The following is a 60948-nucleotide window of genomic DNA, read 5'->3' as shown; positions in this document are numbered from 1 at the left end:
TACATTAAAGCAAACACAACCACGGAGACGTATTTTACCCTACAATGTACAAACTAAGGAAAAAGATAAGAAAGAAGTCTTCTAAAACCACACTGACATTCAAGGCCTTGAATCCAAGGAGGGCTTGAAGGCTTTTGAAGGAGTTGGCCTCTGCAGTGAATGGTTAGCTTCAGGGCGCCATCTTGAGGTATTCAGGGATCGTTACCTGTATCCACTTTTTTCCCTCCAGGATAGCGAAGTCTTGATCCGCCCTACTCTGCCTACGATTGGCTAATGCTCGTTGCCTTCGTTGGTTGGATTGGTTCAATTTAAGACCGAGGAGTGAGATTGGTCAGGATTACGGTTAGAACATCACGGTAAACCAATCAGAGACACGGTAGGGCGGGTCATGGTTTGGCCATCCTAGGAAAAAAAAAACTAGCACACGGTTCAGTGACCAACAAACGTGACAGCATATATAAAATGTTATATATCACTAGTCACCGTTTTATGCGAGTGATACCTGAATAATTTAATAGAATTAACATATCTGGTAAGTAGACAGGCGAGGTGTTTTGTATGTCTTCTCTGTTGAGTTAAGTTATTGTGTCTTAGGCACAAGCTCACGGCTAATTAGTTAATTAACGCTAGCTAACTTAAAGGTCACATTAATTGTATTATCTCGGTGGCTAGTTTACGTTAAACATAAGCCAATAATGCAAATATTAACCAGCAAGGGATGCGTTGGACACAATTCCAATCTCATAAAACCTTAGTTTGAGTCCATGTAATATAACTTAATTTCGTCTCAAGTGAACACATCTTCAGCAGTTAATTGTGTGACCTTGCTGCTAAAGCCTACATTATTAGTTTATTGTTTAATTGTTACACTTGCATTAATATTTGGTAGCCTATAGTGGGCTAATCCGGTTTGAAGACATTTATCATGTCAATTTACATTGTGCTTCCATGGGCCATATTTCAAAATAGATTTGTGGTTGATCAAATTACAACACTGTGACGGCAGGTAGTAGACCAGGATATGGCTGAATATAATAAGCTGCACTATGTAGCCTGCTGAGTGTGCACTCAAGGTGACAGGGTACATACAGTATGTGCTATGATAGGTCAGTCCAGGAGTCAATAGATGAGTTAGTTGTTTATTGTATACCTAGAAACCCGAATATATGCTGACTGACTGTATTGATGTATGCCTCTATCTTCCCACTTGTACTATAACCTGCTCATGTGTGGTTCTATACTTTATCAAGGTAACAAAATATTTCTGTTGGGATCTTTGAAAAAAACATTTTCAACTGGGCTGCTTACTTTACTCCTTATTTATTTGTTGGTCCCAATACATGTATAAGTTTGAGAGTATCTGAGCCAGTCGATGGTGTGATCAAAACAGTTTTCCCACTAGAGGTCACTGCTGTTCTTCCAGTTTGAAGATAGACCATAGTGAAGTCAACAATTCAGACAGGTGCTTCCCCGTAGTCTGATATTAATCATCAATCAAGAGTGCATGTGGCATTATGGTCAACAATCTCATATTGAAACAACCAAATAAACGAACAGACTGAATTTCAGCATGTAAAGTTTGCCTACAGAGAGGCAATGGTCTGTTTCCCCCTAAAGCGATCCAGCCTCATATTTTGGTGTAATGCTGCATACTATAATGGATGCTGTGGATTTACAAGAAAATTATTTATATCCACATGTGTTGGACAGCCATTACTGCAATTGAATGTTGCAGTAATGGCTGAATAGACAGCTTTTCCATTCACTTAGTCACCAGTTGCATCTAAGTATTGACAGGGAACAATGAGCCTATGACTGCTTTCATCTCCTCTATATACAGTAGGTGCTAGTGCCATATTATAAACTGTATTAAAAAACATTCACATGTGTAATGGTATGATATATATAAAGCTATGATTAAACAATTTCAAAACATAGTTAAAACAAAGTGATGTTTGGACCTACAGTCTAATAAAAAATATTTTACTGGGTGTCCTAAACAACAAAGAAACTCATTTGAGAAGCTGGAATCAGCAAATGTTTGTTATTTTTCTTTGAAAAATGAAATAATAATTGTCAAAATAGTCAGTAATTATTTAATTTTAATCAATTAATGTATCAATCGACTAGTTGTTGCAGCAGTAGTTGTGAGGGACACACATTTTCACATAATCACATCATTGTAAATCTTGTGAAAATATTCATTATAGAACCACATGACAGAAACTAAAAGTCATTGTTCTTTACAGTATAATCTTGGCCTGGAATCACATGGTTAACATGCAATCACACCCGTTCAAAGGCCAGCAGATCACATGACTGTAGTCTGCATTTTTAGCATTGTTGTTAAACTTTGATAGCAATGGAGTACATTTCAACGATTCCCTGCTTACCTATTTTTTTTATTTATATAGCAGTTTTTAATCTTTTCAAAGTTTAACTTTGAGGAGAATAGTGAGATAAATTCCTCCTGAAGTATACAGCCCCAGGCCTGTCCTTTATACGCACATGTGCTGACTGCATTCGACAACTGCACCAAAGACCCTCTGTGTAGTAGCTTTATGAAACCACAGCAGCTGTATGCAGACCTCTTGGTAACTGATATGTGTGCAGTGGCTTATTATTTAGATCTGGGCCTAGCTCCTCTTGCTGTGAGCACTGCGTTTCAGCCTGCCTGTGCTGAACAAAAGACAAGCAGCCAGGAAATGCATCAGCCAATCGGCAGCCGCCTTACATTTTACCAGCAAAGGCGGCCAGTCTCAGTGTGCCTTATATCAGAGCAGTGAGTCGGACAGCTTGGAAAGCCGTGGCTGTGCTCTGAGCAGGGTGAGGGCTGACAGGGCTGTCCTCCATGTTTTAATAAGCATTGACATATCACACAGAGTTTTTTAGCCATGCATCCACAGAGGTAAGCCTTATTTTCATTCTTTCACATATACTACTCTGTAGGTAAGGCATCAGCCACTGTGTATGATCCATGCCTGAGTAATAATACAGGTTTGTCTGATAGACTGGGGGAGGGGGAAGAGTATTTTGTCACCCCAGAGCACAGGACTTGAGCTTGGAGGAAGAGCCTAGCATGGGTACAGTACAGCAGACAGTCTGTCCTAACACGTACGGTTGGGGGCAATAGGTCAAGTGTAAGGTCATTGTGTATTCAGAGTATACTGACTGAGAAAACCTGCTTTCTTTTTTGTCAAGACCAGAAGAGGACTGAGTTGTTGTGGCTGCTCCTGGCCTGCTGTCAAGATGGCAGGCCTGGTGAGGGAACCAGGCAGGATGGGAGAGACAGGGAGCAGTGCAAAGGGGAGTCCCCAGAGGAATTAACAGATGGTAAACTGACAGCACAGCAACTTTAATTTAGGCCTCAAACTGGCATGAGAGCAAAGGAGAAGGGCACCGTTGCTAATTGTACCACAGACAAAAAAACAAAAAAAAAATACAACCAAGTACAGACTGTAAATTATCTAGTTACCTAATTTATCTCCACTTCACCCAAAACACAGTTCACCTCACCATGATGCCCCTTTTTCATTGGTGAATAAAACATGCTTTTAGCAGGCCTAATAACTGTAATCTGCTCACCTCCTTTTCTAAAAGATCAAATATCTACGGATTGAATGTGCCATAGCAGCTTATTTATCACAGAGTTGGAGGAATTGCCTCAGCCTAATGGTGTGCACTGCCTCCCAGTGTTGTTCTCTCTGCTTCCGAGTGTCAGCCATTTTAGAGAGCTTCCCCTTTCTGTCCCTCTGCTCCAAGCACACTGGGTATTTGTATGTAAGAGAGAAGGAAAGAAGAAGGAAAGGACTTCCTCTGAAAAAGGCATTGCATAGGAAAATCTCATCTCATCCAAAGAGGCTTGAAAACCTGTTTGAAGTCGACCAGGTTTGATTTGAATTCTGTTTATATGTAATGGTGTTGGTTTTCTGTGTGCATGAGTCAGGTGAAAATGGTTCAGTTTAGTTAGTGATGGCATCTATTTCTACCAGTTTATCAATATTGTTATTGTATTCTTGAGCATCTGATATATTCCAGGTGGTATGCATGATGTATAATGTTTTATTAACCATGGCCTGGATATAATGGCACACATAGTGTTGCTTGACCAGGGTTCAGAGGCAGTCTGCATGGACTGAAACAGCAAACCACCCCCCCTCTCTCAGTGTTTTGTGAATGTTGCTTGGTAATGTGTCTAATCCCTTCATTCCACTCTGGTGTTAGGATTGCTGTAGGCACACTTTAATCTGCATTACACCATCATTGCCTATATAGTTTGGTCTCTGCCTCTAACACATCTATCAACTGACCTTGGATCTGTCTAGATGATGTCATCTGTCTCGGACATGGTTCTGTTTTGTAGGATATTTATACAACTGTACCAGTATTTATGAATCATATGTATAATTTGTATTTAGGCTATTGTGTTCTATATTAATGAAATTAAATGAAAATGTTTGGTCACACACAAAGATGGGAAAATATAAAGCTTTATTCATTTTATTGTTGCATATGACTCCAGGCAGATATTGATTATGACAGAGCCTAAGAAGCATGGGGGTGGGGGAGAAGGGGGGGTTATGCCTTCCGTGCTGTCTGGGAGGCCTGTGACATTTTCAGTCCTCTCTTTTGTGTTCACTATTAGGGCCCACGCTGAATATCAACATGCTGGGGCACATAATAAGCTGCATGTGGTCCTTTACAGCAGAATCCGACTGGTGCGGCGTGTGCTCGCTGTGTGTGCGGTACGCGCAGCGGTCAGAGACAGAGAGAGAGAGAGAGAGGGGGAGAGAGAGAGAGAGAGCTTCTTCAAAATGGATGCCATACACATACACTGGCTGAGAGCACAGCAAGGGAGGGAATCTGATCCGCTCACTGTCAAGCCTGTAGAGCCGCATCTCTCACGTCTGATAAAAGGCCCACGGCCAGTTTATGCCTGTACGGGGTTTCAGAGGAGTGAGGGACTTGGTTTTTCAGAAGGTTTTAGCAGCCAGTGAGGAGCAGTCCTCTCTGCATTGCAGCACTGTGGCTGAAGAGAGCGGGGAGAAGAGAGCCCGTGTGGCACACGGAGCTTAGCACCCAATCAGCCATCTCTGTGTGTGCTTGAGCCAATCAGCAGCTTGCAGCTGAGGTTAAAGATTGACAATTGCAGGAGAGAGCAGCAGGGAGAGAAGGCCTTCTGGGAAACCTGGACCCATCGTTTCCCTCTTCCCCCAACGCCCTCAATAATTGAAAAAAGATTAAAGAATAGGCTGAAGAATCTGTATGTAAGTAAGGAAAAAGGTATGCTGTTGATTTCCTACATTGAAGCATGGATGTTATGGCAGTGGTGGGTGTGGAAAGACTTGTATCAGTAGGTTACAATAGGCTGTATTGTGTTCTCTATGAGCTTTCATTTAGTAATGTGTTTTGGTCAGGGTAGGAGGGTTTGGTTTTCTTTCTTGTCCCTGTGACTGTCGTTGTCTTTGTCTCTTGTTGCTATATTCCTGACCTGGACAGGACAGGATGTTGCTGGGGTAGACTGTCTGAGGCTGTCCAGACAGGTTAGATGAGGAGGCCAGTAAAGCCATTTCACTGCACTCCTGTCTGCCTCTGCAGATGTGCTGTGTTCCTGCCCGTCATTTCATGTATCTTTAGTGATGATGGAGGAGGAGGAGGAGGAGGAGGAGGAGGGGTGTGAGGCTTGGTGAACAAGATCACTGAAACTGAAGCAGTATTTTTGTTTTCAGTGTATGACTGTCTGTTTTTCACATGTAAAATTCAAATAGGGCTTCCTTCAGGAATAAGTGACATAATTATTGGCCAAATTGAAGCCATCAGAATGGTGAGGCCAGTGCATCTGTTGTGCCGTCAGAGAGAATGGAAGCAATAATAGGATCGACAACAGGGCGCCTGCACACCAAGGTGAATCATGATGCTGAGAAAAAACCTGTTGGGCAGATTTTGATAATGAAGTGAATCACATCAGACTGTGGCTTGCGTTTCAAGGAAATGTTTCTTAACAGAACCGGGGGCTATTATTGTGCAATCATTATGATGTTCTGTCTGTTGATACTTCACTTGATCAGTGAATATAACTAATAGTCTGTTTACATGGTTTTTACTTGTTGGATGTCAGAAGTTGCAGATGCTGCAGATGATGCTTGTTTGTGTTTTCATGTTTTCTATTTATAGATCTGTGGTCAGTGAAGAAAGGTGACTGCTATTTATAATTGGAGAATATACATTTAGCTGCAATCGCTCCTTTAATGTTTAATATTTGCTTTAGCTGAGTTTTAGACAAAGAAAAGCTCAACATTCTTTTTTATGTGTCTTTAAGGTGTTTTGTGTGATATAATGGTTACAATGTCGTTATTTTCAGTTGTGATGTGTCTTGAAAGTTCTGAAGAAGCCCCAAGATATGTATCTTACAGTGTTCAGCTGTGCATTAGTTTGTTTCATAATAATAGTTTTTATGGGTTGATTTAAAATCAGGTAAACCTCAGCAGGGCATTATTATAAAGACATGTTTGTGTTGGTGGAAGGAGAATTCATAAACCATTTTTCAGTATTCTACCACACCAAACAAAGGGAAATCAGTCAAAACTCAATTTCCTGTCTTAAATATTCATATTATTCTAGAGTTCTGAAACATATGTTTTTAGTACAGTACATTGCTATAGAAGTTAAGGTTTGAATATTAATTTAATCATTTAATTCATTTAATCTTAAATTTAATCTGACACATGAACATGGTAAACTTTATAATACTTCTGTTCTCAAACCAGTGTCTCAAATCTAGTCAGAATTATATAAGTCTAAACAGACAGTCTTTTGGCACATTTGACCTTTCTTGTCTAGAATAAGTCCACTGCAGTAGGATGAAGGGAAACACATTAACTGGTAGGTAAGGTACTTTATAACAAACTTACAATTGTACAACTGAAAATGTGACCATTTCTACATCAACTAATGTAGCTGACAAATGGAAGTCACTAAGATTATTTTGATCTTGTTAGTGTTGGGCCTCTGAGCCGAGCAGTTGTGTTTGGTGATATAAAGCTCTGATTCAACTGGATAAAATCAAGAAACTAATCTTTCATCTTTCATTTGGTTTTCAAGGACAGTTTAGCTTGGGAGGTTACTAGACTTGAGCAGTGATGATGTTTGCACCAAGGACATAATGTTATTTACACACTATAGTGTGTCTTATATTCGCTACACACTGCAGTGTGTCTTATTTTGGGAACAGTCTGCCTTTATTAGATAGAATGCTGTAGATAGCTGACAGGAAATGATGGGTCAGTGTGTGAATTGTGTGAAATATAATTGTTGCGTAGGAGAAATCCTCAGCTGTATGCTGTGTATGACTTCCATATCTTTGACAATGTCTTTTTTCTGTATCAGTGTGGCAGAGGAAGAGGGGAAGACTGACACTTCAACAGAGGGAATGGAGATCTCAACACGATCCAAAGGTAAGAACATACTATATTATTTATACTGTTTGTATATAGGTCAGCAAAGCTATATCTCTATACCAGGGTCTATACCTATGAAATAACCTAGTGCCACACATTATTGTACACAATGTGATGTGTACAATCTATCTTTACTGGTTTCACCTAACTGTAAGTGCAGGGAAACTAAGCTGTGTCATATTTGGTATTTTCTTATGCTTGGAGGAGGCTATCAGTATGCCCTCCTTGGTTTGCGTGATCTCTGACCTTTATCTGCAGTTTCAGACACAGAGCGGATGGCTCAAAAACGAAAGATGCCAAGCCCCTCTCACTCATCCAATGGTCACTCCTCTGCTGAAACCTCCCCCTGTCCAATGAAAAAGAAGAAGAAACCGGGGGCTGTTAGCAGCTGCAAAGACCAGGTAACAACCAAGGCACAACCCGTCATCCAAATGTAAACAACCCCACCACCAAGAAATGGGATTCAAACCTGCTATCATTACCAAATTGATTGTCTTTTGATATTCAGACCTAAACTACAGTAGACAACAAATAAATTCTAGTTATTTTACACCTGAAATATTCAAAACATCACAATCTGCCACATTCAGCCCTTCACATTACATTTGAATTGTTGGTGCACTGATGCAGTCTTGCTCATATACCAAAATGCCAAAATATTCATCTATTTGAAATACTGTGACTATACTTCCAGTGACAGACATGTAATAAACATCTTTTGTGCTTAGAAAAAAATGCCTTTCGTGGTGAACAGTAATTCATATTCTGTCAATATTTATTAGCCTTAATTTATCCAGGATAGCTTCACTGAGCATGAATGCTCTTATGCAGGATGTCTTTGCTCCACACACACACACACACACACACACACACACACACACACACACACACACACACACACACACACACACACACACACACACACACACACACACACACAATCACATCTGGAAGTTGCCCAGATCAGTTGATCTGTTGGTCACTGACCGGCTCCACCTGAGCAGGTGGAGTTGAGTTTATTTCAATTAAAATAAATGTGTTTTCCATAAAAAATGAGATGTTGTGTATTTATTTCTATACATAAGTGTGAATTTTACTCTTGAATTTTCCCCTTTCCTCCACAACTTTCACCAGTACTCTTCAGTCTACTCTTTGGCTGGGACAAATAATCAATATTGCAGTATATCATGATATTATGTCCTGCATTTCCATATTGCTACACTGACAGTATCATGCCATAATATCTTGTAATACTGAGGCAGCTGTATTAGCTTTTGCTGGCATTTAACCTTTTCTGTCATGTACTAAGACTTTTGCCAGATTTTGACTGTTTGACATTTGAATGATGAATCATGTTCCAGAGACTTTTTGAATGCTGATACACATTATTTACTCTCAGCTGTCTGCAAAAGTGTAAAACTGAAAGTTCCTCATAAGTGAGCCAATGAATGAATGAATGATTCATTTAGAGGCAAAATATTCTGATAGTGTTTATAATTTATAATTATTTATCATGTGATTTCCACCATTAGTCTGGTTCATTGAGATCAAATTATTATTTAAGTTATTTTACAGTACTATGTTTAGAATGGCATGCCATATGTAATAGCATTGTAAATATAAATTTCAATCTCATTGGACACTACTAACAGCAATGAAAGTATTCAGATCCTCAGTTTGGCCTTTTGTTGTTTTATAGTCTGCTCAAGATGAGAGTATTCAGTCATGAGAAGATGGTATCTGTGTATCTTTTAAATGTTTTTCATTTTTAAATGCGTTGTATAGTATAATAAACTATTTTAGTAAAAGTGTCAGCAGGCTGAGGAAATCATGTGATTATGTGCAAGCTTTACTTGCTGTGTGTTAGCTGTGTGTTTTAAGCAGGTCACAAATGCACCATAGGTTAATGATTGTTAGTATATTAGTCATGGCGCATTAGAGTGACCTTTGTGAATGATTAGTTGCTACTGTAACCATTTAAGCTTTTGCCAGTTTTATCAAGGTTACTCATACTGTTGACTCTTCTGCCCACTGGTGATGGCGTTGTTCTAAAACACAGACTCAAATCAGAGGACTGAGAGTGTCACATGTTGACAGTTGACTTTTGGGGTGATTTCAGTCACAAAGAATTTGAAAAAATATGATGTTAATTCAAACTTAAATCTCAATGATTGTGGTATTTCAGTGCTCACAGTAGTCTGTGTTTTGGGCAGTGACTCCAGTATATCTTCATAGTGATGCTGTGCATGCCTGCGTGACTTCTTAAATCCTGATTTTGACCTTCCCCAACTTTGTGTTTCTTTTGCCTGCATTCCAGTCAGAACTAAGACATGGTCCCTTTTACTATGTGAAGCAGCCAGCACTCACCACAGACCCTGTTGATGTTGTACCGCAGGACGGCAGGAATGACTTCTACTGCTGGCTGTGCCACCGCGAGGGCCAGGTGCTCTGCTGTGAGCTCTGCCCCAGGGTGTACCACGCCAAGTGCCTCAAACTACCAGCCGAGCCCGATGGCGACTGGTTCTGTCCGGAGTGTGAGGTACTCACCCAGCAATGTATAGTGTATGGGTGTTACCATAATTCAAAGCCTGTAGTGAAAACCTCTTGTAATATTTGTTCAGTTATGGATGACCTCTCAGTAAGTTTGGACATAAGTGACAAAAACATGAGCCTTCATGAATTATGTGCAATAATGGGGTATCAACTCTTTTCTTCTTGATGTCTTTTAGAAAATAACAGTTGCCGAGTGTATAGAGACTCAGAGCAAAGCCATGATGATGCTAAATATAGAACAGCTGTCTTACCTACTAAAGTTTGCTCTTCAGAAGATGAAACAACCAGGTGTAAGTATTCTGGTCCCTCTGTCTTTTTAGGTAATTCATGCTACCAAACTGATGATGTAGTATTGGGGCAGGTAGCTTAATTATAGATGGCTACTCTGTTTATTATTTTAATTTCTGCAGTTTCTGGTTATAATGTTCTTTTCTGGACAGTCTTGATTGTTAGAGTGCCTATGCAAGCAAAATACACGCTTTTTTTCTGGTCATTTTATTCTCATCAGTCGTGACAGACCTTATCTGCACCCAGAAGTGCTAGCTATCCACAAATCAGTCCAGCATGATGTAATACTGATTTGCATGTGCAAATAATCTCTTATAACAGAACTAACAATCACAGTCATTGTGCTATAATGGGCCTATCATGGCTGGAAACCATGAAGGTAAACATGCTAGCTGGTGGTGAGGATACAGCTGCCCCTCTCACTCTCTTTCAGGATCATCCCCGCTTGTCATCTCGCTCCCCCCATGCAGCTTCCACGCAGAGAAAGACTTTTAATTGGGTAATCAATTACACCACTAACAAGACCCCGTCATGATTTCTTCCTCCACTGGTTTTCCACCTTTTGTTTGAAGCGGCTTTTAGAGTTTTTACTAGTAGCATGGTGGTAGCATGTTCATGTGCGGTAGAGGGGAAGGTTGTACAGTGAATTTGGCCAGAGTTTGGTACCTTCACTCTCTTTTCTGTCTACTTGATTTTATAGACTGAGCCCTTCCAGAAACCTGTGTCTCTTGAACAACATCCAGATTATGCAGAGTACATTTTTCATCCAATGGATCTTTGCACACTTGAGAAGGTAAAACACAAACTGCCACACATTATTATTTAGATGTTTTCAATTTAAAGATGAACAGTTGTCAGTCATTCACCATCTTTTCTTTTTGCAGAATATCAAAAAGAAAATGTATGGCTGCACAGAGGCCTTCTTGGCAGATGCGAAGTGGATTTTGCACAACTGTATTATATATAATGGAGGTATGTTGCATCATCTGGTAATCATACTGAAGTATAATCTGGATGAATACCTGCAGTGTTGTTAACTCATTTTATATTTTGTCAGTTTTTAATTAGAATTATGCATTTAATTACAATGCTCTGCATAATTATTAGATAAAATATGATGTCATCTTCCTGATAAAACTCCACTAAAAGATGATTACCAATAATATGGATCTATCACCGTGTTTACTTTGTTTTTAAATTGTTTAACATAGTTTTATGTCCTTTTTTCAGGCAATCACAAACTCACAGCTACAGCTAAAGTTATAGTAAAAATCTGTGAACATGAGGTCAGTATGTGGTTTAGGTTAGAAAGGATTTTTTATATTTGAGCTAGATTTTGATCAATTGATTGAAGAAATTTGATTTTTGAATCTCTTTTTGCAGATGAACGAGATTGAAGTTTGTCCTGAGTGTTATCTCTCTGCTTGCCAAAAGAGAGACAACTGGTTCTGTGAGCCATGTGTAAGCTGAGTAACTTGAGGTTTCTGTTGATGATTCTTTCAGATTGTGTACCCATTCAAACATACACCACTGGAATACAAGCACTTAGTTCCAGTGTTTTACTGTATGTCTGCAGAGTAACCCGCACCCTCTGGTGTGGGCCAAACTGAAAGGATTTCCCTTCTGGCCTGCTAAAGCTCTGCGGGACAAAGATGGACAGGTGGATGCTCGTTTCTTTGGTCAGCATGACAGGTATCTGCCCTTTGTGCTTCAGTTACTTGAGCTTGGAGTCACATTTCAAGCTTCATTGTAACATAGGGCACATTATGATGTGAATCTTTATCCTTCAGGGCTTGGGTCCCTTTAAACAATTGCTACCTCATGTCCAAAGAGATTCCATTCTCTGTGAAGAAGACCAAAAGCATCTTCAACAGTGCCATGCAAGAGATGGAGGTCTATGTGGAGAACATGAGGAAGAAGTTTGGGGTCTTTAACTATGCCCCCTTTAGGACACCCTACACTCCAGACAACAACTTCCAGATGCTGCAGGATCCCTCCAACCCCTTATCCACTCCCATCAAATCTGAGAAACAGGAAAAGATCAAGCTGAGCTTTGATATGACGGCATCACCCAAGATCCCCCTGTCCAGGACCATGTTGTCTGGGGCTGGGGTGGGAGGGACAACGGCAGGGCGGCGGCTCCCCCTCAGTGATATGCCTCGCTCCCCCATGAGCACCAACTCCTCGGCCCATACAGGCTCAGATGGGGAACAGGAGGCAGCAGACAAGTCCCAGACGAAAGCTTCAAACAGCCAGTACAGTATGGGAGAAGAGTCCATAGACTGTGCAGGTATTCCACCAGATCCAATTTAGCATATCAATATTTAGGAAAGACTTTTCCTCTTATTGGCTCCCATTTAACTGTAAAAATCTCTGTTCAGCATCACCTGCCCATCCTCGACCTGGTCCTGCTGGCAGTTCCTTGGACAGCCCTAAACCATTCCACTCCCAGGCTGCTGGTGTCCCCAAGCAGGAGAAGACACCTCCGACAGGAAGCATTCTGAACCTCAATCTAGGTGAATCTCTCATTCTGATTATGTAATATACGTGAAATTTGATGTAATGTCTAAATACTGTTACTGTTACAAATTCTTCCAGATCGGAGTAAAGCAGAAATGGACCTAAAGGAGCTTAGTGAAACGGTGCAGCAGAAGCAGGGAGCCACACCAGTCCTCACTTCTCCAAAGAGACAGATCAAGAGCCGTTTCCAGCTAAACTTGGATAAAACCATTGAGAGTTGCAAGGCACAGCTGGGTCAGTGCAGTTTGTGTAGAAAAACAATTAATAATTCCTGAAGTATTTCTTCTCAAAGTCGTTGATATTCAGCAATGCCAGTGCACTAATAAAACAAAGTTTGTATAATGAAACACATTTTGGAGATATGCCCTGATCTGTTTTTTTCTATTGAATCAGTTTAATCCAGTTACTTCCTTAGCGTCTTCCTGTGTCATACTGACACTGTGTGATATCCTTTGCTGATGTCTTCTTCCTTTGCTTTGCAGGTATCGACGAGATCTCTGTTGATGTGTACAAAGGTGTGGAACACAGTGACTCAGAAGACTCTGATAAATCTGACTCTAGTGACAGTGAGTATGCCAGTGATGAGGAGCAAAAGACCAAGGATGGCCATGACACAGCACCCAATGAGGAAGACCACAAGGAGCCTTCCAAAAGTCGAGTCAAAGACCAACCATCTCCAAGCCAAGACAAAGAGGGCAAACCTGATGCACCTGTGGCATCTGAGTCCACAGCAGGAGATGCCAGCACAACAGCATCAGACACTCCAGCTAAAGAGAAAGTAAGCACAGATTTGGAAAAAGAGAGTCCCGAGAAGACCAAAGCATCTCCAGCATCACCTGTCCCGCGAGAAAAGGCTCAGGTGAAAGATGAGGCAAAGCAGCCTGTGCCAGTGGAGGACTCTGACTCAGAGAGGGAGCTGGTTATTGACCTTGGAGAGGATCAGGGAGGCAAGGACAGAAAGAGAAGCAGAAAAGACAATGCCATAGTCAAAGAGTCATCTGCTGGTAAACCTGAAAGTGAGATTGATGTCCACTTTTTACATTTTAATCTTATGAACTTTTTAATATTGAAACATCAGCAACTTTGCTCAGGTGGAACAGGTTAATGACATATGTACTTTTTTCCTGCAGGTAAAGCCCTGACGCCTTCGACACTACCATCTCAAAACAGCACAGCCCCCTCCACACCCTCCAGTGTTTCGTCACAGTCCCCTATGGCCATTCCTGTCACCATGGTCTCCTTCACTACACCCTCCCCTGCAACCATCAGCCTAGCAACTGTGTCCAGCGCTACCGCAACACCACCCTCTTCCTCCTCGTCCTCAGCCTCCACCACACCAGCTTTGAAGAAACAGCGCCCTCTGCTGCCCCGAGAGACGGTACCAGTGGTGCAGAGAGCTGTGGTATGGAATCCCAGCGCCAAGTTTCAGACCTCCTCTCAGAAGTGGCACATGCAGAAAGTACAGCGTCAGCAGCAGAACCAGCAACCTGCGGCGACCACGCAAATGCAGGCTTCATCGCCCAGGCAAGGTCAGGCACAGGTGCTGACCCAGACACAGGCAACTGGAAACAGCTCAACATCTGTATCCTCGTCTTCAGCACAGCAGTCTTCACAAAGCACACGCTATCAGACCAGACAGGCTGTTAAAGGTAGATAACATGGTTTGGTCACAACTTTGTATAACTTTATATGTCAACATTTCCTCACGTAATAATAACAAGAAAATGTGGGAGGGAGAACAGATGTTTAGTAAACATGATAAATTAATCATAAACAGGGGTATCATCAATTTATAATCCACAGCGGCAAATGGGCATGCTGAATATTTCACCATATTGATGTTTCTGACTAAATGTGTTTTGTTTTTTTAAATCAAAGCTGTTCAACAAAAAGACACTCCACTCAGCACATCCACATCAGCTGTCACCCTGGTGTCCAGTAGTCCAGCTTCTGTTGCCATGGTAGCAGCATCAAGTTTAGGCACAGCTGCTGCTTCTTCTTCTTCTCCGGTGGCGACAGACCTTTATATCCCCACTGCCTCAGCAGATGTTGCTGCAGACATTGCCAAGTACACCAACAAAGTTAGTATCATTTTTAATTTACTAGTCTTTTGTAACGTTCCATTTCCACTGGTCACTTGTTGATGGATATCGTCACTGTTTGATCATTTTCTGGATAATTATATTGCTATGAAAACAAGCCCTGAGAGCAAATTTTAGATATTTGTATTATGTACATATGAAGGTGATACTGATTATGAAAATCATGGAGAATATACTAAGCTCTATTCACTTACATACAGTAAGAAAATAGATGTGTATCTCTGTTAAACTACACAGTTTTTTCCCCTGCCACATTGCATAGGACCTGCAGGACTTTAGAAAAAAATGTGTCACTAGTTTATATATTTATCTTATCCATACATTAAATATGTTTTTCTTGAATGAGACATCAGAATATTATGGTCTTCTCTCCTTTAGATAATGGATGCAATCAAAGGTACAATGACCGAAATCTACAATGACCTTTCTAAAAGTACTTCAGGCAATACAATAGCAGAGGTAGGTGTTTGCCCTCTTTCCTTCACTGACTATTGGAGTACTATTAAGATCATAACAGTTGTTTGCATTTGACCCTTCATTCAGATAAGACGACTGAGAATCGAAATAGAAAAATTACAGTGGTTGCATCAACAAGAATTGTCAGAAATGAAGCACAATCTTGGTGAGAGCTTTAAGAATCACCAAAATATTACGCATATAGACTTGAAGTGTAATGAGTTCTACTTGCGTTTGATCACTTTGTGTACTTCAATTTAGAGCTGACAATGGCAGAGATGAGGCAAAGCCTGGAGCAGGAAAGAGAGAGGTTGGTGACGGAGGTGAAGAAACAGATGGAGCTGGAGAAACAGCAAGCAGTGGATGAAACAAAGAAGAAACAGTGGTGTGCCAACTGCAGAAAAGAGGCCATCTTCTACTGCTGCTGGAACACCAGCTACTGTGATTATCCGTGTCAGCAAGCCCACTGGCCAGAACACATGAAATCCTGCACGCAGTCAGGTAACAGCGATTCCTAGCATCAACACTTTATTGATGCCATTCACACATACAAGGCAATTCTTAACCCTGTTTATAAGTCCTTAATCCTTTGCTGACCTGCATGATTACCCACCACAGTACCACTAACATTTGATTACTTTTGTTCTATTTGTAGCCACAGCCCCACAGCAAGAACCTGAGGCTGAGTCGGCAACAGATCCCCCAAACAAAACATTAGGGCAGTCTAGCAGTGGCCCAAACACACTCAGAGACACGCCAGTCTCTGCACCACTAGACAAAGACTGTGACATGGAGAAGAGCACTGATAACGTTGCTGTCACTCTGTCATAACTGTGCTTACCAGACTTGAAAATGTAAATGTATAGATTGTTTTTTCACTACATGGATAATATGTCTATATCAGTTGTTCTGTTCCAGTGGCTGTTCAGGGAGCAATCCAAATTATTTATATTTTTTTGTTTGCCTTTCAGGGCTCACTAATGCCCCCTGTGCACAGTGATATTTAAAACATTTTAAATGTGGAAGCAAGACTGACAGTGGATAGTTAGTAACCACTAGAGGGGGCAGTTTAAAATGTATAATAATATATGTGCACTCCTTTGCAGTCTATAGAGAGCTGTCAGTATAAAGTTCATAAGAGCATGCCTGACTGTCAAAAAACGTACACAGTAAAAGGACAACAGTTAAACAGTTCAAGACTGCAAAAATGTAACCTCTTTTAATGGACCACCTCACTTTTAGATTAGAGGACTGTTGACAGAAATGTCTGTAAATTACTTATTTTGTATTCTATGTTAATTTATTTGTTATTTTAATGTTGCCTGCTGTATACTGCAAAGAAAATAACAAATACAAACATTTTAAACAAGCTGTTTCTATGATTACACTGTACTCTGATTAGTTGCAGAGGAGTTTGCAATCAATTAGCCTAATTTCAGCTGTAGATTTAGTCTGTAAGTAGGTTTTAAACAGAGAACTTTTCTCAAACTCAAGTAAATTCTATTGTCTAAAGGTGTGCTCATAAACAGTGCCAATTTAGGTTTCATTCAATAGTTATGTCAGAGGAACTTGTTGATGTGTTGGATTGTTTTGGTATGTGTAAATTTAAGACTGTATTTTGTCAACACTGTTATAACTGTTACAGGGGTGCCACATTTAAGAAGAGGTATAAGAGCCTTAATACACACTTATGAGTGCAGTTTTGTCTTAACTGTCAATAGAATACAGTATAAAGAAAGTGAGCCAATTCTAATATTTAGTATATTGTTTTTAAAGGTACCTAGTTCAAAGTTTCAGTTGCCAGTTTCGTAGTGTCCATATAGATTTAGATTTGACCCAAAAACCCAACATGTGGTTTATTAACAGTGGGGTCCCATCTTCATGCTGTGAAGTTGTGTGTTGAGGTTCCTGATCTGTTTTCACAACCTATTGCTTGGTCCTCCAGCAGTAAACAAGCTTCCTTTGCACTTCATATGACAAATAAGATATTGAGGGAGACAAAATATTTATATCAATATCCTATTTTCATCACCATCCTTTAAAGTGGTTAGAGTTTAGTGTTCAGGAAAACAACTTAGGACATAGGTGATAATGTAATGTTCACATTGACACAGTCATCTTAATAGTAACTATATCAAAATATACTAACAAACCACCACACCACAAATACCCTTCCTCTTTTCAATTATTATTATTCCAAACTATAACAGATGGATAACACTATACATATTTATAGTTATGTTTCTAAAAACAGAACTTCAAAATACCTCTTGAGGTATGCCACACATCAAACTGATGTTTGAATTGTCAGTACTCCTCCCTCATCATCTTTCATATGAATGGAGTGTGGTCTGTAGTCCACCTCAAGCCCTAAATCCAGGGGCTCCTCCAGTCCATGCTAAAAGCCCTTGGGTTCCATGGTGAGAGAGCCAGAGACTTCATTGATGTATATAAGAAACCAAAAGAAAGAAAGATGTAGGTTAAAGATAAGAAATGCAATAGGAAAGTGTAGGGCAATACTTAGAGGAATACCCAGGCATGTTGACGTCAGGATAATCATTATGTTGAGAGAAACAACAATTGAAATTTGAAAACCTCAGGCTTCAATAATGAATGACCAATAGTGACAACTTACAATAAAAAGCATACCATACTGTAACATAACATAGCAATCAATATGTGGCAGGAGATACCGATCCCCAATCCCCCTAACTTTCCATACTGTATAATGTCCACTGAACCCCCAGCAAGTAATTGGGAGGTGAACAATGCTGCATGGAGGTTGCATAGATAGACAATCGTACATCCATTCATTTGTTGAGGAAGCATCAGGTAACAACAGGAACCTACTTGCAAACTACCTCTAACCATCAGCGGCAGATTTAAATGCTGATAACCACAAAGACAGTGGGTGAAGGGTTTCCAAGCTAGCTGAATATAATGTAAAAATATATATACATGTAGGCCAGTGATATTGCAGCGTTCTTGTCATATTTGGAGACATTATTTGCACTGTTCAACACCTGTTGGTAATCGCTTATTCCCTCCTAGTTTTTCTGTAGGCTATTTCTTATGAAATAGTTGTTTTGATGCAATTTAACTTTAATATTTTATTGTTATAGTGCATAGATGTGTTTTGAAATTAAAGTTTATGAGATTGTTTTATTAGAAATTACTCTGTTTCCTTTGCAATTTTAGTGGCCCATTTTTACTGATCAGACGGCCCATTTTATCTTAACTAAAAAATGTGGGGTAGCTCATCTTTCAATAGCTGTAGGGTCTAAACAATTATATTTTCTTACATAAATTCCACACAAAAATATTGAAAACAAACCTTTTTAATCATAAGAACACAAATAAATGTCATATATTGTTCTTTTGTTAGTTTCCCATGCCATTAACCAAAAAGTGGCCCAATTTAGCTGATATCACCCTAGTTGTCGCATCCAGGCAACATACAATGAGAAGGCATGTTAGTGTCAACAAAACAAAACAAATTCAATTTATGTTGTTTATTTGTTTTTTTTAATTGAAGAATATAGTATTTAAGAAGCTTTTTGTATGCGGAGCCACGTTTGAAACGCCCACCTTCATGAGCTGGGCGGGTTACTCGGTTTCGGAAGGGTTTGGGCGGGGGTTGAATGTGCAATGCATCCTGGTATATGTAGGCACTGACAGTATGACTCTGCAAGCAGGAAAACTAAGCTTTCTCGGTCAATACAGTACGTAGTGAGTAGTTTATCGCTTTGACTGGCTACTCTTACCATCAACATTAATTGTATAGCCACATAAAACCTGTCGAAATCTCCCTTTAAACTGGCCTACATGCAGTAGGCCTAAAAGTCAAACAAACATAGTTGCGTTTCTCCTCCTGGCCAGTGGCGGCGCTGCAGACACACAGAGCGCACTCTGTAAACCGTCAGCCATCTGCCGCAGTCAGTAAGCTCCAGCGGGAATGGAAAATGGAGGATTGACCGAAGAAAGAGCGAGAGCATATCATCGGTATTTCTAGCGTGTAGGTGGGTGGAATACAACCTTTTGAGCATTTACCAGTGTGTTGTTGAATCTTCGCCGAGTTGCTCTTGCAGGGTTTGAACAGTTGTGAAGGTAACCGAGGCAAGATTGGACACGACGTTAACTTAGCTAACAGCTACAGTCAAACTAATGTTAACGTTATTTAATGTCACTCGGGTGCCTCAGGCTGGTTATGTCTGAGTCTTGCTGCAGAAGGAATGTCTGACTTGGTACTTGTGTGTTTTATTGTTAAAGGGTTACTCAAATGGCTAATATCTAAGCTAAAGGTTTCTGTTAGCATACCCATGCTCGTGGTGGCTAATGGCGTGTGTGCGTTCCCGTTTCGAAACGCACAGTTGTCTGTTTATAAGGTGATGAGGTATAGTCTAAACGTGCATGGACTTACTTAACATTATACCGAGAATCACCTGACCCATTATCTTGATAACCTAGAGAGTGTGGTGCTTACCGTTATGTTAGCTTTAACACTCACGTTAGCTAGTAGTCAGACGGAGGGCTGGCTCTGCGGCCGTCATTGACTGGGTCGGGCGTGCAGGGGGTGTAGTCTCATGTCGTAGATTAGCTTGTGTTTGTACTCTCTCCAACATAGCCAAAGCAAAACTAGCAAACCTCCCACACAATTCAGGTCACATTTGACAATCGGCATGTGATAAATGTATGCATGATACTGTCTGGGAATCTAGAGTCGCTCCATCATGCGCGTCAAGGCCGTGTGCTGCTTCCCTTTCGGTGTCGAGCTGCAGCTACTACAGGATACTGCTACAGTTACAGTATCGGTATCTAACGTAGCATCGCTGTTGACATGTGCCAGAATATGCATATATCTTACAAAGTCGAGCTTTGTCCAGAAAGTGTTTAAATTGATTTTCACTCCGGGCCCCTCCCACCTTCTCTTGGCAACAGCTTCCCCTTCATTCACGTGGCATGGTGTCGTGACCACCAGCACACTATTGGAGGAATCTTGTTCAATCACAGTTAGACTTCTGGTTGGATGTTTTGAGCTGTGTTTCAAAGCAGATGTAATGATTATGGATTTATAATATAATCGTGTGCATTATATCAATCAACCTTTTAAAATCAAGGGGGGGAGGGGTGATTCTTGTGAAAAATGCAAATAATTCCCCTCATGCATAACAAGTCCTACTAGTGTGCGGGGCAGTTGCACTTTTTTTGCAGTGACGTATAATTCTGTGTAACATTTTTTAAGCCATTATGTCAACATTTACCAGTGATTGATGTTTTGTTTATTTATCATATAAAGTTGAGCCTTAGGGTAATTTCAGATTGATGGAGACTCCACTTACTAAACCACATGTTGTGTCTATTTTAGTATCTAAATTGAGTTATTGAGGCCATGCTGTTATTGTAGCTTAGCTTGTTTGGGAAATGTGGGGTGTCTTGAGCTTAACTAATTTTCTTCTCTCTGGCAGATCCTTAAACGCTGCACCAAGACTGATGGTTACTGCGTTGAAGCCTTTGTTTTGTTTGAGGAAGCACTCTGTCACCCATCTCTGCTGAACTGCAGGTACAGACATTGACAGTTTTCACAATATGTTGTTAAATTAAGTCGTATGAAGTTTTATTTGTTTATTTGGAGAATTTTAAGCTATGATCGTCTATACGATTTATGACCAACATGAACTATTTCTAAATTATAAGGCCATAATATATTCCGTTTTAGACATGTTCCCTGTAATTACTAAACAAGGCTCCCAATTTTTTCCCTGAAAATCAAATTTCAAATTATTTGAACAGCAAACGATGTCTGTGTTAAGTTTACAAATGCTGCCTTAAATTTTGTCAAGGTGGTAACTTCACCATTGCGGACAACCCTAATTTGCAGCATTGAACAATAGAGGGTATGCACATGATGTGATTCACTCAGAAGTTGCCACAGTCACTCCCCCATGAGTGGCAATCATACAACAGTCAGCATCTGTCATAATGCTTTCACATGTAAAGCAATGCTATTGTTTTTAAGAGCTGTGATGCAATCAATTATACATGAGAAAAATCTAGCATACGTTTTTACAGATGGCAGAAGGCTAAAGAGATGTGAAGTGATTCTTCACTACACTGCTTCCTGAATTAAATGTAATAAAAATCTTAATATTTTTATAAACATGTTATGGTTATGATCCAGCTTACTAATGTGAAGTAGGGCATAGTAGTTGCAGGTATTTATGTGCTTCAGGCTAACAAAATAAAATACTCTTCTGCTTCTTGATACATTTATGTAGAGGTGTCAGGAAACTCTGATTTCTGACCGATCTCTATACCCAGAGACCACTGACCATTGAAGAAATTGTGTGGGTGATTGTTGATACTGATGGCCTTCATGTTTGTCACATTTGATATTTGTTGGTTTTTCCTCATTATTGCCACACAAAGCAACCAAACAGATGCTGTCTTGCTATTCAGTGATGTGTGTTATGATGAGAAAGTGATGTCAGTGCATATCCTCTATAGAGCTGTTATTGAAAATTATAGACAATTTAAATACATAATGAGTTGAACTAACATTGTGCGTGTTTATTTTCTTTTGAGTGACAATGTAATTAGAAATAAAGCTATCGTTAAAATATCACAGTAGTCCGGTCAATGCCTAATAAATGAAAACCTGGCAGCTTTCAGTATTTGTCATCATACATTATAGACTGAAAGAGTGACTCACAGCTGCTCTTTTGTGCTCTTCTCTTAACTGTAGACATTCAGTTTGAAAGTAGTGATTGACTCCATCATCTATGGAGGAGAATGTGAGCCCTGAGCTCTCTCTAGCTCCTGAGCCAGAGCAGAGCCAGGACCGTATGGAAAGCTGCTCTGAAGGTACCTCGGATGAGCTTCTATTCCCTTATCAATGAGGGGTGGGCATGTTGTAGAGTCAGGGTCTCTAATTTTTGAATGATTTAAATTTGGGTTAATAGTCAGTGTAAGTAAGGGTCATATCCAAGTCAGCATTCCTTCTGAAATCCTCAATCAATTTAATTATATATGCATAGTAGATCATAAACCAATCAGTAGTTTCTTAGCAATGTTGCAGCGTTGAACTCTGGTTATTGTATGCCATGATGTTTTGCTCAAAGCCTCCTCTGACATTTCTGTTCTCAGGTGAAGGGGATAACGTGCAGTGTCAAACTGAAAGCGAGAATGCGGCCAAAGAGACACTAGAGGAGCCAGATAAATGTACCAAGGCCAACAGTGAAATCAAGAAAACTTGGGGTTTCCGTCAGTCCACTGTTGCAAAAAGAGAGATGCCAGTAGAGGCAGCTACAGATAGCCCTGAAAACCGCTGTCCTGTACGGCGCAGTGGCAGGCAGTCCAAACGTACTGACAAACTAGAGGAATTCCTCTCCACTGCCAAAAGAGGGTCAAGAAAAAGCGCCCCTCCCAGCCTGGAAAGTGGAGATCCTCCTTCCCAAACTCCAACGGACGCAGAAACTGCTTCAGAGGCCAGCTTCGATGGCAACGCCGACACAAAGATGGCCGAGGACAAGGTCGAGTCCCCAGAGAGGAGGACGAGAAGTGGAGCAAGGAGGCCGACCCAGAGGAGAACTCGAGGTGGCAAACAGACCCGAGGTGGCGGCAGAGCGATGGTCAGAGACGACGGGAGCTCTGAGAATGAGGACAGCAGAGACTCTTCCAAGAAACCCCAGTTACAGGACGAAGACCAGGAGAAAAAAGATGAAAAGGACGATCTAGGTCCTGAAGATGTAGCCAGCACTAACGCAGCGCAGCCTCAACCCGAGCTGGACTCTGAGAAGAAAGAGGTTGGCGATGAGAAGAAAGAGGACGGAGATATTAGTGACAAAGGGGAAGCAGAGGAGACTGAAAAAGAGAGCGACGAGGAGAGCACAGAAAAGCCTGCTGTGTTAGTAAAGCGTGGACCAATAAGAACATATATCAATAAAAAGAAGGTGGTCGATAAGAACACTACCCCTAAAGCCTCCACTGCCACCAACAAGGGCACCACTCCTGTCTTGAGGGACAATAAAAATATAGCTATACAAGGTCCCGGCAAGACATGCAAGGCTGCCGACGACGATGATGGTGATGATGATGAAGATGATGATGACGACGATGAAGAAGAAGAGGACGAGGAAGAGGAAGAGGATGATGAGAATGACTCTTCTTCCACATCGTCATCATCCATCGAGTCTGATGATGGAGGATATGACCCCAATGCACTTTACTGCATCTGTCGCCAGAAACACAACAAAAGGTATGTTTCATCTATTGTTGCTTCATTAGGTGGGTATTCAGTGTCCAACAGAGCATTTCCCCCCCCCCCCCCCATAATTTTGATTTGTTCATTGTATCAGTAACAGTGAAGTCACCTTTAGATTTGGGATTTGGTTGTTCATGTATTGATATATTACACAGATATGCAAAATATAAAATTAGCCACATTTCATTGAGTGTTGATGACGTTGATAATTAACTGTTTTGTCAAGAAGTGGAACAATGCTGTGAGATGTGAAGATATGTATCCATTAAGATAGAACAATGAGAGAAAGCACATAATAGCATTTGTTTGTGTGTGTGTTCACTCTGATTGCGCTGAACTGGAATGAATGAATGAATGAAAAGGAGTAAATCCCTATCACCTGTAAATCATCAGTTGAGTGTTTTGATGTTTATTTGTTCTTGCTACCATCGCTTGCTCTCTTTGCCACCACCACTCTCATGTGCTACGTTTTTCTTTCGTCTTCTTCACTACAATTCATGAAGCCAACAGTCTAACTTCACATCTAACGTTATCAAACAAATGAGAAATGTCTGTTTACATTTTTATGTCTATTGATGTAAATGATGTATTGCAAGCGTATCATATTAGCATTGACTCTTGATTGTACTTAAAACATGGCACATTTAAGCTTTTTGTAATCTCACTTCCTTCCTGTCAAACTAGTAGCTACACTTATGGTCCACAGTGTTGTGTCATATTGATGCATTACCTGAAAGATTGAGGATTGAGTTTTGTTGAGTATTACTTTTATGGAAAGTACCACTACAAATGTCCCTTGCTCACCTATAGGTTCATGATCTGCTGTGACCGCTGTGAGGAGTGGTTCCACGGAGACTGTGTGGGCATCACTGAGGCCCGCGGGCGCCTGATGGAGAGAAACGGGGAAGACTACATCTGCCCCAACTGCACCGCCAAGAAGAACCAGGTGGTCAGGCCTGCCACATCTGTCCTGTCTACCAGCACAGGAACTGGAGAGCCCAAAGCTGATGTTGCTCCTCAGACGTCTGCTCCCACTGTTTCTTCTTTAGCTGCTGACAAAACCAACATCAGAGGAGCAGAGTCCAGTCCCTTAGCTAGCCAAGCTGCAGCAGTACCTCTTACCTCCACGTCTGCTGGAACTGAAGAGAAGGCAACAGAAGACCTAGGCATCAAAGGCAGGATAGAGAAAGCTATTAATCCGACTGGGAAAAAGAAGATAAAGATCTTTCAGCCGGTAGGTCCCTGCAAATATATATCTTAAATGCTTTAAATAACTGTTTTTTGTGAGTACAGCCATTAAATCCATGTCTGAAGTACAATGCTACAATACTGATGCTACCTTAAACTGTTCAATTCTATATTTAATTATTTATAGGTGTTGCATTAAGCTGGTTAAATTTCATTTGACTGCAGTCACTGTCAAATGGGTTTAAATATGTGGGTGAAATGTTTGTTTTCAATTTTGAATCTCCTAATCTGATTAGTGTGCAGAGCCCCATAACTTCCATGTGCTACTGTGTTTTCAGTTTGCATGCTTAGAGACAGCAGACCCAAAAAGTAGCAACTTAGTTCAAGTTTTGATAGTAAAATAAATAATGGAGAAAAAGATGCTTGACAAAGGTGGCAATGGCATCAAGCAGCCCACCACACCATGAAATTGAATGCGTTGTTGTTTGAAAAAAACTAATTCTGTATGAGTTCACTGCTAAAACTAATTAGATAGTAATGTGACAATACAAAATGACTTTGCATACTATTAGCTGTTGATTGTCTTGTGTACTGACTTGGAGCAGTCCATACAGCAGCCAGCCCAACTGAAAGCAGACCAGAAGGCAGCACTGACCGTTGAAAAGAAGGCAGAGCAGAAAACACTACCAGACCCAGAGCAGAAGGTGGCGTCAAACATAGAGGTGAACACTACACCAACAACGGAGGACAAGACGGGGCAAAAGGCTGAGGAGGACTCTTCACTTCCCAAATGTATCGGGCCTGGCTGTGAGAAAAATGCCCAGCCGGACTCTGTGTACTGTGGAAACGACTGTATCCTGAGACACGCTGCCGCCACCATGAAATCCATCACAGACGTCAAAGAGCCCAAGCAGAAGGAGAAGCCCAAGGCTCAGAAAACCAAGTCTACACCAAAGGTAACTTTGGCCACCTGAGATGATGACCTTTGCCAGACATGATATGAGCTAATAACATGAGTAACAGCAGTGGAAAGCACCTTCTTAGTAGTTGTGTATGACTGCCATACAATCTGTTGTTATGTAGATATATGGCTTCTGTCTCCTGTCTTTACCACATTTGAGAAATTATTTCCCAAAGTGTGTTTTTCGTTTGTTTGCTGAATGTTTTGCTTTATTGTTAGCTTGGCTGGGACTGTGTCACTTGGATTCCTTGAGTGAGTTGTGACTACTGAAGAATCACTTGGTTACCTTGTCTCTAAATGAATTTAATGATAACATATACATGCTCTTATTTATACATACATACATACATAAATAGCTGCATTGGTGTGACTTTGATGAACATTTAGTTTCACGGTTGATTAGCATTAGAAAAAACTCATTCATCACCTAATATTTGCTCAACCTGGTGTTTACTACAGACATAGATTGGGATTTTAAAAAGTGTATAAACATTTAGAGATTTGTGTTAATTGTGTCAAAGTTTTCTTACTGTGGCTGAACCCTCTGCATTCTAATAATGTCAAAAGAATTTAAACTGTGGCCTTATTAAAATGGTTCAGGCAGACTTTTACTCTTAAAAGAAGTACTTGGAAGTGCAATTTACTTAAATGGTCACTGGCAGCTGCTACTGTTTAACATCTTAGAGTCTCAGTGTTTTAAGTGCCTGTCTCAAAGAGCAAATGCAGAGTGTGATCAACTGTAAGTAGTTCTTAACATAGGTTGTCCAGTATTATAAAACATTAAAGAGGGTCACATCATGATGGTATTGAGCAGGTTATGTTCCAGTTGATTAGATCAAAATGAGAGTGTCGTGACAAATCAGCTCACAGGATCAATGGAGGCATCACTACCACGGGATGACATGGACAAAAATGATTTAAATATTTAATTAAGTGTGGAGCTGTGTGTTCAGGCATCCAGAATCACTTTGCCTTGTGGTCTAATTTATATGTCACTGATTGAATATATTGTGGTGTAGAAATATTTTACAGCCTTTGTGAACATGTTGAGACTTTTATGAATATAAAGTCATTATTGTTAGGGCCTATATAATTACAAAATGTTATCACATTTACTGTCAATAATCATGAGCTATTTGCTGTGTTCTAGTTGCAATGAAAATTCTCCAACAGCAGTTAATAGTCTTATGTCAGGTTATATACTCCTCTCTTGATATGTAGCAAGCTATAAACCTTGTAGATTTATGTCCGCTTGACCCATAAATGGCTGTGGAAGGGAGACAACAATAGTGTGCAGCTGTGGATGTGGCTCATCATTTCAAACAATGTTTAGGTTTTAGAGAAACAACCTTTTTAAGGGGTTTAAACTTGAAGAGCTACTGCTTGACTATATTGAACTTGATTCATGACACATGCCATCTGAAGGCAGCATCTCAAATTAAGTTTGTGGTTCACTTACCTGACCAGACCAGTAAAATGTACCCTAAAGGAAGAAGACTGAGAGCAGGCAGACTAAAGACTGATGGTCTGTGATTTTGTAGAGTGAAGGCAGATTTTCCTGGCATTTTGTAGACCGTTATGAAGGGAGTTTGTATATTAAGGCAACATGGACAAAGTCAAACACTTGTATATCTTTATTGTTATGTTTCTCAAACAAGATGTGCTCAGTTATGTTACTGAACTGCCTGAATGTGTGCGTCTCTTCCTGTTCATCCAGAGGAGTGCCGCTGGTGGGAAGAAGACACAGAAGAAAAGCAGGGAGGATTCGGAGAGCGACGAAGACTACAGTCCTGATCCAGATGAGGATGACGAAGATGACCATGCTGAGGAGCACCCGCCCCCGCCGGCCACTGCATCCTGGTCCAGCGACCATAATTACATTGCAGTAACACCAGAAAAGACTACACCCATATCACCAACAGTGTTAAACAAAAAGTGTATGTATCTTTTAGAAGGTTTTGGGATGTTGTTGAAACCACGTTGTGGGTTTTCATTTTATTAATGTGGTTCCTGTCATGCTAGCATAATCTAGAAATGATCCATACATTTGGGGAGAAACATGAGTGCTCTGGAGATGAACTCATCTGTACACTAGACTTTTAAAATGATTTGAAGTGTTGTGATTTTGATAATGTAAAGATTTTGTTACTCAATGAAATATTGGCAGCTGTTGAAAAGGTAAGTGGTAAATGTGGCTTTCAGGTAAGTATTAAATAATAATAACAGATTTATTTTTGAAGGGGCACTCCAGAGATTTTATACATCGAGGTCAGTTAACACAGGAGTGCTATTCAGCCTGTGCTGACAGTTGTATAATAGCTCCTGCAGCTCTGAAGGTCTCAGTCTGAGAAAGTAACCCTGCTCATGTCACCAGGGTCACCTCCACATAGGACTGGAGACTAAATTCTGTTTTACAAACTAGAGGCAGGAGAATGAAAGACGTAGGCATTTACCTGCCAGGAGTAGAATAATGCTAACGGAAATGGAAATTGTAGGATCTAACAATTTTTGACTTTGGACTGAAACTCAGAAATATTTCAGCCTGTTTCATACATTTTGTCCCCAAACATTTTGATAGTGCAATACTGAATCACTGGAGTACCTTTTTTTGTATACCTCATATTTGAAATGTGGGACTGTTAATGACAACTTAAAAAAAGAATGTGGTATGGAAAGAGGGCAGTAATCTTAAACTTGGTGCTCTCAGCAGATTAGGCTGCTTTACCATGAGATATATATGTATATATAGATTTATGTGTGGAGGGTAGTTTAAACTACCTGCTTTATTTGACTGTACAAGTCTATCCACTACCTGGGTTCATCATCTCAGCTGTTGATCTCACAAAGGTCCCTCCCTCCCTTTCTCCAGCAGGTAGGTGTTTCAGAATCCCCTCATGTTTATGTGGACCAGTGAAGCTAATGTAGCTCATATTGAGCTGATAATATCAGGCATGAACCTGTTGAGCACAACCATGTGTTTTTTTTTTTACCCTCAATCTTTGGGGTAAAAGGCTGATCTTTTTTAAAGTTTTAATTCATATTGAATATAATGCATTAGTACTCCTGGGAAACTGGCTTGAAAATAAAAGGTGATGTGACAGTATTTTGGATGCCTCGATTGATTATGTGAGCAGTGTTGGCTTGCTGTAGGATATCCTGTCCAGTTCAGCTCAAACAAGCATTTACAACTGATAATCCTACACACACTATGGAGACATGAAGCTCAAGAGCCCCCAGATGACCAGTTGGAGGAGAAGAAACCTTTTGGCCCATGGTACAGTGAGAGACCAGACCAGGAGAAGATCCAGCAGTGAAGTCCAGAAAGGCCACAACGGACGATGGGACATGAAAACCAGTGCTACGCTTCACACAATTTGCACCTGATTGATATATGTTGAGTGGAACTTGTTGCAATGCAATGTGGACATTTTCAATTTTTTCTCTTTTATAGGATGTTGAAGGTACTGCAAGGCATTTATATGCTGAGTGTTGATATTGAGTACATGCAACAGGTTGGATCAGTAATGATAGTGTAATATAAAATGAGGCATCATGGCCAATATTTTGCTGATAAAACTGATTTTGGTTGCTTTGGGTATTAATCCTGTTGCTCGGCTTTAATTTCTCGTGGCTTTAACTTTGAGTGGATTTATTAAGCATCTTAAATCATTGGCATGATGGTTGAATCAGTATCTGCAGATTAGTTTCAAGACAAATGTATGAAGTGCATTGCGAAATGAATGTAGTTAGACATTGACTTGCATATTTTTTTCACACTATCAAAGGATTTTTGTACTTTTGAAGAAATGTGTTTGTGTACCTGCAGAATTCATGCAAGTGACTTAATGAGGCTTATATCCAGGTCTTGTGTGGGCGGAGTGCATGCATTTATGGGCACCAGATAGTGATTAGTGTTGGTAGCTAAGCTCATGATATGAATGAAAGAGTTAGTTTTATTGCTGATTATTTATCAGCTTTATATTTTAAAATTCAAATGTTTGCCTTTTATTCTGTGTATGCAGTGTTATGGATCATTTCTGCTTCTAGTAGGCAGTGATATAGGTGGAGTAAACACCTGAGCATGTGAATAACTGGTAGATGCTGCTTGTGTCTCATGTTCAAGTGACAGAACCTGATAGTTGTAGTCCTTTCTCTCAAGCAACTGCTGATTGCAAGTTTATAGTAAGCATTTAAACAAGATTCAAGAGGCTCAACTCCATTAAATCTACATGGATCTGTATTATTCTTTTTGAAGATCACCACCACCACCACATTGGGAAGAAAATACTTTTTTACTGCATTAACAGCGCTCTGTATCTGCTGCCACTGCCACAAATAAAGAGGGACTGTTTGTTTATCTCCCCAGTGGTCAACTTTGTGTTATTTCTTATTGTTTATTTCAGTGTGTGCTCACATAACCATGTGAATGTCATTTATTTTCAGTTGATTGAAGGTTTCAAGTTTTACTATGTTTAACATTTGAATGATTTGACTTTTATCAGCTGTGAAACAAATTACTGTAATCTCCAGCAGCTTTTATAGCCTCTGAATTATACCCAAAAATGATGGTTATCTAAAGTGTTAGTTAAATACTGTCACACACTACATATTGCATGACGGCATATTTTAAATGGTTTGATCTTGTGCTTGATTTCCAGCCCCTCCCAAAGAAGAGAAGCAGAATGAGAAAGAACACAAAGAGAGGGAACCAGCCGTGGTTTCCGAGAAGTCTTCGTCTGTGTCCACGACGCCAGTGAAAGGAAACAAGAAGTCCCCGTCCACTAAAGGGGGCAAGGGTTCCCCAAAGGGCAAGAAACCTTCTCAGTCCACCAACTCGAAAGCTTCCAAGAAACCTGTGACACCCCCAAGCAAAACTTCAGTAAAGTCCAAGAAACAAGCAAAGACCGCCCACGCCCAGTCTTCTTTCCCTCCGGGTCCCATCCATGTCACTGGAGCACTGAGGGTCACCAAGTCAAACTTCACCATTCCCAAGAAGCAGCCCCAACAAAAGGACACTCCATCCCACAGTCAGTCCTCATCATCCTCCAGAGTCCCATCATCTCCAGCTTCTTCAGCGAGCTCCAGCCACTCTTCATCCTCCAGGCCTCCACATCCAGCTTCCTCAGTCACCCCCATGCCACCCCCACCCAACAACCAGATGAGACAGAACATCCGCCGCTCGCTTACAGACATCCTCTATAAGAGGTAAGTGTCTCACAAATTTCAGGATATTTAGAGTTTACTTGGAGTGAATTATTGGTTTAAAACGTTGAAACAACAAATATCTGTATTAATATTTTCTGACCTTCAGGGTGAGCGACAGTGATGATCTGAAGATGACTGAGAGTGAGGTGGGAAGGCTGGCAGTTGCCATTGAGAAGGAGATGTTTAACCTGTGCCTTAGCACTGACAGCAAGTACAAGAATAAGTACAGGTCCCTCATGTTCAACCTCAAGGACCCTAAAAACAAAGTGAGTCCACACAAACATGAAATTATATATGTATGTATGGAAAGGTATTCATTTAATAACAAGTAATGTAGTTTTTGTGTTGAAAGCATCTTGTGTATGGCTTTATTTGATTTCCCTCAAGTTTAAAAGTTAATAAATATCTGCGCTATGTTTGTCTCAGGGCTTGTTCTACAGGGTGGTAGGTGGTGAAGTCAGTCCCTTCAGACTAGTCAGACTCAGTGCTGAAGAGTTGCTTTCCAAGGAGATATCAGAGTGGAGGAAACCTGACCCCTCTGAGGTAAAACTAACTTTCCTTCAATTACAGTGTAATGATGTGTAGATTCAATTAAGTTTCAACAGTGTATATGGTTTTCTCCCATAGGGCCATTCTCCTGGTACAAGATCCCACTCAGGACAGTCAAAACTTGGCAATAGGCATGACTCTGGCTCACATAGCTTGGATATGGAGGATGCTCCACCAACATCTGATGCAGATGTATGTATATCTGCCACCACTTCATCTGCTCGCATGACTTCTGCTGCAGTAAGTGGTGGCATGCTGTCTTTCTAAAGCTTTCAATACTTTCCTTTCACTTTTGCATGGGATGTCTTTCTTACTGCACAAACTAGAATTTAGTTGAATATAGACAGTAGCCAAGATTAGTTAACCCTCCAAACTGTGCTTTTGTTCTTGCTTTCTGATGCTTTATCTTTCAGTAGGCACTAAACCTACTTGCACCTACCTTGTGCAGCAATCATCCATAATTATGAGTGTTACGTGAGTGATTATCTGTTCTTCATTTGAGATTTGATGGCAATCTTTTCCGTGTCCACAGGACCAAGATGAATCTGGCTCCACTCCCTCTGTAACTGCCCAGCCATCTGCTGTAGAGGGGAGCAGTGGAATGCCAGATATCTTCAGTACCATGCTCAAAGACACCACTGCAGAGCACAGGACCCATCTGTTTGACCTCAACTGTAAAATATGCACAGGTAAATGAGAGGCTGACTTAGAATGCCAGGGCAATATTCATCCAGTGAATAATTTGTTCTACAACAGACAACTGATTTACTTTTTTTTTTTTTTATCCTCCAATGTAGGTCAGAAGATGGAAGATGAGCCAGCAGCAAAGAAAGCCAAACTGTCCAAGAAGCCTGAGATTAAGCCACCCAGACAAGAGCTACATTCATCCAGGTCAGGGGACGTCTCTCCTGTCGGCCAACCACAGATTACCACAGCCTACCAGCACCAAGACACTATGGGCTACCAACAGCCAACGTCCTACCAGTCCAACATGGAGGCAACTGTCCCAGAATCCCAACAGCAGCTTTACCAGGAAGACCCCAAGATTATGGTACCTCCACCCCAGGTCCCAGCACCCATCGTTCCTACTGTCTCCTCTGTCAGCATCACCCGCAGAGACCCACGCATGGCCAGGCACAGCGCCAGTGTAGCTGTCACCTACACTGCTCCAGAAAAACCCATGAACAACGCAGCAGAGACACACACAGTTCCTGTTACTGTTCCAGTGGAAGTTGGTCCCAAGGCACCTCTGCCGATGCCCCCAGCTCCACCACCTGCAGTGGCTGTGTCCAAATCAGCTAAGACAAGGTGCTCAATCTGATCATGGTTCTTTTAATTAACTCAGACCTAAAATTCTTGATGTGTTAACATTAGCGTACAGCCAATATGCTTTTTATGTTTTCTATTGCTGTTATGTCTATGTTGCTATTTTATAACCGGAATAGTGGAGAATATGATATGACAAGGCTGTTCTATACAAAAGTAGACATTAATTTTGAAATGGAAGCAACATGCTTGATATTTTTAGCAAGTAATCTTAGGAAATCCCTGGATGCGTTTTTGCAAACCTCTCTGAAAGGACAATGGTTTTGGTTTTACAGCACATCTGAGCCTCCTCCTGAAGGTGAGACGGCAATCTTCCTCCATGGTCAAGAGAAGATATGGAAAGGCTTTATCAACATGCAGTCGGTGGCTAAGTTTGTGACCAAGGCTTACCTGGTGTCAGGATCTTTTGAGCACCTCAAGGAGGTTGGTAATATTTCCTATTAAGATTCACTTTCTGGTCCTGTAGTTTGTTGCTTTTTCAGATTCATGTCATAGAAAACACTGATAGATTAATGCAAAACTCTTATCTTGGGTTTTATCTATGTTGTGTAGGATTTGCCAGACACCATTCATGTTGGAGGACGGATATCGCCAAACACAGTGTGGGACTATGTAGGGAAGCTGAAAACCTCCCTCTCCAAGGTTTGTTTGGGCATTGAAAATGTAAAACACTTTCTTCTTCTTTTCTTTTAAAGGCTTTGCATCACTTACACACTGCTTTTTCGCTCTCTCTTGACTCTGTTTGTAGGAGCTGTGTCTGATCCGTTTCCACCCAGCTACAGAGGAAGAGGAGGTGGCATATGTTTCTCTCTTCTCTTACTTCAGCAGCAGAAAACGATTCGGTGTGGTGGCTAACAACAACCGACGGATCAAAGACCTCTATCTCATCCCACTGAGCTCAAAGGACCCATTACCCTCCAAACTCTTACCGTTTGATGGGCCAGGTAAGCATTTACAAAGGGATATACAAATATACTTCTGTGGTGACTTGAATTTAATTGTATACATGGTCATGTTTCCCTGTTTAGTTGTGTTGTTTCATATTGTCTTCGTACATGCGGTGAGTATATTGAACTCAGGTTGAAATGAGAGCTTTTTTTCATTCATGGGTTTGAACTGTAGGGGGCACTCACACTCCTTGCTAAGTCTGCCCTGGAAAACACCTCTGTGCATGTAACAGCTGCTGTCTTCTCTGCTGTGTATCTGACTATGTATGACACATTTCTAATAAAAGAAGTTTGCATCGCAGGTTGGTGCCAATTGAGTCCAGTCTGTTGTTTTTTAAGACTTGACTCATACATGAACATTCAACGTTTGTGTAACCAATAAATTACTGTGAAGTTGAGTCATTTTTTACCACGCAGGTGTTCATATGGTAACATGCTGCACCACTGGAATAACCAAAAATCTTCTTAAACGCGTGTTCCTGACTGAAGAATCAGCGCTTTATTTCAGTTTTGCAATCAGTGATTATACAACACTGTTAACAGCAACCACAAAGCAGCTGTGGTAAGTAAATAGGGTGTAGGAGGCTGTCTTGTAGGGTCTCAAACAGCAATTGATCAACTCCTACATAAATACTGAGGGTGTTCCCTCATTAATTGAGTAGATTAAAAAAATCTAATTACACCTTGAATTGTTCAGATGTTTCTTTGAACGAGTTTGTAATGATTTAAAAATCTGAATTTCAATACAACTTAATTCATGCACCTGACTGGATCAATAAAAAGAAAGTTATAGTTTACCATCTGTTGCAGTCTTTCTTGCCAGTTTTACAGCTGCAGTCAGTCAAAGATTTAGAGTGGTTTTATTTTATTGTTTGGTTACATCTGGCAGAACATCTACAAATCTTTTTAATTGCCAACACAAGCCTACAGTCAACAAATGTTTCTCTGTAGCTGGCAATTATTTACTAATGATTAATTTAAATTACCAATGGGTTTAACAATAACTCATATTACTACATCATAATTAGTCATATCAAATTATGTGCTCCAGAGTTGAGAGCACTTTGGTTTTATATGTGATAAAATGTTATGTGCTACTGGTTCAAGTACTGCTTTGAGTGTGAATCATGGAAAATGTTTGGAAGCTCTCATTTCACCTGGTTGATTTGTGTCTTTATTGCAGTGTGTTGTACGCCAGTAATGCTCATACTGCAATTAGTTTTGTTTTAGCAGCTTTATAGACAGAATGGCAGACTTATTTTGTAGAATTTTATGATAATTCACATGCAAGTGTTTTACAAAGATTTTTGTTTTGTACATCGTTACAGGGCTTGAACCAGCTCGTCCCAACCTCCTCCTGGGGCTGCTGATCTGCCAGAAGGACAGGAAGCGTGCCGGTGCTCCGCTGGAAACCGAGGAGAAACGGTCCAAGACTCAAACCAAAGATGCCGATGACACTGGTGTTCCAAAGCCATCTGCCTCTGTCAAAGCCGAAAGAAGCGCGCGGCAGAGTCTGGAAATTCCCTTCAGCACAACTCCTCCGGGATCACCTCCACCCAGTTCCTCTGAGACAGCAAGCAGCACTGCCACCGCCTCCTCTGTCCTGTCCCTTTTGTCCTCTGTTAAAGCGCCTGCCACATCCACTGGCAAAGACTCACCATCTTCATCCAGCTCTGTTGCTTCCTCTGCCACTCCTCTTCAGACCATCCTCAACACTCTTTTCGGGAAGAAAAAGCACGACTCGGAAGCTTCCAACTCTCCATCTGATCAGGGTGGGGAACTCTCCGTCCCACCCGCCACAATGCTAGACCCTATTGTGCAGCAGTTTGCACAGATTTCTAAAGAGAAACTGATAGAGGAGGATGAAGATGACCGACCATATGACCCAGAAGAAGAGTATGACCCTAGTAGAGGCTACAGTGTGCCTAAAAAGCCTGTTGAGGTAATAAGCAAACCTGAGATCTCTAAGCAGCCTGAAACAAGTGAAGGTGATGATGTGGCATATGACCCAGAGGATGACTCTATTTTTGATGATGTAAAAACTGTAGCACCAAGTCAAAGTAAAGCTAGTGAATGTGTAACTAATCCTCAAAAGATCCTGGAGAGCCTTAAACAGATCGGGGATCAGACATTCCAGAAACCAGGAGAACAGCAAACATCGTCCACAGGCACATCCGGGGCTTCACTGACTATTGCAGACACGCTCTTAACTCAACCCACAAAATCTATTTTGGCCAATAGCCAGCTGCTGCAACTTGGCAAAAAGGTTGAAGAGCTGGTAAAGTCTTCATCGGTCACTCCCTTGATCAACCAGAAGAGAGACCCCCGACAGAGCAGGGATCCTCGCCAGGCTGCAGCCAGCAGGAAACCGACTGACGAACCTGAGGAGGGAGATGAGACATCTGCTCTCTTGGCAGATTCTACTCCTCCTTCACAGCCAGTGGCTCAAGAGCCAAAGTTGCCTAATGTAGTTGAACTCCCTGACTCCTCACAAGCCCCAGAGGCGTCACTGCCTGTAGAGGAACTGAAAATTGAGACACTACCCTTCATGGAGTCCGACAAAGCAGAGGTGTCAATTCCTTTATTAGGAGAGGAGGTGGAACCTGATATGGAGGTCAACTACATGGATGAGATGGAAGTGAAAACTGAGGAAGCTGAGCCAATCAAGACTGAAATAGAGACAGATAAGTACAGTATTTGGCCAAATGCTGCCAGTATTTTAAAAGCTGGTGATGATTCAGAGTATGAGGAGAATAGCCAAGATACGACAACTTCAAGCTATTATAATGAGCCTGCAGACACCTCCGCTATAACGTCCACGATCCCGGTCCTCACTCAGAGCACAACAATGGGTGACACTCAGTCCCATCACATGTCGCATCACATGTCGGCATCAGGCTTGAACAGCGAGTACAGACCCCCCGCTGACATACCCCCACCCTCCAACTTCCCCCCGTCCCATCCGATGCAGGGGCAGAACCTGATGATGAGGCCTCCACCAATGTCTATGCCTCCACCCATGCAAGGTCTTCCTCCAATGTCAGGTCCCCCCCTTCCTATGCAGGGACCCCCTCCACCCATCCATGTTGCTCCCCCTGTACGTGGTCCTCCACCCATGCAAGCTGACAGCAACCAGCAATATGCCCCACCTCCAGCAGGATACCCTCCATATCAGAACCAGTGGCCAGGCAGTAAGCCGCCGCCACAGCAGCAGTTGCCTCCTGGACCACTTCCTCAGAATATTATGCCACCCAGAGGACCACCACCACCACCTTTCGCACCAATGGGCCAGAGAGGTCCTCCTCCTCAAATTTTTGATCCCTCCATCCCCCCTCAGCACATTGGACAACAAGGCCCACCTCCAGGCCTTCCCCCACCTCCTAATTTTGAAGGACAGAACAGTTTGCCTCCTCCAAGATTTGCTGGTCTGCCACCACCATTTAACTTCCCTGGAAACAGAGGACCTCTTCCACCCTTTACAGGGCCACCTCCTGGACATTTTGATAATAGGCTCCCTCCTCCGTCCCACTTCCCAGGGCCCAGGGGTCCCCCACCATCTCAGTACGGTGACCATGGAACCCAACCTCCTTTGGGGACCCAACCCCCGATGGTGGAGCAACCTCGAGGCCCTGCAGAACAGTATAACAAAGACACAAACTCTTTCAAGCTAAATGTGGACCAACATCAGAATCCAAACCATCTCCGTATTTATAAAGACAATCAGGGCCCTCCGTCAGGTCCAGCTTACAGGGGACCTCCACCTAACCAGTATGAAGACAGAAGAGCTCCTAGTGGGGAGTTGAGCGGACAACACTTTAATCCACATAACCAGTATGGGGACTCCAGACCACACTCCTCACCACCACATCGACCTTTTGATGAGCACCGAGGTCCCCCTCAGGAGAATCGAGCTCACCCATCTCAACCTTTTGGTGGATCAGAGAGGTACCGCTTTGATAGGCACTCAGATGAGGCTAGACCTGTTCGCCACAGCGGGCCCCTGCTGCCAACTCCCACAGAGGCTCCCATAGGTCCTCCCGGTCGTATAGGAGGCCACAGTCCAGATCTGCACAGGGACGACCACTGGCGCCGCCACTCTCCTGAAATGAGGCGGAGGAGCAGCACCACTCGAGAGGACTCGGAGCCCCGCGGCGGAGATCGCTTTAGTCGTTTTGAAGGCGGGCACCGAGAACCTGCTCTCGGACCCTCACAGTCCTCTGAAGACAGACAGAGGGAGCTGTCTGAGGACCGCAGGAGGGAAAGAGAGCGGGAAGTTCCCCACCCTGGCAGGCCGTCATGGGACAGGGGCCAGGGCAAGCGATGGAGCAGAGAGCGAGAGTGGGACAGAAGTAGAGAGAGGGACCGGGATCAAGAACGCAACAGAGAAAGAGACCGCAGCAGAGGGAGGGAGGGTGAGAGGCACAGGGAGACGGAGGGAGAACAACGACACCGGGAACAAGACACAGACAGGAGGAGAGACCGGGACAGAGACAGAGACAGAGAAAGGGAAAGGGAAAGGGACAGAACCAGGGACAGAGATTCTGATAGGAGGGACCACGATCGGGACAGAGGAAGAAACCGCGAGCGAGAACGTGAGCGGGAGCGAGAGCGTGACAGGAGGCGGGAAAGGTCCCGAAGCAGAGAGCGAGAGCGCGACAAGGACCGCGGGAAAGACAGGGGCAGGGACAGAGACAAAGACAGGGAGAGAGACAGAGATAAAGACAGGGAGAGGGAGAGGGACAGAGACAGGGATAGGGACAGGGACAGGGACAGGGACAAAGACAGGGATCGTCGCGAAAGGAGCAGAAGCCGAGAAAAGCGAGAAGATAAAAAGGACAGTAAACATGACACACCCAAGGAGAGCGATAAAACTTCAGAAAAAGACAAAAACACGTCCTAGTCTCTGTCTCATGGACACTCCACACAGTTATGAGAGACACTTTAATCTTTCACCACTTAAAATCATCACTGTCAATGTAGGAGCAGTATTTCGCTAAATTTCCACAGTTGTGTTCTTTCTGGAAAAAAAAAAAGTTTGACAATGTTTGTATTCTCTTTGTCACTCAAAGGTTTCTAAATTTGTTTTATCACATTTGAAAAAAAAAACTGAACCTGAAGGCCATCTAAGTTGCTTGTGTACAAGACGTTTTAAGAAGGCTACTGAGTCCTATTACATGTACCTTTCTCTTGTCAAAGCATTTTTTTTTTTTTTTAAAGAAAACAATAATGTAACTGATTAACACACCATTTGCAATATGTAAATATGAATGTATTTGTGTATATACTGATGTTTTTAATACTTTTCTAAGTACAGAAAATTAAAGCCATATACGTATCTGAGATGGATAATGTGAAAGTTAAGGCGACACTGCTTAGAACTGTGGTCACTGCACAGTACAAGGTGTTAAAATGTTCAGCATCTTTGAACTAAAAGTCTCCATTTATCTACAGTATAGTATACCCCATCAGTGGTTGTTCATGACATGTCCTGAATCTGTTTCAGCTCAACCAATTAAACCTGTTTGATGATATTTGTGTTTGTGTCTATTATTGTAGATACACAAAGTTGTTTTGGCATGTATTTCGATTTAAGTCTTGATCTCAAATGTATCATATCTAACTATAAGCCAGGTAGATCGATGCCAGTGAAAGCTGATTTTTGTCATTATAGGATTTTTTTTTTTTAAATTGCAGTTAATTTCCACATTATGTTAGTACAGAACATGTATTTCAACCTTACAGGATGTATGTAGCTTTACATCTGTGAGATACTACAAGAAGTCCAGAGACCTGGTGAAGGAAAGGCGCAATAAGTGTCAGGGAAACCAAATCACACTTTTTTTTATTTGTAAGAAACATAAGTACAAACAGACCTTGAGATTTGTTATGAGGCAGTTGAAGTACTATCAAACATTAATCTTTCCTTCTCAAGAGTGACCAGGCCTTAGTTTCAACCATGCCACTCCAAAAATATTAGTTACTCAGACTACAGTTAGGAATTAATGGAATATTTTGAAATGCAGGCACAAAAGATGCATAGATAACCAAACAGGCTGTGAACACAAAGAATGAGATAGTCATAGGCTGTAGACAGTGGCTTTAGTGTGGCTTTTTTGGTGTTTATCAACTACAAACTGATGAGCAGTTCTTAAAATTATTTTCATGTGCTGCAAAAGCAACCATTGTGTATAACATTCCTTTAGTTCAGAAGATTGCACATTATTATATAAAAGCCTGAGTACAGGAATAAGGCAACTAGGAGAAACTGTTACTACTAAAACAACAACATAATTACTATATTCAACTTGGTGCACAGAGTACAGAAACCAACCATAGAGGCAAAGTACATTTCAAAGATGCTCCGATCACCTGCAGAATCTGGAGTGTATCTTCCTCTGTGTCACTGGATAAACTCATCATCACTGTCCCTGTCTTTGCTGCTTTGACCCTCTCTGACATCCTCTTTAGAGCTGGATATTAGAACTGCATTCACGTGGCAAAGTTGCATAAAACTATAAAGCTTTGGGGTCACCTCCTCCACCAGTGTGTAAGGCAGACATCTATGGTAACTGTTGCTCTATGGTGGCAGTCAAAGTCCAGTTAGAGAATTTCTTCATTGTGACCAGATATGAGGTTTGTCTTCAGCTTTTCTGTTCCCAATAGAGGGATTCATATCAACCTTTTTGTTGCTATGCATTTCCTTGGACCACTTCATCTGAATTTTCTTTGGGCACCACACAAAATCATCTCTATGGTCATAGTGCAAATAAGCAAACTTGATGAGTTCCCTGCGTTGTTTCTTATCCCGGACAGCAAACAGAAAGTAGCTGAGGGCACTGTCCTTGACTCTTGGGAGTTCTCCATGGAAGAGAGTCTCATTCAGGAAGAAGTGGACCAGGGGGGCTTGGTAGTGAGGGAACCCCAGGGTCCCCATGCACTTCAGGATGCGGGTGATGCGCAGGTTGTTGTGGGTGTGACTGGTTGACGACGATCAGTAAAAATGGCAAAGAAATTATGACTTGAATGGTTTTCGTTAATTTGAATGATCAATTTATGTTTTATTAATATTCTGAGATAGTTCACCTGTTCAGGTTCTGGAATCTGTCTCTCCAGTTGGCCGATCTCCTGACCTTTCCTGTATTCTCATCACACAACTCGATACCGTAAAAGTCCAACATGAGCTTGTACGACTTCAGCAGATTTTCCTTTGCAATTGGGTTTTGGCGAAACTCCTGATAAAAAAAAGGTAGAAGGTTTTATGAGAACATGTGAAGCACTTTCTTTTTAAACAGTAACTTTTAATTAGGTTTTTAGCAGTTTACCATAACTTCTGCCTTTGTCAGTGTCTTGGCATCATAGTTCAATCCTGGCTCTTCAAGTGGGAACAACCTTTGAAAGAATAAAACAATTAGAGGTTGCACAAACAGGAACTGAACATGCTACATCACACAGTAACTTACCACTGAATATAAGTGTGTACAAACTCCAGTGTGTCATAATCTTCTTTCCAGTGGTCGTGGAAATCGCTTATCAAGGCACCTGTTAACAAACAGAAATGCAGTTGAAGGGAGCAGCACAGATGGGTAAAGATTCATTCTAACCTTTCATTTAATATGTAGATTTACAATGAAAAACAAACCACAAACTATAACTAGGTGTAAGCCATGTTTAACCAGCACGCCCATGGACTTTGTACTGTGTGTTAGTACCGTCAGGTGATGAGGCCCTCTGTCCCAGATAGAATTCCAAGTTAGGCATGCCATTCCCCTTCAACAGAAAAAAGCAGGAACATAATATAACAAATGTGCAAATACATGTTATGTCATATAGATTCATCCACACAATCCATGCAAATAGTCAACATGTTTTCTTACAGGTGTGGACTTCCTCCTGCTTTGTCCTGTGTTCTGTTGGTGAGGGGGAAATATAGAAGACAACATGAGATGATTGTGTATCACTGTGTACTGTGTGTGTGTGTGTGTGTGTGTGTGTGTGTGTGTGAATAACTTACAGGGTAGTCATGCCTGTAGTTCTGCATGTCTCTTGCTGCATCTCTAAATCTGTTGAATTTGTACTGTTTCAAAGACAACAAATGGAAATTATGTTCATTTTTTATTCAAGACATTGAGAGACAATAGCAGGAAAAGCAGTAAACATGCAAAAAAAAATAAACTAGTATGTCACTTCAAACTCATGGGAGGGAGGGCACACCCTAGTGATACATGATGACAGTGCAGGCCTCAAAATGAATCACACAGCAGAGCAAAGTCCTACAGGCCCTGAGCTGTAAATGTTGCTTTATGGTGTACTGTACTCACATGTCTGGACTGTGCTGGACGGTTGATCCTCTTGGATGAACCCTCCTGACTCTCCTCAGTCTCCCAGGTTGAATCGTAGTCACAGTAAAACTCGTCTGTGGTCTTCACTCGATACTCTTCTTCCTCATCCTCATGTTCTTTACTCTCTGACTCCTGGTGGGAGACCTCGATGCTCCCTGCGGTGGCCTGAGGTAGATCCTCGCAGTAAACCTCCTGGAGCTTCTCTGGGGAACTTGTCTCCAAAGGTTTGTTTTCAGCGCTTGTCTCAGGCTCATCTTTACCTCTGCGACCACCGCTGAAGCGTAGCGCCAAGAGTGCAAATCCGAGTATTGGGGCATAATTTCCAATACTGCGAAAAATAAAAACCATTCGCGACCTCAACCAACCGAGCAAAGAGCAAGCACGATGGTAACACCAAGCCATGGTTGTTACAACGTTTCTAATGAGATAACACAGCAAGGACACAGACCTCATCTGTGCGTCATGTGTCAGAGTTTCACTTTCACTTCCTTATAAGTTCACTACACAAAACCGAAACTATGCACACAACTAACTCCCATTTTATGCATCACGTTGCTGGGGTATGATTTGAGTATTTAACTGTATGAAGTTTTATGGATTTTTGCCAAAGTTTAACACATCAACATAGCACCGACATGAGATCATCTTATTCCATCTCAAAATTAAATTTCTTAACAACTGTAGGTCAGTGGTTTTTCAAAATGGGGTCCTGGGACCCTCAGAGGTCCTTGAGAGAGTTCCAGGGGGGCCCCCAGCAAAAAGGTTCATAATTTCTTTTCACGATCATTAGCCTAGATCTGTAATTAACATAATGGCAGAATGTAGTCTTTTGCCCATTCAGACTTTAAAAGCCATCAAAGAATGGAACTGTATCCTACACTTCACTGTGTCTTTACATTGTATCTTGTAACGTAAAGTATTTAAGTCCCCTAACACAAACTGAAATCCAGACCCCTAACCTGATGATTAATGAATTTGTGAAATATTTCAAATGAATGTGCAAATTAATTACTCAATTCGTCACTTAGACAGTTATGAATGAACTTCTTAAATGTCATAAAGAAGTACTCTAGTAATTAATTTGAGGACTGAGAAGTCAGTGATTGAACAAGTCAGTGATTAAAATTGATGCAGCAGTGGCCCAGATATCCTGATTTTTAGTCCACATGGTCACACTCCAGTCAATTAAGGGTATTTTAAGGCCTTGTTTCATAGTGTGTAATGTATTGTCAAATAGTGAAATGGTGTCAGAGAAATCACAACTGAAATCTATTAATATTAGTATTATTGTTCAAATCATTTTTTGAATACATCTAAACCCACTTAAAAGTTAACTAAAGAAAATATGACCTGATGTATTTAGTGATGAGTGCTATCCTAGTCTGTGTTCTCCTTCACATATGCAACAGTTATGTGAGCTTTCTGTCCTTTTTGGTTAGTGATTATATATTTTTTTATTAAACGTGAGCACAGAACTGTGTTTCTTTTCATAAAGGGTTTTTATTTTGGCATCAGTGTTAAACTGTCACATCATCCATTCAACAATTCCCAAGTTAGATAGAAACGTGACATTCCAAGACTACTGATATCAAAATAATTAATCTGCCAGATGACATTTTATATATAAATTATTTTTTGATTTACTCCTTTGTTGCCTTTGTGTCAGTTTTATTTGGTCTCCTAAAATGTGGGTTCAACAAACACGAGGGAGGAAATTACACTGGTGCCAAAAAATAGGCAGATTTTTATTTTAAATCTGTGATCTTTATACAGAAAATTACACAATGACTATAATTTTAACACAAAACACAAAGACTGCTGTCAGCTGCAATTTGCTGTCATTTGGGAAAACAGTCATCCTTATAATGGAAAAAAAATGCAGCACTTTTTTCTGTTGTCACATTCATCCTCAGACCAGTTGCCTCAAACAGAAAGAGGCACCGTTCCCTGAAAGTGATACTGCAGAGGAATTAAAGACCACGTCCCTGCCCTTTTGGCTAATAAGGCTCAAAGGACTTGGTTCACATCAGCTGAAAAGTTCAAACCTGTTTCCCCCTGATGACTCATCACCAACGAGACATTTACCTGCAGGTTTATGTAAAGCATCTGATTTGTATTAAACAGGTTTTAAAAGGAGGCACCATCTTAGTTTTATGACAGAAATACACAGTGTCTCTGTACTATATGATCATTATACTGACTTTATATCTGTTGCCGTCACCTGCTGTTATCATTGTAAAGATAGCATCATGGTGGCAATATTTTTCCTTGTCTCATTTTCTACAAGGATGGTACTTGGACAGATGAGTGTCTTGACTCCAGTGAGTGGACATCCTGCTCTTAATGTCTTCCTGTGGAAGATAAAGGGACGCATGAACCATCCTGTAGAACAGAGAGATATGAGATCAGTACATCTGATAATACACTATCATTACTTCATGGATGCAGTCGTTAAACCACAGGGAGCTTATTAAAAAAATCACTCGTCTGTCTGAGCTTTTGCACAATATTGTTGAATTGATGTGTCTATTTGTGACTCTGTAAAATTCTTCTGCAGGTTATTGTTTTCTACATGCAAGGTGGAATTTACATGACAAATTGATCCTGAATAAAACTAATGTAAGCACTGTGTGCTCTCATTGAGTGGACTCTGGTGAGGCTATTATCTCTCAGGGACTCCTTTCAAAAGGAGATAATTGCTCTTACTGCCAGTGGAGAAAATCAAGACGTGTCTGCATGCTACACTGTTAACATCTGCTCGCCAATAGATTTCATTTGTGCTTACTAAAGCAGGATACAGCCCTGTGCTGTCTCTGGAAGATAAAAACACAGCGTGGAGATAGCCATATGTTCTATATGGAATGGCAGCAATAAATGTGGATTTTAATGACAGATCTCAGGCTCTTTATGGCCTGGTTTAGTGCATGAATAGGCCCCACAAATTGGAATGCCTTCCTGAAATAGATGGGAACTTCAAGCAGGATATGAAACTGAAATAACTTCCAGCATGGAGCTACAGCAGTCTTCCTATTTTCTGGTTGCTCTGCTGTGAACCCAATTAGCATGACACTGAGTAAAAACCCAACAGATGCCACTGAAAACCTCATTGAGGCCTCTGTGTGGCTGAACTGATACACACACACACACACACACACACACACACACACACACACACACACACACACACACACACACACACACACACACTCACATAAATCATCTCTACTGTTTCTCTCACTCATTCAGTGTGTTGGACTTAGTTAATGATGAAGGCTTTGGTGGATCACTCAGCGACTAAGTGTGCTTGATAAAGGTCAGTGCTGCCACCGGCTAATGCTTCATCGCTCAGAGTAATACTGTAGCCAAGCGTATTGTGAATACTCCGCACATGAACGCTTCACAGGGCAAAATAATCAAAAGAGTAGAGTCTGGAAAGGCCAGCTGTTTCTAATGTGCATCTCTGTGGTGGCTGCAGACATCAACACACACACAGACACATGTGTATCCCAAACCTCTCCAAACACAGGATCAGTGATCAGAGAATTACAACTTGTATTGTATTGTAGACTCTGCTCAGCTAGCTGTGAAGAACCTGCAATATTCATTTGATGTTCTTGTCTTGATTGCATATATGACTAAATTCATGTTATTCTTCAGAGCTAGAGGTAACAATACCTATTTGGACAAGGTTCCATTATTGAGAGAGTTAAAGAGTACATTGGTAATTGGAGAGATGACAAATTCACATACACAGTTCATTTGGACAATCCTGTGAACAATTACAACAAATATATATTTTTAAGAAATATAGAAATAAAAATCACTTTTCTATGTTTTGTAGAAAAGGGATTGTTGAACCTTATTTTTCTCTCAGTTACTGTATGGATTATGGTGATGTGATTTACAGGCATGCCTCTGCCTCTACTTCTAAGCCCTTGGATGCTGTTTATCATTCTGCCCTTAGGTTTATTACTGGTGATGTTTATAGCACTCATCATTGCATCCTGTATGAAAAAGTTGGGTGGTCGTGATATGCATATGTATTTGTTTATCTACTTTATTGCCTTAATTTGGAAGCTACCATCTTATATCACATCTATGCTTGATTGGTCCTCTGGAGCACATAATACTCAGTCTAAAGAACGGCTTTCACTGCAAGTCCTTCGAGTGCCTCAAGTTTATACAGAGCTCGGAAGATCTGCTTTTTGTTTCCATGCTCAGCACCTGGGACTCTTTACAAAGCACTCTAAAAATTAACACTAACCCTTGGTCAATTTAAATCTATGATGACAAACCACTCAACTTCTGTTTGTATCCATTTAATTGTTTTGTTTTAGTATGAGGGCCAACCCTCAATGATTTCTTTTAATATATTTCTGTATGCCGTCAGCAAATAATTATATAACAAATCCCCTTAGTTTTAAGACAAATACCTCAAAGTCCATTCTCAGTGTATTTTCACTGGAAGGACAGCTTCCACATCACATGTTGCACATTGAACCTGATTGGCTTCCAAACTAGTGGCAATGTCTCTCAAGCCACTTTAAATGGAAAGATGAACTTTCATTCTTTAGCAGAGTCTAGTATCAAACTGCATACAATAGTCTATACCAGTCTGCAGAGTGAAGTAGGCTACAAACATCTAAGTGATGTGTAATAATCAGCAAAACACATTTTTGAGTCAGGGGAGCTCTACTGACTCAAAGTGAATGCATGTGACTGAGTGCACCTGATACTTACAAAGACACTTTCAAGGTGCTGTAAATGAGGCCATGCTAGCACCATTAAAGAGGTTAGACTCTAATATCCTGTGGAAAGCTAAGGTGATGCCAGCTGAGCTCAGGTAACTTGCAGACATGCTCCATACAGCAGGCTACAATTTCAACCTATGTAGGTTTCTAGTGTAATCCTAGCAGACCAAAGGGACCTCAATGCATCAAGCCTCTCAAGATGAATGGAGCCCATAAGGATGCTCCCGTGTACCCTGTGCGTGTGTCCCTGTGAGCAGCAGCAGCAGCACCCTCCCTCCCTGCGCTCCGCGCGCACTCCGGAGTTGAGGATGAAGACGCAGAACATCAGGACCCTCTCACTCATCCTCTCCATGGTTTTCTACCTGCTCATAGGAGCCGCCGTCTTCGGCGCACTAGAGTCGGAAAGTGAGAGTTCAAGGAAAACGGCGCTGGAGCAGAAACTGACGGAGCTGAAGATGAAGTACGGCTTCGCGGAGGATGACTACAGGGAGATTGAGAGAGTGGTCCTTCAGTCGGAGCCGCACCGCGCAGGCAGACAGTGGAAGTTCGCCGGCTCGTTTTATTTTGCCATCACTGTTATCACCACAATTGGCAAGTAAATACTTTACACAAAGCCTCTTATTATCTAAAAACTCAAGGAAAACACTTGTGTGTTTTTCTGTCTTAGGTAAAAAGGTGAGGAACAGGTTGAACTGTAAAGCCACACAAGGCTGTGAACAGTGTTAGACACTGTGAACACATATAGGCTACAGCAGGACTGAAGTTGGTGACTGTCATTTAATGAAATAGGCTACCACCGAATAGCAACAATAAACAGCTAATTGTTGATTACTTAAAGAGATACTAAATCTATGTTGTCATTGTAAATCATCATCATCTGTAAGGTTGTACTGCACAAAGTTACAACGAAGGACCAGAAAGATTCACAACACTTACACAGAGTTCCCACAGTGATTAGTTTTCACTCTGGGTAAAAATGATTCAAAATCCAGAAACATCTCCCAACTTGTGATGTAGTATAATCCATATAATTGCCCCCTATTCATATCCATCTATGTGATGTTTGTCATCATGTTTCACTCCTCCCATCTTAATCCTCATACACAAACCTGTCACACTTGTGAATATAAGTCATTAGAGTGGAGTATTTCATAAATGTTTAAATGTTTATATTTTCTATTTTACATATACCCTTGCATAATTTGCTGGAACACAAAACAGCAGCAGATGTGTCTTTTATAATATGTGGCTAAAATTGACCCAATACAACAATTGTGTTTGGCCCAGTCTGCAGCAACAGAATAAAAGATGCTGGATCAAAGTCATTAGACATTTTAACCTTATATATTTGAGCTCAGACTCAGCATGGCCTGCTACAACATTACCCACCACAAGCCAAAAGTAATGAGTGCATCACAACAAAGGAGGGTTGGAGGCTAAAAAGAAAAGACTGATTTAGGTTCTTCTTTGTTCTGTTTCTGCCATCAACAGAGTTTCATGTTTTCCAGCTGATTTTAATCATTTACAAGCAGAATTTTCATTTTTTTTAAAGCTTATAGTATTACATGTGCAGTCTATCTGTAGTTTACCAACATACCCACCTTACAATTTTCTTTAAAGCTGCATACATCGATTTATAGCCATTAGAGAGCAAAAAACAACATTAAAACCAGCTTAGCTGCAAACAACCATCACAAAATCCACAACTCATAAACCTTTTATTGCTAATGTGTTAGCCTCCAGTTGTCTGCTTTCATTTCCAGTAGACACAGAGCAACATTGCCATTTATGTGGAGACCAGTATTTCCTCTCCTATAAATGCGGTTTAGTCTTTGATCAAGTCCTGAGGAAAAGTAAAAATGATTTAGCTGCTAGTTTCTAACAAGCTACAGTAACATGTATGCTGCATGGTCATGGGCAGGTACCTTACAGCAGGTTCATCACAGCATTTTCTGGAAACAGCTACATTTGTGAGTTGATGACAACAGCTCCACCATAGAGAAAATGAGCAGCTGGAAAATCAGAAGAAAATATTTAAAAAAGGATAAAAAAGCTGCAGAGCTGCATATTTGGTGAAGTTTAACCACATAAACAGTGAAATTAGACAGAAAAGGATGTAGTTGTATTCATTTTGTTATGGTTTAAGTATAAAAGTAATTTAAACTCAGAGCAAAAGAGTCTTGGTTCTTCACTTGGTGACGTGTGAGTATCCTAGCCTTGTAGTGTGTACAGCAGTGGTATATCTTGCTGACTGAGAGTCTCTATAGACATAAAATAATAGTCCTTTACATTATGTGACCTGATTCTGTAGGTTATGGCCATGCTGCTCCACGCACTGACGCTGGAAAGGCCTTCTGTATGTTTTACGCTGTCATGGGCATTCCTCTGACACTGGTCATGTTCCAGAGCCTGGGTGAGAGGATCAACACTTTCGTCCACTACCTCCTCCGCAGAGCCAAGCAGGGCCTGGGCTTACAGAAGACAGAGGTGTCCATGGGGAACATGGTCCTGGTGGGTTTGCTGTCCTGCATGAGCACACTGTGTATCGGAGCTTCAGCCTTCTCTCACTTTGAGGGCTGGACCTTCTTCAACGCTTACTACTTCTGCTTCATCACGCTCACCACCATCGGCTTTGGGGATTTTGTGGCCCTACAGAAGAAAGATGCACTCCAGAAGCGACCCCCGTATGTAGCTTTCTGCTTCATGTACATCCTGGTTGGGCTGACAGTCATTGGAGCTTTTCTTAACCTGGTTGTCCTCAGGTTCCTCACTGTTAGTGCTGAGGAGCCTGATGGAAGGCCTGAAGTACAGGGAGAGGAGCAGGGTACAGAGCCTAAGGACACTCAGGAGGACAGGGAGGCAGAAACTTTGGACGTGGAATATAAAAACGGTGAGGACGGTCACAGCAGCCGGTGCAACCTGAGCCTACCCATGGAAGGGGGCACTAGCTGTATCAACCTCCTCCCCTCTCCTGTAGAGGAGCGCAGGCTTGTTATATCTGAGCAGGAAGAGCACCCCAAGCTCCCTGAAACCAGCAGATTCAAAGCATTGCTCTCTTGCATGTGCAGTGACCAGGACATTGACGATAGCCCATCTTCATCTCACTGTGAACAGGAAGGCGGCCACAGCAACCCTGTCTTTTACAACTCCATCTCCTACAGGATAGACCAGGCCTCAAGCAGCTCCTGCACCGTGTCATCACAGGCATCACCCAGCAGTGCAACTCTCTGCCTGGGCAAGAACAGTCTTCACACCAGGAGAAAGTCATTGTAACTCTCTGAGCTTTTGACCTACAAGTTAAAATGGGCTTTATTTTGGACTTTTTGTACACACACAAAAGAGATGAAGCCCTCTAAATTTCTGTGTGGTGGAACAAATTGCTCTGTGCTTTCCTAGTCATGAATGTAGCATTGCTTGTAATCAGATGAAATGTAGCATATCATAAAAATCATGTATAGTTTATAATGTTATTTTTCTACATTACAAGTGATTACTAAACTGAGAATATATCAAAACAAACAAACAAACAATTAAAGTATGTGAAATCTCACAATCACTGTCCAAATGCATATTTTATACAAGCTATCTAAAGGAAGAGTATGACCAGCAAGCTCTGACATGTGACTGAGAGAGGTGGGAATTATCTGGGTGAATATTTAAGGTGTCAGACGTTCTGCAGAGTTGTCACCTGTGACCTTAGTTATTTCCACTCAGTAATCATCAGTGTCTTCTAATAGGAACGTACAGTCCGTCGCTCTGGCTGGTTCCCTAGGTAACGTTTCCATCCCCTGCGCTTAGTGCAGTGGAAAACTGCAGATGAACACATACAGTACAGTGAGCAGTGATTGTCTTAAGTCAGCATCCAGTCAAAACTCAGTTCCAGACCGTGTCCTCTGTGATGAACGAGTGTGTCAGAAAAGAATGAAATATGAGCAGATGCATTGTAATAGTGGCGATTAGAAATTTTTCCAAATCAGTGTTTGATCGCCTGCCTTATTTGCGTGTTAGAATTGAATGTTTAACCCGAAAAAGGAAGGGTCTTCATTCCTGCTTGCTAAATATTGAAATGCTATGTTTAATGTAGAAAATAAATGTACTAATTGTTTTATTGTTTAATCTAAAGGCTAAATTAATCATAAAAATGAGAAGCATGTTTTTTATAGTAAACTGATCTCAGATCTGTATAATGATATTTAAAAATGGTTTATATGTATGTCTTTTTCTACTTTTTCTACTATTGAACAGCAGGAAAAGACAAAATGAGAGCAGCTGTTCTCAAATTCTTGAACTCAGTTCCTGCAATCCTACTAGCTTTTATTCTAGCACTGAAATCAGAGACAATTTGCACCTTATGTGACTTAAGTACTCATAACTGTGTGCAGGATATGAGCTATATTCATGCAAAGCAAACACCCACCCTGCTGAACACCACAGAGAAATGCCTCTCCAGCTCCAGGAAAACTACTCTGTAGCTAACTTTGAATCAGAAAAAGTCACCTTCCCACGATGACTTCATGTAAATTTACAATTTTTATCTTCTCTTGTTAATATTTCAGTAATCTGTAAATGACTTGCACTTTGACCTCCCTGTGAAAGGTCAACTGGAGTTTTATATTATTTTATATTATTATCGGGAGCCTCTAATGGGAACTTGCAGTGACTTGCATTTAATTTCTCCTTGTTCCCATTTTCTAACACTAGGGAGCAGCATTAATCCATGAAAAACTAATGCTGAGTTCTGTGCCTCTGCAACTCAAGGAGTCATATCTGCTGAGATCCTGACATGGTAAAGTTTTCTTTTTTCTTTTTTTCTGTTACAATGACTCTTAAGAATGACACTAACATAAAAACAACTATTCTCCATGTAAGCTAGACCTTAACAGCACAGGAGACAACACTGCTTAAACTTTGTCAATACTTTATGCACCATCAGAATTGTATGTGATATTAAAGGATGACAGTAGAAAATAGTTTTCCTCTGACACCCTGAATTATGATGCAGATTACTTCTGCAGGAATAGAAAGATTTGATAAGTGAGCACAAGCTTTTCAGTCAAGCGTACAGACATGTATCAGATTTAGAGAGATATTAGTGAACCAGCAGAAAGGAGAGGTCTGAACAATGAGCCTCATGTCTATGTGGCATAACAACATCACAGTTTTGTGAGTGATGAAGGCTGGCATCTAATTTGCATAATTACCCCATTAATATTGCAGACAGCGCTTCACTTTATTCTGTTAGGATGCCTCACATGCCTCCTCAATACTATCTGCACACACCGCTGATTGAATACCATGACGCAGGAAAGGCAAATGATGGTATAAAATGAATAGGACATGCAGAATGGGTAGCTTTACTCCTACACAAAGACCTTTGTATGATGATTTCCTGCCTTCCTGTGTTACCTCACGCATGACTGTGCTGAAGAGGGGCACCCAGCTAGAACTCTTTTTCAAGTTTTTTGTGTCGCTCAGTGAGCCACAACCCATTGGGCTATTTTCTATGAAGACGATAAGAAAGGTAATGTAGTAATTTCTGGTCATATCATTGATGTTATTACAGGTATTGAGCTGCAGGTGGTGATAGTGATCTTCTTAAAAATACAGATTTTTGTGAATGCAGAGTACCTCAGGTGAATCTAGTTTCCATGGACACTCTTGTGCATATGCTCACATTTTCACATCTGTTCACATTTATGAAAATGGAGTTCTGTGGAAAGTCCATATATTTCATTTATTTGTAGTTTTGTAATAATGAGTTCTTATGCAACTTCTCTAAACAGCCAAAATTAAGTTTACTGAACATTACGCTCAGTTCTGTTGGAGAGAAATTTATGAACTTGTGATTCAAAATGTTAATGCTAACACCACAATGCTTTAGTTAATTAAAAAACAACTATAACCTTTTATTTACCCCAGTGTACATTGATTACAGTGTTGACTTAAATCATCAAAGCAAAGTACACATGCTCATTCTCTGATGTACCATCGTTGTCCTGGACTGAGAGAGGGGGTGAATAATTGATTACACTGTTAGATATTTCTCTTTGTGAACACACTCTGTTAAGTCATTACTGTCCCGTGTTGAGCGGTCTTTCATGTGCAGAGGCAGGGTAGGGGATAAAAGATTAAATCGGAAACAAGCCTTCAGTTCAAGCAGAGTGCAACTGGGCTCTTCCTAAAGGGTAAATAGCTTTAATGTGGCAGAAATATGGGCGGGAGGTTTGTAATAGAAGCTGCATGCAAATAAAGCATTTATGAACTGAACCAATAGTGGTTGCTATGTTTTGATTTTGGATAAATATGTTTATCTGTGTACACTGTATTCACAGTCTTTCAAGGGGAGCTGGGAGATTACGAGTTATTTTCTTGGATGCACAACAGAATGCAGACGTGCATTTCTATGTGGCTCACAGTGAACACAATGAGAGATTAATGCACTAAAAACAAGTGTCATATTTATTCAGATTGATTAAATAAGTAGAAATTAGGATTCAGTCAGAGAGCATTGAGAAAACAGACATTTAGAAGTTCAGTGGCAGGGTAATTGCTCATTAGTTTTAATTTCCAGCCAATTTGCTGCTTGTGTCGAACAGTGTGAAAAGGCTGTTTTTACTCTGTGGTTGTCTCCTCCAATCAGACGCTGTGTTTGACACAGCGTCTCTGTCATTCTTTGTCAGAAAGATCATCCTGTTTGATTAATTGCAGTTTAAATTAAGTCATAAAGGAGAGTTTTAAGTACCCTTTAATCAACAGGCCCACATCTCTGTAATATAGACACCAAAACCTGACATCCAAGTAAAATGGCCAGCAAGAATAATACAGTTCTGTGTTTGCTCTCAATGCCCACATCACCAAAGCTAGTAGACCTGAGCTTTCCAGTAGTCTCATTGAGTGGCTTAGTAAGTGTTTGAACTTGCTGACAGTGTCAAACATCCCTCCTCTTTACATTTTAATGCAAAATGATCGACTGAACTCATGTCCTGCTGTAATAGAAAGTGTTTTACAGGCAACAGCTTTGAGTCAAATGGACAATTTGGGGTGCCAGTGTGGGTTTGTCGGTTGGTCAGTTCACTGTGGTACAGAGTGAGATAACTATTGCATGTTTTGCTACAAAAAACTCCTAGACAATAAATTCTAATAAGTCTGATTAAACCTTAATTTCTCATCTAGCACCATCATCTGTTAAAAATGTACAGCACCAAAAGTTTGGACACTTTCTCGTTCAAGACAATGGGAAGGTGTGTCTAAACATTTGACTATGCTGTATTTGTCAAATACTTTAGTTTTTGAACCAAAACCTGCGAAATGAATGATGTTGCCATCAACTTCGGCTGCAATGTGTTAAGTGCTATTTAGCAAATGTTAGCACGCTAACACGCTAAACTCAGTGTGAACAGAGAAAACATTATACCAGTTAACGTTAGCATGTTAGCATTCTGATGTTAGCATTTAGCTAAAAGTACAGTTGTTAATACAGCTTTGACTGCTGCTAACATGGCTGTAGACTATTGGTATTGCTTCTCACATAATGAGGGGGGATTTGTGGTAAATTGTAAAGCTGTACAAGGCACGACAGCACCAACTAATAAAGCAGCATAAAAGTAGAATAGCCTTTGAGTAATTGCCAGTGATTCAGTTTCTTGTCTGAGGCATATGATGTAAAATGATCAAGGTTGGCTGTTATTCATTTCCTCCTCAGTTGTACCATTTAACAAGACAACAGCATCTCTGAGCACAGGGCTTCCTGTCCAAATAGCAGCTTGAAGATGGAGCGAGAGATGGGAGACAGAGAAAGAGAGAGCGAGAAGAGAAGAGAAGAGAAGTGAAGAGAAGAGAAGAGGTGGTAGTGAGGTTCTTATTCTCCCTCGACAATATGCTGTATATGTGGCCATGAAGTGAAGCTGTGGCCAGTGGCAAAATAATGTCTCTGTGAAAGTGTCTTCATTGGGTCTTTGTGTGCCTCTGGTTGACAGGTTGTAAAGAATGTCTATATAAGAAGTGAGGTGGGACTAAGTCAAAAGCTTATCACAAATGTAATGGAGTCTCAGCAATGTAGAACAACATTTAATACACAGTAAAGGGATACATCATTGTGAGGCGAGGATATTTGTCTATTCTACAAAATCGATGACTGGTAGCCTCTTGGTGTGTCGCAGGTCACACTTATCTCCTGTCCAGCAGCGCCATATTTTTCTCATTATCTGCAGCTCTACATAGAACTTGTACAAATGTGTTTCCTACTGTAAGAAAAGACCGATTCAGAGGTTGCTGTCGGGGCGGAATTTGAATGAGTGAGATAAGACCAGGGAGAAAAATGCAACACAATGGCTCCCAGTGCTGTAGGATAACAAATGCATCCTTTTGTTATTTTTAGACGTCCTGTCCAGAGAAGAGAGGAAAAGAGGACCCTCATAAAGAATAGTTCCCTGTTGGAGATATGAAACTCCATTTATTCATAATTCTTCAGCTGCAAACTGTAAAAAGATTGACAACAGAGTGATTTGCCACATCTGTTAATCTTCCTAAATGAGCAGATCTTTGCTACAGCTCGTGCACTAAATAATTCAACATACTGCACTTCAGTTTTATTCCATTTATATCTTTTGTCTCCCTGTCAACTGTCAGGATACCAAATCATTGCCACTATATCATTTGGCACTGCTGTATTTTTCCTCATACTGTACAGTCATGCTCATTAGGAACAGCCTGTTGAAAATAGGCGATAGATACAAAGAGAAACAAGAGAAAAGTAATTTTAACTTTCACCATTTAAGCAATCATCTGCAAAAAATAAAAGTGATGCAATTTACTGTGATATATCTATCTATCTAAGTATATATAGCATGAAATGGATGATAGCCACTCACAGTTATCATCTATTTCTGTTGCACATGCAGTCAAAGCAGTTAAGCTTCATTGTACACTACAAATAGAGACATTTTACCTGCACTGGAAATATCAGTGCTGACCACAGTAGCGTCTAAGAAATTCCAGTCGACTGAAATGGTTCCTTTTGAACAATCACAGCGGTTTATCGCACTGCCACGTCCTGCCTCCTACACTCTATTTCTTTTTTTCATTCTCAGATATAATGATTTTAATATTCCATTGACTGTGTCTTTGCTGGTCTGCTGAGCAGGAAGCAGACGTTTCCATCAGCAGAGCTGCGCCTGGCATTCATCATCAAATGTCTGCCCAGGAAACAGACAGCTTTTCACTCATCTGCATCTGCTTGGTATGCCAACTGGGTGAACATCCACATCATCCTACCAACACTGTTATTTCTGATTAGCATATAATGCATCAATTACTTCACTTTTACTAAACAGAAAAACTACCACAAGTTTTCTTTCCAAAGCAACTATGTGGAGCGCTGGTGCCAGGAGTAAATGAGTTTGGCAGTGGACGTTAAATTGTGATGGCAAGAGCCAAATATGGGGCAGCAATTGTTGTCCGTTATAATCAGATCCTAACATATGGAATGTGATAAGGGAGTGTGCTGTGTATGGAGTGGCTTAACTAAACAAAAGAGGTGGATATACACACACACACACAAGTAGATATACATTAGCAAACCTTGTATTTCTGACTATAGCACTGGCAATATCCCGACCACACCTTTAACAGCTATGCAACATATCCTCACCGTCGGTGTAAATCACCCACAGGAAGCACATGCACACAATCACACATACCATCTTGATATTTACACATTTAAAAATGTCAGTGTTTTCAGCACTCATACTGTACCATACAACAAACACATCATTCCCACTTTGACACTTTAACAGCAGATGTAGCCTGCAGGTTATTTTCAGCCTTAGTTGCAGGCAGCTGTCTTCACATAAGAACAAACTGAATATAATTACTCTGTATAATTGCTTTCTTTACAGTATGCTGTGTCTGTTACAGGTACAACTTATCCAATTAACAGAATAGTTCTGATATGAAGAGAATAAATGTAAATGTCACATTTTGACACGACTTCCCAGACTCTCCCTCTTTCAGGCTTTACCTCTGAAACTTCCAAGTATTGTACATCACAAAATCAGTTTATTGTGTCCATCATGTTTGGCTTATGAACAGAAATCCTATGAACAGTTATTACTGGTTAATTTCATAGTAGTTATTTAATCCAGTCTCTGATTAGATTACAGCAGCAGCAGTGAGTTATATAGAATAACAGAGGATAAGTGGTGGTGAAGACATGGTGGTTGACACTGTCGGTACTGTCATTAACATGTGATCTCTGGAAAGAAAGCCCTGTGAAAACATCTCAGCAGTTATAAAAGCTAGATTGCTCCTTTTTCTGTTCTACAAAATCTGTAAATGGAATCGTCTCGCTTTGCTTTGAAAAAGTTTAAAAGGCACGTAGGAGGCTGCCAGTATGTGAATATATGTGATTTCCTGATGTGATGCTGGCAGTTTGGCGGGCAAATGATAAAACTCTTTTGTTCTGATTTGTGTGTCTTACGTGATTCCTTTGCCTTTGATTCTTTGAGGTGTGCTGTCTCAGGGAGCTGTGGTACGTACAGCTAATTCAAGCGCCTGTAGTCTTACTACATTCATACTACTCTTCACATATTTCTTTATCCTCGAAATGAATGCTATTGTTTTGACTGTTAAATTAGGAGAGATTACTGATGATGATCTGCAAATATACATTGTTGTATAGGTAAAGCTCCAGAGGTTTTGGCATGGAAGAAATGTAAAGTATAAATAATTACAGAATATGTGATGTAACCCCACTGTATACTGTTTACAAAGACATATGTTTCAAAGTTGGGCCTCCTAATGAGTCCACACATGCAGATGGAGAAATGTTAACTTTTCACACAGCATATCTCATTATAGAGTGACAGGAGTTTCATTAGATTTACTTTGCAAATTCTTGCTTCCAGTAGATAAAAGTCTTTTGAGTTAAATTGGCTGTTTAGATGCACATAACATGCAGTATATCATTATGTATCATAATAATAATGCCATCAAAAATAAATGGCAGAAAATTGTCAGGTCATGGACGACCTGAATCTAAATTAGTTGTTTGGTTTAATGCAGTTTTGTTTTGGACAGAGAAATGTAAATGAACATTTTAGATTCTGCCCTTTTAAACACTGTTGTGTTCTCTCTGACATCCCATGCTGGTGAACACAGTGAAGCATTTAAAAGCTCAAAGAGTCAGATATTTCCCTCAGGAGCAGGTGGAGACCCAAACAGATATAAAAGAACAGTTCATATTAGACTTTTAATTGTCAGGTGGCCGGAAACACAAATCCAAATGGAGCAAAAACAATCAGTTTGCTAACAAGATCACAGCACAAAAAAAAAGAAGTATACATGTAGTAATTCAAGAGTACACATTTCTAATTTGAGAGCATGAGCTAATAATTCAAGAAAACATTTTCTTCTTCTTCCTGTAACACCAGCGAGGTCGTGTGTGTGTTGTCAGTATATTCATAATTCTATCCAACATTTTCATATTGTGTGGTGTAGCTGACATTTCAGCCTTTAGTGGCTTTGAGTATGCACCAGTAAAGAACTGAAATGATAAAGGGCTTAAAGTGGGTCCTGTATCATTATCTCATCTGGAGGCCCTGATTTGGAAGAGTTTCCTAAACTATAATCTTAAGACCAGGGCTCCAGACTAAAGGTGTCTAGTTGCCCCAGGGACGGTAGAAAATGTGTTTGGGATGAACAGAGTTCTTCCCTGAGATGGAAAGGATCCTATATAATATTTTTAAAATTTATTTTAAACTATCACTTAGCAAATGACAAAATTAACTCAGCACTGACTACAATGGAGAACGTAGTCTCATGCTGTTGCTATAGTAACTGTAACTGGCTGGATACTCGGTGCGAGACCTGAAATGTTCCTGTGGTCCCGGTCCATCTATCCCCTCAGTCACAAACAGCTTGCTAGCAGGACCTCACAAATAAGTTGTGCTGATGAAGCAAAACACATTGCTGCCCTGCTGTGTGTATTAGCTACTAAATCATACATTTAGTCTTTTTTATAATCTAAGTCATAACACTTATTAAACATAGTTTGTATGTGGACAGCAGTGATGATGGATTGCAGTGATATCTGCAGGCACTGTGGTTAATCTGCGGATCGGGCGGGTCGGGTCATAAAAATTAACACTCTGATTAATAACAGATTAATGAGGAAAATATTAATTACATTCTCTAACTTGTGAACACAGCAGAGAGCAAAGCTTCATTTTTCATCAGGCACAAATCACTGACTCACAACTAAGTAAATGAACAATGGGGAATACTAAGAAATATACAGACACTAATAACAATTATTACTACAATTACACAGGATAGATTGCTGAAGAAATTGGTGCACTCAGTTTACTCTAATCTTTCCAGACTGTGTGGGTTATCAGGAGCAAAAACAGGGCCGCAGCAGGCAGTATAGTAAGCTACATAAATATGAAACAGTTTTGAACAGACACAGTTCACCATGGGAACATTTACAATTACTGAAAGAATTTGTGATGTGAGGACCTCAAGCAAACTCTAATTGCTTTATAAAGTAAAGAAGCAACATTTTGATTTTGGGTCAGCCCTGCTCAAGACATTTGTTATTTTGGTTTATCAGTTTTTATATGGTAAATATTCTCAAATGATTTGATCTGTATCTGATGCACAGCAAACTCATAGTATTCCAGCATAGGAACACATGTGGATTTCTTGGGCTCTGAATTAAGCTGCCATGTATTTGAATGTAGTTTAAAGGGGACATGATGCACAGTGATTAAGAGGGGGATTGACAGGGGGACCACAGCCCCAATTTTTGCCCCATGGCCTTCCATTAGGTCTATTCGTCCATGTGTATTCTATATTCAAAGTCTCCTTCAAAAAATAATTGCATCTGCATTTCCTGTTAATATTTCAGCAATAATTCATTACATCAAAACACATCTAAAGGCAACATCTGATGTAATTTATGAATAAAAGAACAGAACCAGACAGCCCAGTTAGAATAGATATGACATGACATACTAACTGTAAATCTACTGCATGTTTTGTTGCATGATGCCTCAGCTGTGTGACTCACACTGGTTGTGCACGCCTCCCACTTGAGCATCAATCTTGTATCTTAAGTCTCTTGTTTTGTCTCCACCACAGAAGCGGGAGACATTTGAATTAAAGATGGGCCCAAAGACACACCATCGCTCATCATCCCCAAACAGCCTCACCACCTGCAGAGACTGTCTAACTCACTCTCTCTAACAAGACTGTTGTGGAAAACACAAGAAACACAAGAAAGTTGGGTTTGTGATATTTACTGCCTGATGATGCTGACTTGATGTATTTAAATGTGTGGGAAAGTGATTTTTAAATGTGAATGTGTCAGGGGAAAACAACAAAGATACCTTAACTGTAATGGAAACATTCCCATTGTATAATAACCCCATTGATACTACAGGACTGCAAAACATCTGCATACCTGTTGTTCACTTGCAGCAACGCATTAAGTGAAAAATATTTTACACTTTCAAACAACAAGGAACTAAAAAAGAAAGACAAGCAGACCTTGGTTGGTTTTGCTCCTTTGTTGAGAAGTTCATTGTGTGTTGCATAAAGACGCACTAAACATCATTTGAATCTATGTAACTGCTGATTTATCTCAGAATTATAAATATGGAAAATTAATAAATTACAAGTGATTATTTATGGGAGACATGACTTTAGGCATTTCTTCTTCAATTTCACTTTAATTGTCATTCTTATACAGGTACACATAAAATAACTTGATAATCAAACTAATTGCCGAATAATTTTCTGTCAATCAACTTATTGCTTACTCAACTGAGAATATTTGTGAAACCTCCTTGTTGATATAATTTGTGCACACAATTTCATTCAGATGTAATTTATTAGTATTTGACAGATTTAAAGGATGATTTATGAGCACACACTTACTGATCATCATTTGAAAAGTTCAAAATCTCAAATGTTTGAGACAACTACATAAGCTATGTGTATCCATCGATTCACTGTAAACTCTGACTTATCACGTTAGAAGCACAA

General features: G+C 40.8%; 4 protein-coding genes across 11 annotated transcripts; 3 read left to right on the top strand and 1 right to left on the bottom strand.

Annotated features, from left to right (window-relative positions):
• Positions 1-410: 410 nt before the first annotated feature.
• On the top strand, positions 411-16739 carry zmynd8 (zinc finger, MYND-type containing 8). Of its 7 annotated transcripts, none has more exons than XM_053315183.1 (21): positions 490-532; positions 3202-3333; positions 7387-7454; positions 7716-7858; positions 9775-9996; positions 10187-10300; positions 10999-11091; positions 11183-11270; positions 11529-11584; positions 11682-11759; positions 11875-11990; positions 12089-12588; positions 12680-12814; positions 12897-13052; positions 13301-13834; positions 13949-14467; positions 14697-14899; positions 15299-15379; positions 15464-15542; positions 15638-15877; positions 16032-16739. In XM_053315183.1, the coding sequence occupies exons 3-21, from the start codon at positions 7430-7432 to the stop codon at positions 16205-16207; spliced, it is 3558 nt and encodes a 1185-aa protein (XP_053171158.1). In that variant the 5' UTR covers positions 490-532; positions 3202-3333; positions 7387-7429; the 3' UTR covers positions 16208-16739. The 7 variants fall into 7 exon arrangements, with proteins under 7 accessions (XP_053171160.1, XP_053171158.1, XP_053171154.1 ...); XM_053315182.1 differs by lacking the exon at positions 490-532 and adding an exon at positions 2696-2908; XM_053315185.1 differs by lacking the exon at positions 3202-3333 and having other exon boundaries at positions 411-532.
• A 2566-nt stretch (positions 16740-19305) lies between these two features.
• Positions 19306-39334, top strand: dido1 (death inducer-obliterator 1). Of its 2 annotated transcripts, none has more exons than XM_053315178.1 (17): positions 19306-19395; positions 20842-20936; positions 22119-22237; positions 22520-23630; positions 24447-24870; positions 25430-25780; positions 27503-27722; positions 30444-30990; positions 31097-31256; positions 31417-31533; positions 31618-31731; positions 32072-32228; positions 32337-32847; positions 33141-33288; positions 33418-33507; positions 33614-33809; positions 35141-39334. In XM_053315178.1, exons 3-17 carry the CDS (start codon positions 22156-22158, stop codon positions 38710-38712), a joined length of 7800 nt encoding a protein of 2599 aa, XP_053171153.1. In that variant the 5' UTR covers positions 19306-19395; positions 20842-20936; positions 22119-22155; the 3' UTR covers positions 38713-39334. The 2 variants fall into 2 exon arrangements, with proteins under 2 accessions (XP_053171153.1, XP_053171152.1); XM_053315177.1 differs by having other exon boundaries at positions 31618-31779.
• A 410-nt stretch (positions 39335-39744) lies between these two features.
• Positions 39745-42630, bottom strand: LOC128355039 (opioid growth factor receptor-like). Its single transcript, XM_053315195.1, has 8 exons — positions 42131-42630; positions 41824-41886; positions 41687-41719; positions 41522-41579; positions 41273-41351; positions 41135-41201; positions 40896-41044; positions 39745-40789 (listed from the first exon to the last, which is right to left on the bottom strand). Exons 1-8 carry the CDS (start codon positions 42602-42604, stop codon positions 40426-40428), a joined length of 1287 nt encoding a protein of 428 aa, XP_053171170.1. The 5' UTR covers positions 42605-42630; the 3' UTR covers positions 39745-40425.
• A 4580-nt stretch (positions 42631-47210) lies between these two features.
• On the top strand, positions 47211-50175 carry LOC128355045 (potassium channel subfamily K member 9-like). The gene is made up of 3 exons (XM_053315202.1): positions 47211-47493; positions 49214-49495; positions 49832-50175. The coding sequence occupies exons 1-3, from the start codon at positions 47211-47213 to the stop codon at positions 50173-50175; spliced, it is 909 nt and encodes a 302-aa protein (XP_053171177.1).
• The last annotated feature ends 10773 nt before the right edge of the window (positions 50176-60948 follow it).

This window comes from Scomber japonicus, chromosome 3, assembly GCF_027409825.1.
Source record: "Scomber japonicus isolate fScoJap1 chromosome 3, fScoJap1.pri, whole genome shotgun sequence".
In the NCBI taxonomy this organism is placed as follows: Eukaryota; Metazoa; Chordata; class Actinopteri; order Scombriformes; family Scombridae; genus Scomber; species Scomber japonicus.
Note: the sequence above shows the minus strand (reverse complement) of the source record. Positions and strands in the feature narration are given on the sequence as shown.

Coding starts and splice junctions, on each gene's coding strand:
- zmynd8 (XM_053315179.1), top strand. Junction 15,380..15,463: donor CAGGCAATACAATAGCAGAG/GTAGGTGTTTGC, acceptor CCCTTCATTCAG/ATAAGACGACTGAGAATCGA. Junction 15,543..15,637: donor AGAAATGAAGCACAATCTTG/GTGAGAGCTTTA, acceptor ACTTCAATTTAG/AGCTGACAATGGCAGAGATG.
- dido1 (XM_053315177.1), top strand. CDS start 22,156: ATGGAGGAGAATGTGAGCCCTGAGCTCTCTCTAGCTCCTGAGCCAGAG. Junction 25,781..27,502: donor AAACCAAGTCTACACCAAAG/GTAACTTTGGCC, acceptor CTGTTCATCCAG/AGGAGTGCCGCTGGTGGGAA. Junction 32,848..33,140: donor TCCAAATCAGCTAAGACAAG/GTGCTCAATCTG, acceptor TTGGTTTTACAG/CACATCTGAGCCTCCTCCTG.
- LOC128355039 (XM_053315195.1), bottom strand. CDS start 42,604: ATGAGGTCTGTGTCCTTGCTGTGTTATCTCATTAGAAACGTTGTAACA. Junction 41,887..42,130: donor GTCCAGCACAGTCCAGACAT/GTGAGTACAGTA, acceptor TCTTTGAAACAG/TACAAATTCAACAGATTTAG. Junction 41,202..41,272: donor GTACACACTTATATTCAGTG/GTAAGTTACTGT, acceptor ATTCTTTCAAAG/GTTGTTCCCACTTGAAGAGC.
- LOC128355045 (XM_053315202.1), top strand. CDS start 47,211: ATGAAGACGCAGAACATCAGGACCCTCTCACTCATCCTCTCCATGGTT. Junction 47,494..49,213: donor CACTGTTATCACCACAATTG/GCAAGTAAATAC, acceptor CTGATTCTGTAG/GTTATGGCCATGCTGCTCCA. Junction 49,496..49,831: donor GGGCTGGACCTTCTTCAACG/CTTACTACTTCT, acceptor ACCTGAGCCTAC/CCATGGAAGGGGGCACTAGC.